Genomic DNA, 72089 nt, shown 5'->3' with positions numbered 1-72089 from the left:
TCTCCATCATCCGCCGTAAGGTCGAACCGAACATAGTTCGGTGGTGAGCCGTCTGCTAGGGATAGGTTTTTTAGTGAGTTTAGTAGGTCGCCCATGGGCGAGTATTGGAAGATGTCCGCGGCGCTGAACTTGAAGATCGATAACCGATCGAGTTCGGTATCCACGGGCTCGCAGGGTTCGGAACTCGATATCGGAGACGAGTCCGGGGTTCCGTTGGTGCAGGTATCGTATGAAGAGGGATCTGCGCGTGGCCCCAATGCCACGGACTCGGTGGCCCTCATGATGGGGTTGAGTCTCCCACCTTCGGACGTCTTGATCTGCTCCGGATCTAAGGCCAGAGTTGTTATAGGAGCTATCTCCTGGATGCGGCCCAAGGACAGGTTTAAGCCATGTTCAACGGGGCGAAGGGGAGCGGTTGCCGCGGTCTCAAATCCGTCGAAGATCAAGTCCCCACGGATGTCCGCGACGTAGTTCAAACTTCCGAATCTGACCTGATGGCCAGGGGCGTAGCTGTCGATCTGCTCCAGATGGTCGAGCGAGTTGGCCCGTAGTACGAAGCCGAATACGAAGATCTGTCCAGGGAGGAAGGTTTCTCCCTGGACCACGTCATGACTGACGATTAAAGGAGCCATCGAACCTCTCGTCGACGACATAGTGGAACTCTCAATGAAAGCACCAATGTCGGTGTCAAAACCGGCGGATCTCGGGTAGGGGGTCCCGAACTGTGCGTCTAGGATCGATGGTAACAGGACACAGGGGACACAATGTTTACCCAGGTTCGGGCCCTCTCTATGGAGGTAACACCCTACTTCCTGCTTGATTGATCTTGATGAATATGAGTGTTACAAGAGTTGATCTACCACGAGATCGTAATGGTTAAACCCTAGAAGTCTAGCCTATGAGTATATGGTAATGAATCTGACCTATCCGGACTATGCCCTCCGGTTTATATAGACACTGGAGAGATCTAGGGTTACATGGAGTCGGTTACATAGGAGGAAATCTTCATAATCGGTCGCCTAGCTTGCCTTCCACGCCAAGTAGAGTCCAATCCAGACACGGGTATAGTCTTCGGCCTTCATGTCTTCATAGCCCATCAGTCCGGCCCAACAGATAACTGGCCGGACGCCCGAGGACCCCTTAGTCCAGGACTCCCTCAACAGGCTTCACCACAAGTCTATATAAAACTATATGCTTTGACCAACTTATCAAAGCGTATGTTCCAACTCCGAGATGCTTGCACCAGTCCTTAGATGGATCGCTGGAGCTTGCACATTTTGTTAGCACCTTTAGGATTGACAAAGCCTTTCTAGTTGCATCATATACAACTCTTCTTTAATAAATCCATTAAGGAATGCAGTTTTGTTATCCATTTGCCAGATTTCATAAAATGTGTCAATTGCTAACATGATTCGGACAGACTTAAGCATTGCTACGAGTGAGAAATCTCATCGTAGTCAACACCTTGAACTTGTCAAAAACCTTTTTCGACAAGTCGATCTTTGTAGATAGTAACACTACCATCGGTGTCTGTCTTCCTCTTGAAGATCCATTTATTCTCAATGGCTTGCCGATCATCGGGCAAGTCCACCAAAGTCCATACTTTGTTCTCATACATGGATCCTATCTCAGATTTCATGGCCTTAAACCATTTTGCGGAATCTGGGCTCATCATCGCTTCCTCATAGTTCGTAGGTTCATCATGGTCAAGTAACATGACCTCCAGAATAGGATTACCGTACCACTCTGGTGCGGATCTTACTCTGGTTGACCTACAAGGTTCGGTAACTGTGACACCCAAAAATTTTATTTGGCTTTTTTTTAACTTTTATTTGATTTGAGGGAGGTTACTTAAAATTTTCTTCTAAAGAACTCTCCCTCTCAAAAAAATTCTTTTATGTCAAGTATTTTGTTTGGATTTACCCAAGACTTGATCTTTGGCCTTGGAGGTTTTTCCATCTTATGTTGACTCATCACAAATGTTTTTCATTTGGGAAAATTTTTGAAAATCCTTTTAAATAGCCCTATGGCATTTGGAGTGATCTTTTCCCCTTTCAAAATCTCCTCTTGCCATGACCTAAGTGGAAATCCCCTCCCAAAAGCCATTCCCCATCTTTGTGTCAAAATAACTTCAAATCCAGCAAGTTGAACTCCCCCATGATTTTTCTTCCATTTATTTCTTATCAAAAATATTTTCTACCTTCTACTTTGGCTCTTGAAGATTTACAAAGGAACTACCTTTTCTCCTTTGAGTTTTGCCTCCAAACCAATTTCCCTGGCTAGTCCTTAGAGCCCTCAACCAAGATCCATGAAGATCCACTGGTCTCCAGTTCAAATATTTCAAATTTTGCTTGCTGCAAGTTTGGACCATATTTGTCAAATTTGATGAAATTCATTTGTTTTCTCCTCCTAAAAATCTGAGAAAATTCAGGCAGCCTCTGGATGCATTGAGAGGTCACCTCACCAAGCCCCAGCTCCAGAAAAAAAATTCTTCATGCCAAATCATTTCGTCGAACACCTGAAGGACACTGTTACTGTCAAATTCAGAAAGTTCAGTAAACAGTTTCAGAAGCTGCTGTCGTTTTCTTCAGAACCTTTCCTCGATCTCGCCAGTAGCCTCGGTGGCGCCTTGCTCCCTGTCCCCTCCTTCTTATCCCTGCGCCGCACGATCGCCTGGAAGCTTGCGGGCTTCAGCGACGAGCTGGTGGAGGTGCGCCACCCCGTGAGCGACGGCAGCAGCGCCCTTTGCGGCTGCCAGAGAGGCGCAGCGTTGGACGGCGCCGTCCAGCGCCGCCCAAGCCACCAGGGGCCACCGCGTGGCCATCCACTCACCCGTGCACGCTGCAGTCCGTCGTCGTGAACTGGTAGGCGCGGAGCACGCTCCCTGCCACCGCCGTGCCCGTACGGCCATTCCGTCGAGGACCGACGTATTACACCAAGCCCGGCCGAGGTTTAGCAGAGGAATGGCACCAGTGATCCTCCACGGTGATGCCTAGCCACCTAAAACCCCTGCCCAACCTCTGCCTCGCCGTAATTTCTCACCGGCGTTATCCCGTTCACGGCCACCCCCTCGGATCGCCTATAAAAGGAGGCCCCGAGCCCGAACTCGAACCCGCACCACCTCTACACACCACCAGTACCACGCCAAGCCACTGGAAGAGCCCCGAGGGAGTCTTCTTCCCCAACTCCGGCCGCCTCGACCCGCTTCGGGACCCAGCTCGATTCACCCCCGTGCGTGCACCCCTACCCCTCAACTCTTGCAAGTAGTCTCCTAGTGCATCCACCCTTCTGACCCGCGCATCAATTTGAAGCTTGCAGCACCCACTGGAGAGCTCCACCATCGCCCGAACCACCGTCCGCCGGAGATAGTGTCGCCGTCGACGTGGTGCTCACCGACGGTCAAGTCCACCACCCACCGACGCGGAAGAACACCCTGAACCCGTAGGTACCCTCCGATCACTCTGCCTCGCCGTGGTTCAACGCCGGCGACCACCGCAGCCTTCGGGCGCCGGCGAGCTCCGTTAGAAGATTTGAACCTGACGGGTGGGACCCCCCCGTCAGCCTCTCTTCTTTTCCCCTTCGAACCGTTTTCTGAAAGCGCCTTCGGGCAAAACGTGTTTTCTCTCTGGGCTGGCGTATTTCATACCGAACCGTTTTCTGTTTTCTCAAACAAGCCCCTGGATCTTTTCTGTTTCATCACAGATCAGTCCTTGGACTAAAACCCTTATATATTTTAAACAGAAGATGCTTTTTGATTGATTCTTTTTCTGTCAGTCTTATATTTTTGTCTAGTTTTTTATAGTATTTATTTGGAAAAAATTTGGAACAATTTTTATACACGCAACGGTTTTCACGTTAGTATACGGTTTCGTTATACCGTAGGTTCCGGAGGAGGTGACGGAGCCGCGAACTTCGCCGAGCTAGACTCCGACTTCTCCGAACCAGGCAAGCATGTTTGAACCTTTGATATGATGAGTGTTTTGCATGTTTGCTTGATTGGTTTGAGCATGGCATATGAGCATCGGTGAGTATTAAGTTGCATGCAAGGCAACTAACCGTGTGCTTCGAAGTTACTGTGATCTTCGATGAGAGATGACCTGATCATGTGGTGACATGAAAGGTAGTAAGATGGTATTGTTGTAGCATGCCAGTCTTACGTCATCCGATAAATTCCGACGTTAACGTGGACTGAGCCACGTTACCATTCTTCCCCTTTCGTGCTGCCACATGGTTTCTGCAAAGAATACGGTTTAGTAAGTTGCTAACCTCTTTCCTTGTACACACCAAATAGAGGGGTCGGGATGAGGGTTCCATGGCCCTGGATTAAAGCCAGTCATCCGGTCAGGGGGCATGGGTGTTTTCGGTTGGGACCGAGAGGGGGGCACCCCTTAGAGCGCGCGGTATAAATTTGATCCCATGCTACGCGAGGTTGTAGCCTCCCCGTCTCAAGGTTTTTCTTGAACGTTGCCGAGGGTGATTCCTGGCATCGGAATGTTGAATGGGTGTGTACTAGTTAGATGTGTTTCTCCTAAAACACCGTAAACGGAACTAGTCCCTTGTGACTACTGAAATCCGTTGGCTGTGGTTAAATAGTACAAACTCTGCAGAGTCAAATCCTTCCGAGTCATCGTGTCCATGGTCAAGGACCGTGGCCAACACATCCACATTCATGTCAGTCCCCGTGTCAGTTTCCGTGGAAATCCCCGGTAAACAAGCTTGAGTGGTAAACTCTGTTGAATGTTATTCCTGTGGATGGACTAACCGGTTTATTATTTCGTACCTGAGTATTTCCTTGAAATGATTTAAATTCATGAGCTACTGAAATATCAAGTCATGAAATATAAGCCCTTTATGTGATGTCGCTCAGACGTCCGACTGTGGCACTCTTGTCATTTACTTTTGATATAAGCCCTTTATGTGATGTCGCTCAGACGTCCGACTGTGGCACTCTTGTCATTTACTTTTGATATAAGCCCTTTATGTGATGTCGCTCAGACGTCCGACTGTGGCACTCTTGTCATTTACTTTTGATATAAGCCCTTTATGTGATGTCGCTCAGACGTCCGACTGTGGCACGCTCGTTATTTACTTTTGATATAAGCCCTTTACGTGATGTCGCTCAGATGTCCGACTGTGGCACGCACTATCATTTATATTCCATTATAAGCCCTTTATGTGGTGTCGCCTTGACGCCCGACTGCGGCATTGTTATTTTATTTGTATCCTTTCGAGGAGTCTTTCAGACACTCGATTGGCCTTCAGCATTACGTTGGGATTTCGGGAGGACTACCGCCCGACTTCCTTTTATTTCCCATGCATTGCTATCTCATTGTCTGAGTGCGCGTTATTAATCTGTTCATATGCATCATGTTTGCATTTGTTATATCTTATGTCCAAACTGTCTTGCGAGTACTTTCATAGTACTCACCTGGCTTGTTGATTTGGCCAGATGTTGACGAAGGCGATCTCATGGATGAAGAGTTTGATAGTGAGTCCGACGCCTAGAGGAGTCCCAGTCAGTCCCGTGCGATCCTGGATATTGGTCACTTGTGTTATATGCGCTTCCGCCACCCGCAATAAGAATCCTCGAGCCTCACTCCGACGCTCGATGAGCTGTAAGATTTAGGAGTCATGTCACCCACTTCACTGTGACATATCCACCATCGCGTTTATTTGTGTGTCAGTAGTTATGCCACCATATCCGCTGTTATGTGTAATATCGGCGTGCATGTAATAAAATTGTTGAGCAGTCTCCGCTCAACCTTGTATTATATTTAGTACCCCTGGTTTCTCTTCTGTGATCAAGAAATTGTCTACCAGTGAGAAGGATTCTTCTCTACTGGTCCGTAAAAGGGATCGGTTTCTCAATAAATATTTTTATTGGAAAACCGGTCGTGATAGTAACTTGATCTGAAGTTACATGATCATCATCATTAGCTTCCTCACTAATTGGTGTAGGAATCACAGGAACTGATTTCTGTGATGAACTACTTTCCAAGAAGGGAGCAGGTACAGTTACCTCATCAAGTTCTACTTTCCTCCCACTCACTTCTTTCGAGAGAAACTCCTTCTCTAAAAAGGATCCATTCTTAGCAACAAATATCTTGCGTTCGGATCTGTGATAGAAGGTGTACCCAACAATCTCTTTTGGGTCTCCTATGAAGACACATTTCTCCGATTTGGGTTCGAGCTTATCAGGTTGAAGCTTTTTCACATAAGCATCGCAGCCCCAAACTTTAAGAAACGACAACTTGGGTTTCTTGCCAAACCACAGTTCATAAGGTGTCGTCTCAACGGATTTAGATGGTGCCCTATTTAACGTGAATGCAGCCGTCTCTAAAGCATAAGCCCAAAACGATAGCAGTAAATCAGTAAGAGACATCATGGTTCGCACCATATCTAATAAAGTGCGGTTATGACGTTCGGACACACCATTACGTTGTGGTGTTCCAGGTGGCGTGAGTTGCGAAACTATTCTGCATTGTTTCAAATGAAGACCAAACTCCTAACTCAAATATTCTCCTCCACGATCAGATGGCAGAAACTTTATTTTCTTGTTACGATGATTTTCCACTTCACTCTGAAATTCTTTGAACTTTTCAAATGTTTCAGACTTATGTTTCATCAAGTAGATATACCCATATCTACTAAAATCATCTGTGAAGGTCAGGAAATAACGATACCCGCCGCGAGCCTCAATATTCATCGGACCGCATACATCAGTATGTATTATTTCCAATAAATCTGTTGCTCGCTCCATTGTTCCGGAGAACGGAGTTTTAGTCATCTTGCCCATGAGGCATGGTTCGCAAGTACCAAGTGATTCATAATCAAGTGATTCCAAAAGTCCATCAATATGGAGTTTCTTCATGCGCTTTACACCGATATGACCCAAACGGCAGTGCCACAAATAAGTTGCATTATCATTACCAATTCTGCATCTTTTGGCTTCAATATTATGAATATGTGTATCACTACTATCGAGATTCAACAAAAATAGACCACTCTTCAAGGGTGCATGACCATAAAAGATATTACTCATATAAATAGAACAACCATTATTCTCAGATTTAAATGAATAACCGTCTCGCATCAAACAAGATCCAGGTACAATGTTCATGCTTAACGTTGGCACCAGATAAAAATTATTCAGGTCTAAAACTAATCCCGAAGGTAGATGTAGAGGTAGCGTGCCGACGGCGATCACATCGACTTTGGAACCATTTCCCACGCGCATCGTCACCTCGTCCTTAGCCAATCTTCGCTTAATCCATAGTCCCTGTTTCGAGTTGCAAATATTAGCAACAGAACCAGTATCAAATACCCAGGTACTACTACGAGCATTAGTAAGGTACACATCAATAACATGTATATCACATATACCTTTGTTCACTTTGCCATCCTTCTTATCCGCCAAATGCTTGGGGCAGTTCCGCTTCCAGTGACCAGTCCCTTTGCAGTAGAAGCACTCAGTCTCAGGCTTAGGTCCAGACTTGGGCTTCTTCACTAGAATAGCAACTTGCTTGCCGTTCTTCTTGAAGTTCCCCTTCTTCCCTTTACCCTTTTTCTTGAAACTGGTGGTCTTATTGACCATCAACACTTGATGCTCCTTTTTTGATTTCTACCTCCGCAACCTTTAGCATTGCGAAGAGCTCAGGAATTGTCTTATCCATCCCTTACATATTATAGTTCATCATGAAGCTTTTGTAGCTTGGTGGCACTGATTGAAGAACTCTGTCAATGACACTATCAACTGGAAGATTAACTCCCAATTGAGTCAAGTGATTATGATACCCAGACATTTTGAGTATATGTTCACTGACAGAACTATTCTCCTCCATTTAACAGCTATAGAACTTATTGGAGACTTCATATCTCTCAATCTGAGCATTTGCTTGAAATATTAACTTCAACTCCTGGAACATCTCATATGCTCCATGACGTTCAAAACGTCGTTGAAGTCCCGGTTCTAAGCCGTAAAGCATGGCACACTAAACTATCGAGTAGTCATCAGCTTTGCTCTGCCAGGCGTTCATAACGTCCGGCGTTGCTCCTGCAGCGGGTCTTGCACCTAGCGGTGCTTCCAGGACGTAATTCTTCTGTGCAGCAATGAGGATAATCCTCCAGTTACGGACCCAGTCCGTGTAGTTGCTACCATCATCTTTAAACTTAGCTTTCTCTAGGAACGCATTAAAATTCAAAGGAACAGTAGCACAGGCCATTGATCTACAACAACATAGACATGCAAAATACTATCAGGTACTAAGTTCACGATAAATTAAAGTTCAATTAATCATATTACTTAAGAACTCCCACTTAGATAGACATCCCTCTAATCATCTAAGTGATCACGTGATCCAAATCAACTAAACCATGTCCGATCATCACGTGAGATGGAGTAGTTTTCAATGGTGAACATCACTATGTTGATCATATCTACTATATGATTCACGCTCGACCTTTCGCTCTCGGTGTTCCGAGGCCATATCTGCATATGCTAGGCTTGTCAAGTTTAACCCGAGTATTCTGCGTGTGCAAAACTGGCTTGCACCCGTTGTATGTGAACGTAGAGCTTATCACACCCGATCATCACGTGGTATCTCGGCACGACGAACTGTCGCAACGGTGCATACTCAGGGAGAACATTTATACCTTGAAATTTAGTGAGAGATCATCTTATAATGCTACCGCCGAACTAAGCAAAATAAGATGCATAAAGGATAAACATCACATGCAATCAATATAAGTGATATGATATGGTCATCATCATCTTGTGCCTTTGATCTCCATCTCCAAAGCACCATCATGATCACCATCGTCACCGGCTTGACACCTTGATCTCCATCGAAGCATCGTTGTCATCTCGCCAACTAGTGCTATCACGACTATCGCTACCACTTAGTGATAAAGTAAAGCAATTACATGGCGATTGCATTGCATACAATAAAGCGACAACCATATGGCTCCTGCCAGTTGCCGATAACTCTATTACAAAACATGATCATCTCATACAACAATTTATATCATCACGTCTTGACCATTTCACATCACAACATGCCCTGCAAAAACAAGTTAGACGTCCTCTACTTTGTTGTTGCAAGTTTTACGTGGCTGCTACGGGCTTAGCAAGAACCGATCTTACCTACGCATCAAAACCACAACGATTTTTCGTCAAGTGTGATGTTTTAACCTTCAACAAGGACCGGGCGTAGTCACACTTGATTCAACTAAATTTGCAGAAACAGATACCCACTATCCACCTATGTGCTAAGCACGGCGGTAGAACCAGTCTCATGAACGCGGTCATGTAATGTCGGTCTGGGCCGCTTCATCCAACAATACCGCCGAATCAAAGTATGACATGCTGGTAAGCAGTATGACTATTATCGCCCAGAACTCTTTGTGTTCTACTCGTGCATATAACATCTACACATAGACCTAGCTCTGATACCACTTTTGGGGAACGTAGTATTTCAAAAAAATTCCTACGATCACGCAAGATCTATATAGGAGAAGCATAGCAACGAGCGGGGAGAATGTGTCCACGTACCCTCGTAGACCGAAAGCGGAAGCGTTTAGTAACGCGGTTGATGTAGTCGAACGTCTTCGCGATCCAACCGATCCAAGTATCGAACACACAGCACCTCCGCGATCTGCACACGTTCAGCTCGATGACGTCCCTTGAACTCTTGATCCAGTTGAGGCCGAGGGAGAGTTCCATCAGCACGACGGCGTGGTGACGGTGATGATGAAGTTACCGGTGCAGGGTTTTGCCTAAGCACTACGACGATATGACCGAGGTGTGTAACTGTGGAGGGGGGCACCGCACACGGCTAAGACAAATCTTAGAGTGCTTTTGGGGTGCCCCCTGCCCACGTATATAAAGGAGGGAGGAAGAGGAGGCTGGCCCTAGAGGGGGCGCACCAAGGGGGGAGTCCTACTTGGACTCCCGGTCCATGTAGGATTCAGCCCCCCCTTTCCTATTCCAACTTGGAGAACGAAGGGAAGGAGAAAGAGGGGAGAAGGAAGGAGAGGGGGCACCGCCCCCTCCTAGTCCAATTCGGACCAGCCCATGGGGGGCACGCGGCCACCCCTTGAGGCCCTTCTCTCCTTTCCCGTATGGCCCATTAAGGCCCAATACTTCCCCCGGCGAATTCCCGTAACTCTCCGGTACTCCGAAAAATACCCGAACCACTCAGAACCTTTCCGATGTCCGAATATAGCCTTCCAATATATCGATCTTTACGTCTCAACCATTGAGACTCCTCGTCATATCCGTTATCTCATCCGGGACTCCGAACAAACTTCGGTCATCAAATCACATAACTCATAATACAAATCGTCATCAAACATTAAGCGTGCCGACCCTACGGGTTCGAGAACTATGTAGACATGACCAAGACACATCTCCGGTCAATAACCAATAGCGGAACCTGGATACTCATATTGGCTCCTACATATTCTATGAAGATCTTTATCGGTCAAACCGCATAACAACATACGTTGTTCCCTTTGTCATCGGTATGTTACTTGCCCGAGATTCGATCGTCGGTATCCTCATACCTAGTTCAATCTCGTTGCCGGCAAGTCTCTTTACTCGTCCCGTAATGCATCATCCCGTAACTAACTCATTAGTCACATTGCTTGCAAGGCTTATAGAGATGTGCATTACCGAGAGGGCCCAGAGATACCTCTCCGATACACGGAGTGACAAATCCTAATCTTGATCTATTCCAACCCAACAAACACCTTCGGAGACACCTATAGAGCATCTTTGTAATCACCCAGTTTCGTTGTGACGTTTGATAGCACACAAGGTGTTCCTCCGGTATCCGGGAGTTGCATAATCTCATAGTCAGAGGAACATGTATAAGTCATGAAGAAAGCAATAGCAATAAAACTGAACGATCAACATGCTAACACTACAAAAAAAGACACATCTGTGACATTTTGGGCCAAACAAATTTTTTCTGTCATACTTATGACACTCCTATGACGATAATTGTGACAAAACCCGGTATCATCATAGATGTGGTGGGGTCCTACTTCTATGACAAAAAATCATGACAGAAAATGGGCTTTTCATCCTGGGCGGGCCGGAGACGCAGCCGCATGACATTCTTTGGGCCATCCATGACGGAAAAACCGTGGTAGAAGCGAGGGCGCGGAAAATATCGGGGAGTTCCCGGTTACGGTGGGTGGTCGGGGGCCGAGCGATGCGCGTTTCTCTCGTACGTACGCGCGTGTGTGCGAGGCATTGGGCTCTAACTGAACCCAAGCGACGCGTTGAGCTCTAACTGAACCCGAGCGATTGCACTGCAGGCTACGCGTTACTGAACCCGAGCGATCGATCGATCCCTTGCTGTTAACTGAACCCGAGTGATTCCTTCGCTACTGCTGCTAACTAAAGCCGATCGAACATTGTTGCCTCCTTCCCTTGATGAACAGTGTGCGTTGTTGAGGGGGTTTGGATGAATAGTTCCCGGTGGGGGTTGGATGAACAGGACCCCGTGGTAGTAGAGGTCGTTGCCGCTGGATGAACAGGACCCCGATCGATCGAGCTGATGGATGAACAGGACCCCATGGAGGGCTGGATGAACAGGACCCCGTGGAGGGCTGGTTGAACAGTGGCCGGTGGAGGGCTGGATGAATAGTAGCCCGTGGAGGGGTGGTTGAACAGGACCCCGTGGAGAGGGTTGGTTGAACAGTAGCCGATGGAGGAGCACGCGGTGGAAACTGGATGAACAGGAGCCTGTGGATGAACAGTTGCAGGTGGATGCTGGAGGAGGTCGACGGTGGATGAACAGTAGCCCGCGGAGGCTGGAGGAGGTCGACGGTGGAGATGACTAGTATCCCGTGGAGTCCCGTTTTGCGGTACGCCACACCCCTCCCGATGAACAGGACCCCCGTTTCGACCGTAGCACTCCAACACAAGTCTGTTTTCTCCGTTTTGCGGTATGCCACACCCCTCCCGATCAACAGGACCTCGTTTCGACCGTAGGAGGTCCATTTCCTCCGTTTTGCGGTACGCTAGACCCCTCCCGATGAACAGGATCCCGTTTCGACCATGGCCGGTCGAACCAAGGCCGTTTCCTCTGTTCTGTGGTATGCCACGCCTCGTTTCCATCGGTTGTTCCGTCCAAGCCGGTTGGCTTCCGATGAACACGACGACGCATTCCGTTCCGACCCAGCCGGTTGCCTCCCCATGATCACTACGACGGTGCAGCTTCTCCATTCCGACCCAGCCATGTACACGAGCCCTGGTCGTACGTATGCGTGAGTAGGCATTCGAGACCCCGCCCGTATGTACGTACGTGGCCGTATTTACTTTATTGCACCCTGGCCGCTGTACGTATGTGTACATGCTACGTGCGCACCTATACTATGACACGTGCCCTTCCTTACACAGCCACGGTTCATCGCTGCAGCCTGCAGACAGACCGATCGACCAGTGTGTACGTACACGTTCGCCACTAGAATGACAACGATACGTACGCTTCGACCAGGTGGGTCCCGACTGTCAGGCACTTCCTTGCGTGCGAACATGTAGCTGGTGGGTCCCAGCAGTCAGGGGGGCAAATCATTTTTTGCCCGTAATATGGACGCACTTCCTTGCGTGCGAAGATGTAGCTGGTGGGTCCCAGCAGTCAGGGGGAAACGTTTTTTTCGCGAAATACGGTGACCCGTCCGGTGGGTCCCTGCTGTCAGGTGGAGGAATCATTATTTTGCGCGTAATAAGGAGGCATACATAACACAAGACCGTGTTCACTTCCCGGACTCCGCCGAGAAGAGACCATCACGGCTACACATGCGGTTGGTGTATTTTAATTAAGTCAAGTGTCAAGTTCTCTACAACCGGACATTAACAAATTCCCATCTGCCACATAACCGCGGGCACGGCTCTCGAAAGTTCAAACCCTGCAGGGGTGTCCCAACTTAGCCCATGATAAGCTCTCGCGATCAACGAAGGATATTCCTTCTCCCGGAACGACCCGATCAGTCTCGGAATCCCGGTTACAAGACATTTCGACAATGGTAAAACAAGACCAGCAAGACCTCCCGGCGTGCCGACACCCTGATAGTAGTCGCGCGTATCTCGTCTCAGGCCACGACCGGATGAGCACTACGTACAACTAAAACCAGCCCTCAAGTTTCCCCGAGGTGGCGCTGCAAGTGGCTCTAGTTCGGACCAACACTTGGAGAAGCATTGGCCCGGGGGGCTAAAATAAAGATGACCCTCGGGTTAATTACTCCCAAGGGAAAGGTATAGGTGGTAGGTAGGCAAATGGTAAAACCAATGTTGGGCCTTGCTGGAGGAGTTTTATTCAAGGCGAACTGTCAAGGGGTTCCCATAACACCCAACCGCGTTAGGGACGCAAAATCCGGGAACATAATACCGATATGACGGAAACTAGGGCAGCTAGAGTGGAACAAAACACCAGGCATAAGGCCGAGCCTTCCACCCTTTACCAAGTATATAGATGCATTAATAAAATAAGAGATATTGTGATATCCCAACATAAACATAATCCAACATGGAGCAATCTTCATCTTCACCTGCAACTAGCAACGCTATAAGAGGGGCTGAGCAAAAGCGGTAACTTAGCCAAGCAACGGTTTGCTAGGAAAGGATGGTTAGAGGCTTGACATGGCAATATGGGAGGCATGATATAGCAAGTGGTAGGTAGCGCGGCATAGAAATAGAGCGAACAACTAGCAAGCAAAGATAGAAGTGATTTCGAGGGTATGGTCATCTTGCCTGAGATCCCGCAAGGAAGAAGAACGAGTCCATGAAGAAGACAAGCGGACGTAGTCGAACGAATCCTCACAAACACGACGTTATCGGAACTAACCCGAAGAAGCAACACCGGAAAGAAGCAAACAACATGGTAAACAACCATCACATAAACATGGCATGATGCACAACCAAGTATGATGCATGTCCGGTTTAATGAGGCATGGCATGGCAAAGTGCAACAAACAACACTACAAATTAAGTGTAGCTCAATATGCAACGAGTTGCATATTGACGAAACACCACATGACTTATTTAGTTCTCTCTCGTTTAGGTACCATCAATATTAAATGTTGTTAAACATGGCAAGAGGTGAAGCATAATAAAACTACCTATCTAGGCAAGTTTAAATGAGGTCGGAACAACAAGCAACAAGTCCGGAAAAATCCTCATATGCAATTTATGGATTTGGTACTGTTCTGCCCTAAACCATATTTTAGAGTTGTTAAACATGCAAGAAGAGTGCACCATGTTAAACTAGGCATTTTTCGACCCCATTTACATATAAAGATTATTTAAAACCGAGCTACGGTTATTTAGTTATGAATTAAACCATTTTAACATGTCATTAGAGCAAATTAATTGCAAACAACAATTTAAACATTTTAAACATGGTGGAAAGTTGCATACTGTTTAAAGAACATGAAAATCTGAGCAAGATGCATATATGGCATGTTTCTTTTGGATGCATGGATATTTAGCTATAAACAATTTAAGACAATGGCAATTCTGTAAATATGCAATGCAGTAGACAAATAGCAAAACGCAAGACTGATAAAAAACACAATCGGGCCGAATTGCAGGATCCTGCAGCGGCCCACGAGGATTTGGCCCGAGTGACAGTGTGTGTGCAGAACGAAAAACTATGCAAAAATTGGGACGCCTGGGACTCAAACCCAGGACCTCCTGCTAATGGCACGATGGGTTAACCAGTCGAGCTGGTTGTGTGTTTGTGAAAGTGAAGAGCATGGCACATCTTAAATAGGTTGAAGCCCCGATCCTGGACCTCCATGGATGAACAGAGGACGCAAAACTCCAGCGGTTGCTCGCGGCTAGAAGCAGCGGCGGCTACGGCTAAAAACCAGCGGCGGGCATGCGGGTCTGGATGTGTGAGCAGCTGCAGGATGGTCGCGTGCAGGCGGAGCAGCTGCAGGAGATTGGCTCGAGCACGAGCTTGAGCTCGTCCCGGGCATGGCGGCGAGGCAAGACGCAGCAGGCCACGGGCTTGCAGTCGAGCGCGGCCATGCGCATGTGTAGAAGCATGTGCATGGAGGTGTGCCCACGAAGGTGCAGCAAATGGGCGGTGTGTGTGCAGAGGACGCGCGGCGAGGAGAAGCAGGGCAAGCAGCAGCAGGACCTGCTCGAGCACGAGCATGGCTCGGCTTGGGCGACGACGACGCGAGGCAATCGGCGAAGCTGCCGGGAGCGGTGGCGAGCAGGGAGTGGCACGACAAGGCGGCGTGTGATAGAGAGGATTCAGAGCGGGGGCGAAGCGCGAGGAACCACGACGACTACTGCAACTACACAACAAAATTCAGAACTCGTCGGAGCACCGAGAACACGAAGATGGCATGGTTCTAGCGATGACTCCGGCGATCAAATCGCGATGGAAAAGAGCAGGATTGGATTTGGGTATACCTAGTATACATGTGACATGAGGATGCGGCCGGGGACGCAGAATATCGACGGATAGGAGGCGAGAAACTCCGGTGGACTTGCTGTCCGTGAAGAAGACGAAGTAGAGGATGAAGAGGACGTCGGGGAAGGCGTCCTAGGGCTCGGATAGGCGTCAGAACAGACTCTGGGAGGCGCTGAGGTGCTCTGGGTCGACGGTGGGGAGGCCGGCGATGCTCCTACTCCGGTGATGAGCTCTTTCTTGGACCGGCCATGGTGGCTGCAGGGGGGAGATGGAGCGGGGAGGAGCTGCCCTCCTGGCTGGCGGCGGCGGAGGAAACGAGAGGGAGAAGGGGAAACCCTAGGGCGTGGCTGCTGGCTTAAAAAGGAGGGGAGAAGACGGCGCGACCTCGGCGTCCGTGAAACTCACGGCGCGAGCGCGAGCGCTCTGTCTCTGGAACAGAGACGGTGACGCAACGGGGCAGGTGGCCGTGAACAAAGTCGGGCCAGGCGGGCTGCGGTGGCTTGGCTGGGCTGTAGGTGAGGGAAAAAGGCCCAAGGTGCGCTGCTGGGAGGCCCCTTCCATTTTCTTCTTTTCTAAAACTTTGAATCTCCAGGTTTAGAAAAAGAAAAGTCCAGGGAGTTTTGAGAAGAAATAGGCTAAGAACAAAATATCCCTGGACACCAGGAATTATGCAGCATTTGAATAAAATGCTCTGGTAATTTTAAGAGACTGCAAATTCAAACAAGTTTGAAAATAATTCAAGCTTGAATAAATCCTTAGCCCAACCAAAACACTTCCAAAGGACTTGAAAACTGGAGGAGGTGGTCTTGGCATGGTGTAGAGAATATAAAAAATATAGTGAACATTAATCTGGAGCAGAAAATGCCACTAGAGAAATAATTGAAAGAAAGGGAAAAGGAGAAGTTTGGATGGGATAGAAACTTGGGTGAACTTGATGAATTGTTGCTGGTATGCGCATGGAACAAAAATGAGGTGGAGATAAGAATAAGAGGGGTTCACACAAGAACACACAACAAAACTTAAATATGCAAAACAAGGCATGATGATCATGATGCAATGCAATAGAATGACAAGAGGCACATCGCATCATGAAGCATAGAACAAAGCAAGGATGGTGCAATGCAATGTAATATAAGATGAACGTGATGCAAGAAGCAGAATATGGCAATGGCACTCATCAAGATCATGGCAACAAACATATGAAACACACGATGACAATGAAACTAAATGGAAGGCATCTAGAGCGTCGGTCTTGGGGCGTCACAAGTTCGTCGTGCCCAGACACCACGTGATGATCGGGTGTGATAAGCTCTACGTCCATCTACAATGGGTGCAAGCCAGTTTTGCGCACGCAGAATACTCAGGTTAAACTTGACGAGCCTAGCATATGCAGATATGGCCTCGGAACACTGAGACTGAAAGGTCGAGCGTGAATCATATAGTAGATATGATCAACATAATGATGTTCACCATTGAAAGCTACTCCATTTCACGTGATGATCGGTTATGGTTTAGTTGATTTGGATCACGTGATCACTTAGAGGATTAGAGGGATGTCTATCTAAGTGGGAGTTCTTAAGTAATATGATTAATTGAACTTAAATTTATCATGAACTTAGTACCTGATAGTATCTTGCTTGTCTATGTTGATTGTAGATAGATGGCCCGTGCTGTTGTTCCGTTGAATTTTAATGCGTTCCTTGAGAAAGCAAAGTTGAAAGATGATGGTAGCAATTACACGGACTGGGTCCGTAACTTGAGGATTATCCTCATTGCTGCACGGAAGAATTACGTCCTGGAAGCACCGCTAGGTGCCAAACCTGCTGCAGGAGCAACACCAGATGTTATGAACGTCTGGCAGAGCAAAGCTGATGACTACTCGATAGTTCGGTGTGTCATGCTTTACGGCTTAGAACCGGGACTTCAACGACGTTTTGAACGTCATGGAGAATATGAGATGTTCCAGGAGTTGAAGTTAATATTTCAAGCAAATGCCCGGATTGAGAGATATGAAGTCTCCAATAAGTTCTACAGCTGCAAGATGGAGGAGAATAGTTCTGTCAGTGAGCATATACTCAAAATGTCTGGGTATAATAATCACTTGATTCAACTAGGAGTTAATCTTCCGGATGATAGCGTCATTGACAGAATTCTTCAATCACTGCCACCAAGCTACAAGAGCTTCGTGATGAACTATAACATGCAAGGGATGGATAAGACGATTCCCGAGCTCTTCGCAATGCTAAAGGCTGCGGAGGTAGAAGTCAAGAAGGAGCATCAAGTGTTGATGGTTAATAAGACCACTAGTTTCAAGAAAAAGGGCAAAGGAAAGAAGAAGGGGAACTTCAAGAAGAACAGCAAGCAAGTTGTTGCTCAAGAGAAGAAACCCAAGTCTGGACCTAAGCCTGAGACTGAGTGCTTCTACTGCAAGCAGACTGGTCACTGGAAGCGGAACTGCCCCAAGTATTTGGCAGATAAGAAGGATGGCAAGGTGAACAAAGGTATATGTGATATACATGTTATTGATGTGTACCTTACCAGAGCTCGTAGTAGCACCTGGGTATTTGATACTGGTTCTGTTGCTAATATTTGCAACTCAAAACAGGGACTACGGATTAAGCGAACACTGGCCAAGGACGAGGTGACGATGCGCGTGGGAAACGGTTCCAATGTCGATGTGATCGCCGTCGGCACACTACCTCTACATCTACCTTCGGGATTAGTATTAGACCTAAATAATTGTTATTTCGTGCCAGCGTTGAGCATGAACATTATATCTGGATCTTGTTTGATGCGAGACGGTTATTTATTTAAATCAGAGAATAATGGTTGTTCTATTTATATGAGTAATAACTTTTATGGTCATGCACCCTTGAAGAGTGGTCTATTTTTGATGAATCTCGATAGTAGTGATACACATATTCATAATGTTGAAACCAAAAGATGCAGAGTTGACAATGATAGTGCAACTTATTTGTGGCACTGCCGTTTAGGTCATATCGGTGTAAAGCGCATGAAGAAACTCCATACTGATGGACTTTTGGAACCACTTGATTATGAATCACTTGGTACTTGCGAACCGTGCCTCATGGGCAAGATGACTAAAATGTCGTTCTCCGGTACTATGGAGAGAGCAACAGATTTGTTGGAAATCATACATACAGATGTATGTGGTCCGATGAATGTTGAGGCTCGCGGCGGGTATCGTTATTTTCTCACCTTCACAGATGATTTAAGCAGATATGGGTATATCTACTTAATGAAACATAAGTCTAAAACATTTGAAAAGTTCAAAGAATTTCAGAGTGAAGTTGAAAATCATCGTAACAAGAAAATAAAGTTTCTACGATCTGATCGTGGAGGATAATATTTGAGTTACGAGTTTGGTCTACATTTGAAACAATGCGGAATAGTTTCGCAACTCACGCCACCCGGAACACCACAGCGTAATGGTGTGTCCGAACGTCGTAATCGTACTTTACTAGATATGGTACGATCTATGATGTCTCTTACTGATTTACCGCTATCATTTTGGGGTTATGCTTTAGAGACGGCTGCATTCACGTTAAATAGGGCGCCATCGAAATTCGTTGAGACGACACCTTATTAACTGTGGTTTGGCAAGAAACCAAAGTTGTCGTTTCTTAAAGTTTGGGGCTGAGATGCATATGTGAAAAAGCTTCAACCTGATAAGCTCGAACCCAAATCGGAGAAATGTGTCTTCATAGGATACCCAAAGGAGACTATTGGGTACACCTTCTATCACAGATCCGAAGGCAAGACATTCGTTGCTAAGAATGGATCCTTTCTAGAGAAGGAGTTTCTCTCGAAAGAAGTGAGTGGGAGGAAAGTAGAACTTGATGAGGTAATTGTACCTGCTCCCTTATTGGAAAGTAGTTCATCACAGAAACCGGTTCCTGTGACGCCTACACCAATTAGTGAGGAAGTTAATGATGATGATCATGGAACTTCAGGTCAAGTTGTTACTGAACCTCGTAGGTCAACCAGAGTAAGATCCGCACCAGAGTGGTACGGTAATCCTGTTCTGGAGGTTATGTTACTAGACCATGACGAACCTACGAACTATGAAGAAGCGATGGTGAGCCCAGATTCCGCAAAATGGCTTGAAGCCATGAAATCTGAGATGGGATCCATGTATGAGAACAAAGTGTGGACTTTGGTTGACTTGCCCGATGATCGGCAAGCCATTGAGAATAAATGGATCTTCAAGAAGAAGACTGACGCTGACGGTAATGTTACTGTCTATAAAGCTCGACTTGTTGCAAAAGGTTTTCGACAAGTTCAAGGGATTGACTACGATGAGACTTTCTCACCCGTAGCGATGCTTAAGTCTGTCCAAATCATGTTAGCAATTGCCGCATTTTATGATTATGAAATTTGGCAAATGGATGTCAAAACTGCATTCCTGAATGGATTTCTGGAAGAAGAGTTGTATATGATGCAACCAGAAGGTTTTGTCGATCCAAAGGGAGCTAACAAAGTGTGCAAGCTCCAGCGATCCATTTATGGACTGGTGCAAGCCTCTTGGAGTTGGAATAAACGCTTTGATAGTGTGATCAAAGCATTTGGTTTTGTACAGACTTTTGGAGAAGCCTGTATTTACAAGGAAGTGAGTGGGAGCTCTGTAGCATTTCTTATATTATATGTGGATGACATATTGTTGATTGGAAATGATATAGAATTTCTGGATAGCATAAAGGGATACTTGAATAAGAGTTTTTCAATGAAAGACCTCGGTGAAGCTGCTTATATATTGGGCATCAAGATCTATAGAGATAGATCAAGACGCTTAATTGGACTTTCACAAAGCACATACCTTGACAAAGTTTTGAAGAAGTTCAAAATGGATCAAGCAAAGAAAGGGTTCTTGCGTGTGTTACAAGGTGTGAAGTTGAGTAAGACTCAATGCCCGACCACTGCAGAAGATAGAGAGAAGATGAAAGATGTTCCCTATGCTTCAGCCATAGGCTCTATCATGTATGCAATGTTGTGTACTAGACCTGATGTGTGCCTTGCTATAAGTCTAGCAGGGAGGTACCAAAGTAATCCAGGAGTAGGTCACTGGACAGCGGTCAAGAACATCCTGAAATACCTAAAAAGGACTAAGGATATGTTTCTCGTTTATGGAGGTGACAAAGAGCTAGTCGTAAATGGTTACGTCGATGCAAGCTTTGACACTGATCCGGATGATTCTAAATCGCAAACCGGATACGTGTTTACATTGAACAGTGGAGCTGTCAGTTGGTGCAGTTCTAAACAAAGCGTCGTGGCGGGATCTATGTGTGAAGCGGAGTACATAGCTGCTTCGGAAGCAGCAAATGAAGGAGTCTGGATGAAGGAGTTCATATCCGATCTAGGTGTCATACCAAGTGCATCGGGTCCAATGAAAATCTTTTGTGACAATACTGGTGCAATTGCCTTGGCAAAGGAATCCAGATTTCACAAGAGAACCAAGCACATCAAGAGACGCTTCAATTCCATCCGGGATCTAGTCCAGGTGGGAGACATAGAAATTTGCAAGATACATACGGATCTGAATGTTGCAGACCCGTTGACTAAGCCTCTTCCACGAGCAAAACATGATCAGCACCAAGGCTCCATGGGTGTTAGAATCATTACTGTGTAAATCTAGATTATTGACTCTAGTGCAAGTGGGAGACTGAAGGAAATATGCCCTAGAGGCAATAATAAAGTTATTATTTATTTCCTTATATCATGATAAATGTTTATTATTCATGCTAGAATTGTATTAACCGGAAACGTAATACTTGTGTGAATACATAGACAAACAGAGTGTCACTAGCATGCCTCTACTTGACTAGCTCGTTAATCAAAGATGGTTATGTTTCCTAGCCATAGACATGAGTTGTCATTTGATTAACGGGATCACATCATTAGGAGAATGATGTGATTGACTTGACCCATTCCGTTAGCTTAGCACTCGATCGTTTAGTATGTTGATATTGCTTTCTTCATGACTTATACATGTTCCTATGACTATGAGATTATGCAACTCCCGTTTATCGGAGGAACACTTTGTGTGCTACCAAACGTCACAACGTAACTGGGTGATTATAAAGGTGCTCTACAGGTGTCTCCGAAGGTACTTGTTGGGTTGGCGTATTTCGAGATTAGGATTTGTCACTCCGATTATCGGAGAGGTATCTCTGGGCCCTCTCGGTAATGCACATCACTATAAGCCTTGCAAGCAATGTGACTAATGAGTTAGTTGCGGAATGATGCATTACGGAACGAGTAAAGAGACTTGTCGGTAACGAGATTGAACTAGGTATTGAGATACCGACGATCGAATCTCGGGCAAGTAACAAACCGATGACAAAGGGAACAACGTATGTTGTTATGCGGTCTGACCGATAAAGATCTTCGTAGAATATGTGGGAGCCAATATGAGCATCTAGGTTCCGCTATTGGCTATTGACCGGAGACGTGTCTCGGTCATGTCTACATAGTTCTCGAACCCGTAGGGTCCGCACGCTTAAAGTTTTGATGACAGTTATATTATGAGTTTATGAGTTTTGATGTACCGAAGGTTGTTCGGAGTCCCGGAAGTGATCACGGACATAACGAGGAGTCTCGAAATGGTCGAGACATGAAGATTGATATATTGGATGACTATATTCGGACACCGGAATGATTCCGGGGGTTATCGGATATATACCGGAGTACCGGGGGGTTACCGGACCCCCCCCCCCCCCCCGGAGGCTATTGGGCCTCATGGGGCCAAATTGGTGGAAGAGGAGAGGCGGCCAAGGGGCAGCCGCGCGCCCCTCCCCCCCCCCCCCCAAGTCCGAATTGGACAAGGAGGGGGGCGGCGCCCCCCCCCCCTTTCCTTCCCCCCTCTCTCCTTCCCTCTCCTCTCCTACTCCAACAAGGAAAAGGGAGGGAGTCCTACTCCCGGTGGGAGTAGGACTCCTCCTGGCGCGCTTCCTCCTGGCCGGCCGCACCTTCCCCCTTGCTCCTTTATATACGGGGGCAGGGGGGCACCCTAGAGACACAACAATTGATTTGATCTTTTAGCCGTGTGCGGTGCCCCCCTCCACGATAGTCCACCTCGATAATACTATAGCGGTGCTTAGGCAAAGCCCTGCGTCGGTAGAACATCATCATCGTCACCACGCCGTCGTGCTGACGAAACTCTCCCTCAACACTCGGCTGGATCGAAGTTCGAGGGACGTCATCGAGCTGAACGTGTGCTGAACTCGGAGGTGCCGTGCGTTCGGTACTTGATCGGTCGGATCGTGAAGACATACGACTACATCAACCGCGTTGTGCTAACGCTTCCGCTTTCGGTCTACGAGGGTACGTGGACAACACTCTCCCCTCTCGTTGCTATGCATCACCATGATCTTGCGTGTGCGTAGGAAATTTTTTGAAATTACTACGTTCCCCAACAAAATGAACATTGGGCATGAAACAGAAACAGAAACGAAATACTTGGAATTATCATAAGGAAGATTCTCATGTTCATATGTCAGTAAATATCACATGCAAGGAATATGCAGTTTAAACAAATTCGCGGCACCTATTGCTATGTTTCATGTAACATTTACTATAGCTTTCCAAGAGGAAAATGCTTAGTAGGTGATACCATGTATGTGGGTAATGCATTGTATTGATTTGTTTACTTTTCCGATTTGCATTCTATTTTTTCCTTTTGTCAGACTTAATAGTAGGGAAGTAGTTCATTTCTTTGTTCAGCCACAAGGCAAGTATGGCTGCCAATGTCTGCTTTGGTGAAATGATTCTCCTGGCTCCAAGATATGTGAGTATGTGGAACTGATGATTCAATTGGCTCCAACCAGCTGAAATAGGCATGTACTAGGGTGGGTCGATGACTCGGTGTTCTAGAACAATCCAGTCATCGAGATAGCATTGACCCTGTATTCATTCATGGATGTTTCAAGGAAAAATAGATCCCCATCTTCCGTTGCCAACCCTAGCCACAACCCCCAAGGGTCTCCTCCATGCCGCCACCTTGGTCCCCCTTCTCTCCTCTGTCTGACAACCTTGTCGGCGTTAAGAGGGGTGGGGACCCATCTATTTCGCTTGTCTTTTTCTTAGGTTTGTTTTCTCTGGTGGCATTGATGAAGTGATGGCGACAATAATGTGTTTGAATAAGGCCTCTCCAACCTCTCCCTACCTCAACGACGATTGGTCCGACATCGATGAAGAGTTTGTGTCACCAGATATGTTGGGTTTGTTTGGATCTTGGTAGTTAGTCTGTCAATCAAGGAGAGCCATGGTTAGCTATTGATGCAACGAATTCAACATCTTCTTCAGTGTTGTTCTACAGCATGGTCCGGTTTCTCCAACTCTCATGGCAGGTAGGATGGACTGCAAACATGTCCTACGTGGCATGATGCTCCAACTAATGTTTATTCACCGACTTCTAGATCTCGTTTCAAGCGGCAAGTGGTTACGCGGTCTTTAAATGCCTAGTGTGGTGAGGGCATTTGCAGGTGCCTCTTCTCTTATTATTGGTTCGGTATGATTTTCAATCTCTGGTGAGTGGCAATCAATCGGAGGAAGAAGTCTAGTGTGATTTCCATTGTAATTTCATTTTTAACTGCTCGTTCTGCTACCAGGTGTCTTATCATTGTACTAGTTGTTTTTCTTGATAATTTCATATGTAAGATGTCTTTGTCTTTCTAATAAAAAACATGAATGTTTTGGAACAACCATATAACACAGAACCCTAGTATGGCCGTGAATCCCAACGTTCTAGGTTATCAGATGTAGCCCAATTAATGGTTGGATACACTATTCAATGCCTAAATTCAAACTTTCAAGACCAATAGACTGTTTAGTTGTGTAAATATAGACTTTTATTTTTGGCATGGGCTCAGCCCAACACAAAAAGGCCCGAATACTAGTTTGGGTTGGCTAGTCTCTTCCCTAGCACGACCAAATGAGAGCGCCTATACCACGCATATGTTATACCTCGTTTATAGTGAGATTACCTTAGGCCTCGCTAAAGGTTTTACGCCCGCGGTATAGCTACTGGGCTGACCCATTTTCCTTATTTTTCCTTCGCTGAGTTTGTTTTGTTTTTCGCCGAGCTCGCTGGTTCTCGCTCGGGATAATACGGGTTCTTTTCTTTTATGTTCTATTTTTAGTCTTCCTTTCTTTTTCCTTTGTTTCTTCGCGATTTCTTATTGCTTTTCTATTTTCTTTGCTTTTTCATCAGTTTTCTTTCAGCGGTTGTCATCGGTTTTTCATTTTTTTCCTCTATTTTTATTTGTTTATTTCTCGGTTTTCTTTGTTTCCATTCTTTTAAATTAGTTTCTTCGGGTTTTTCATTTTTTTTTCTTTTCGGTTTTTATTGGGACTTCTTCATTTTACTTGTTTTCTATCATTCATATGATTCTTTTTGGTTCAACACGTGTTAATTTTTTTTCACTACACATTCAAGATTTTTCATATACATTTGAAACTTCTTTTAATATACATGGTTATCATTTTCAAATAAATGATTAAAAAAATTCGAAATTTTGTTTTTTTATGTCTAATTTTTCCCGTACACATTGTACATTTTTGGTATATATATCTAATACATTTTCCTAATGCAAGTTTAGCATTATTAAAATACAAGTTTAACATTTTTAAATACACGGTCAAGTTTTTCTATACAAAATTTTAATATTTTTAAATGCTCAATTAACATTTTTAAATACAATATTAAATATTTTAATACATGGTCCATATTTTTTTATACTTATTAAAATTTTCCAAATGCTTGATTAACATTTTTTAAATGAAAGATTAGCATTTTTTAATAAATGTTCAACATTTTTTCTATAGACATCTAACATTTTTAAAATGTTTTATTAAAAAATTTGAAATAATTGTTTAACTTTTTAAAATGCTTGATTAAATTATTTTAAGTACATGATAAACTTTTCACACACATTATGTATTTTCGTATATAACAAAAACATTTTTTATACACATTTAACATTTTTAAAATGTTTGATTAACTTTTTTTAAAAAATGTTTCATCCAATTGTTTTTGTAATATATTTTACTAATAATATTTGGAAGTATAAACAAAAGTAAAAAACCAAAAAGCAAAATAAACACAATGTGGTGGTCTACAGCGCACCTGGGCAGGCCCATCTCACGCTGCCCTTGACGCGAGGGTTCTCTTCGTCTCGCCCTAAGCGAAACATAGGGGCGCCTCCGCTCTAGTGCTGGCCCATCTACTATGTCCTCGCCTGGGTATTTCTTCTGGGTTTTTGTTTCATTTGACCTGATGACTGACGACGAGTACACGTTGAATATGAAAAATAAATAATTCATAAATTTGAACAAAGTTCGAAATCTTGAAAAAATTATTTTGTTTTTCAAATTAGAAATAAGTTCACCAAATTTGAAAGAAGAAATTAAAAATTGGGAAAAAGTTTGCAGAAATTGAAAATAATTCACAAAATTTGAAGAAAAAGGTCATAAATTAAAAAATGCTCAGAATTGCTTTTACAAAATTCACAATTTCTTTAAAAACTTACGGAATTGAAAACGTTCACAAAAAAAATTGAAAAAGTTCACGAATTTGGAGAAGGGTTTTTTAATTTTTTAAAAGTTCAAAGATTTGTGAAAATTTAAATTTAAAATAAGTTCACGTGGTTAAGGAAACAAATGCGAAAAAGAATAATATAACTAAAACCGTAGTGAATAACAAAAAGGAAAAAAGACAACAAGTAGTGATGACCCGGTCCAGAAAAATCAAAGTGAAAAAGAAAAATCGGGTTGGTAAGGTCCGGAAATCGATTGAGCTTCGAAAAAACGAGACGAAGTGCCGCTCGGTGGCTAATATGGGCCAGCCCGTTCTGCGAGCGACCGATTGCGGTGGGCGTCAGTTTACAGAAAAACATGTTGTAATTGGCGCCATAAGCGCCGAATAGGGAATGGCCGACCTAACCCAAGCACGTAAACACGCATACATCCCCTTACCCAGACGCGACCACGGTCTAAATGCATGTACACTGGTTCATATGACCGTCTTTATCTTAAGTCTTTCATGTAATTTAGATATGGCACTAAAAACATGTGTACAATGTGTTATCCCTTAGCCATATCTTCGATAATTAGCTATTTCTAAAAATGTGATGAGACATATTATGCTAAGATATCATCTCTTGATTAAAAAAAATTAACCTTTTTTTTTCCTAACTTCTCTTTCTACCATCTCAGCACTTATTCTACGTGGCACACCTAAGATAACAACATTGTACAGGGCCTAACCTGGCGAGCTCTTGCAGTTCATCCTCCTTGTCCCCGACCTTCCCCTGCCCCCAAAGCGTGCCTCGACTATCGTGTTGCTGCTTCCTGTCTGACTACTGGCTGCCCGCGGCGCCGTCTTAGTTATCCCGAGTCCCGACGAGCAGGACTGTCGATGAAACAACAAACCCAGCCTCCGCTGGTGCGGCTGCGCCTGACAGTCGAGATGCTGCTTTCTGCTATCTGTTGTCGCCACCATCATGTCCTCCCCGGGCCGAGGTTGTCGTGCTTCTGCCTCCGAGCATCTTCCCCGTCTCCTCTGCCCTTACTTTGCGTCGCCGCACCTACTTCCCGCTTCAGCCTTCCTGCTACTTTGGGTAATTTAATTGCCTTTTTGATGTATGTGTTGTGGGAGTGTAACTTGCTACGTGTTTGATGATTTGAAGTGTTGAAAAATTGATTTTTAATAGATTTTCCCCATCCTTTTTCATATTGCCAAAAGAAAATTACTCGAAAAAAATTCCTCCCACCATAGCTTTACTCAAGTGGAAATCCTTTGAATCGAACAAAAAGTTCGTAACCGCTAGGCTGCATCGTCCCCTTCAACCAGAATCATCTAGATTACAGATTTCATAACTGCATTTTGCAAGAAGAGAGTGCCTCCCATTCTCTGGAGTAACGATAATAATAACACTCCACGTCGCCTTCAGGCTTGGATCCATGCCTTGCATCTTCTTCTTTCTCAAAAAAGAACTCAGATCGTTCAGATTCTTTGCCAGGAGAGTCCCCGGCTTTCGAGCCCTACTCGTGGGAGTTGCTTTATCCATCATTGCTATTGGCATCTTGGCGTTAAACAATTCGATTATATAAACACTTTTGACATAGCAGAATCCTTCTAGGGTTGATTTGTGTGCACTCGTCATCAGACAGTGAAACGTCCGGTCTAGCCCTTAGCTGAGGGATCTTCACTCATGTCCTGCCATCCATATCCGTGCCCACCCGAACCATGGGAAAGAAAGTTTGTCAGAAATTACTTGTACTTGAGGGCAATGATAAAGTGAAGAAAATTATAGAAACAATGAAATGAAGCTATGGCTCGAACTATTGGAGAAGCCACCATAGAATATATATCCATTAGCTTCTCAAGCACTTCTTCTTCCAATTACTTTGTGATGATTTCAAGGAAAAGTGAATGATTTCAATCAAGAAAAGAATCATATGCTCGATCCGTCGTAACAAGAGGGATAAGAAAGTCTCAACTCCAAATGTTGCCAAAAAAATTGACCTGTGGTTTGCTTCAACCGTGACTCCTCCACGGCTGGGCCAGACAAACATACGAATGGCAATGAGGCAGGACATAGAGCCCAAGGTCGCGCCTCAATCGATGCCAAACACCTCGAACACGCGACCAAAACTATAGACTAGACTCGCTGGCCCTCCACCGTTGCGCCTAGGAGATTGGCAGGTGGACAACCAGACTTGAGGATGATGTCGGCCAAGAGGTATCGGCCAACAGACAATTTCCACCGCTATAGACCGCACGGGCACCGGCGGGTCCGACGAACCGGAGCTAGTGATTCCTTTGGTGCCCAAGGGGGCGGTCAAGCCAAAACAATGCCTCCAGAGCGGGTTTGATAAACGTGGCGGAGATAGCCGGTAAGAGTGAGAAAGAACATGTATATGAACCCCACTTAAATTTCCAAATTACAAACAAGTTTGTATATAAATTTTACGCAAAATATACTACCACTACTTTAATTATTCGTGCTTACAATAGGCGTTCCCTGACTGGATTTTATTTCTATCACCGCCTTCGGCCTTAGTATACGCCTGGTGTACTCCCTGGCCCCATCCTTGTCCACGACCATGATCACGAAGCTAGCCAGCCCGAGCCGCCGGACCTCCTTGATGCACCTGTCTACGAGCGCCACAGCCTCCTTCACCGTCATGCCGGGGCGGTAGTGGTTCTCCATCACCGCCGTGCAGAGGCCCGCCCCGCACCCAGCGGTGCGGTACTGCTCCACCCGCTCCGGCGGCGCAGTGCCGCCTACGGCGTACATCGTCGGGCCCTCGGCCTTGTCGTAGCCGGCGATCACCGCGTTCGCGGACTGAGCGCAGCCGATCACCGCCCCCCGGGCGACGTCAGCAGCCGCGGCGGCGCTGTGGATCTTGCTCGTGCTGGCCCTCACCTCATCCCTTAACCGCAGGCTACGAAACACAAAAGCATGGAGGACTCAGGCGAGGATCACAAAGACTGATCGAAGACTCAGGCGAAGGAGCGTGAGAATTGATTAATCTCGATCGTGGTGGATTACGTACCAGTCTCCGGGGACGCCGGACACGCCGAGAAGCAGTTTGGAGCCGAGGCTCGTGACCCTGTCGTTGTCGGGGTTGATGAACACGACGCTTCTTCCCGCGGCGGAGGTGCCGGCGGCCACCACCGCGAAGCCGCCGCCCACCACGCCGAACACGCTGTCCATGATCGTCTCCCTCGTGTTGCTGTTGTGCAGCACGTTCGGTCGGTACTTCTCCGTGCGTATCACGTAGCTACAGCTGTGCTCGCACGGTGTTCCTAGGTTACGAGAGAGGACTAGGGGGATCTACTATAAGTAGATCGGATCGAGGCCGACGACGAGTTGGGGTCGGAGCCGCAAACTAGACCGGAATTCGGAAAGGAAAAGGTTTTTTAAAAACCGGATGATAACACGCACCGATAAGTGGTTAGCTCGGCCATGTCCATATTTGGTTAGCAAAATGTTTTTCTCCTATGATATAAGTGGTTGGCTCGTCATGTTAATGACAATTGTGATACATTGTCAAAAGCAAGAGTGGCAAAAGTGAAATATCAAATTTTAGTGTGACATAAGCAAAATTGGCAAAATTTATAGTGGCAAAAACAAAATTTTCCCAAAAAACATGTTCAAAGAGGATATGGAAAAGGGAGCAATTACTTAAAATTGTTCTGCCACCTACATAATGTCTTATCTTGCAAAAGAACCTACTCCTAATATATTGTCCACCCTTTCCTATGCAACTCTCAAAAAAAATTAAGTCTAAGCCATAGGAAGTTTGCCCACTTTACTTGTGAAAATAGGGCTGGCGTATAGGCCGGGTAAAAGGGCGACAGCCTACTATACATTATACTACTCCCTCCGTTTCTATACACAATTATGTTAGCAATTTCAATACGAACTACATAAGGATATATATAGACATATTTTAGAGTGTAGATTCACTCATTTTGCTCCGTATATAATCCATGTTGGAATCTCTAAACAAACTTATATTTAGGAACAGAGGAAGTAGTATATAAACACTAAAAAATTACTCAAATGATAAGTGTCACACGTGTGGTGTGAAGCACTCGGGCTCTGGCTTTTTTACAATTAAAGCTACCATTCAAAAAATTACAAACCCGAAAAATAAAGTTGCCATCCTTTGAAGTATGAAAGTTGTCATACTTTGACAACTAAAATTGTCATCCTCACGTCACTAAGCTTGCGATTAAAAAAACGTTCAGAATTGCCATGCATTCGTGCCACACATGTGACATTTACCAGGATTCAAAAATTATACATTACATCTAAAACATTAAATATAGAAATAAGCCTCAATTTGCAGGAGCGCAAGTTCACACCATATAATAACAATTTATACCATGTGAAGGCAAACCAATCTGACTAACCTTGAGTTTAGATACGCTAGTCTCTCTTTATGGTGGATGTCTTAGTTTCATAGTGAAATTTTTTGATAACTAGATTTCAATGTTTAAACCAATGCATAATTTTTTTCATTTGAGAAATGGATAAGCACCAAATCAAACCAAGTAAATCAAGACGATCATGTCAGATAATCAAATCATACACAAAAGTACAATCAACAACATTTTTTATTCTTTGATGACTCTATTACTGAACCCAACTTTCAAATCACATTTGTAAGCGCTAGAAATTTCCACGAACATGGTGCCTAATATATATTAGAAACCACTATTGAAATTTTGTCAGTGTGTATATGATTTAGAAATCTCTACCATGTCATTCAATAATATTAAACGATATGGAAACAAACGCATAGATATGCAAATATATGTATATACACTATATAATCTATGCAATAGTAAAAAATAAATTTCAATACCTTTTTAAACAAGAAACGGAATTTTTGGTACCTCATACAATTTAAATTTTGCAGAAAAAAATTCAATGATATACATTACAACTGTATAACAATGAATAATATAACTAATGTTTGGAAACATTGTTATGTGGCTAAGCAATAGAACACTATATTAATTAATATTTTAATATGGTTCATTTAGTTCAAAATAAGTATAAAAGTTCAATATAAAAAAATTGGTTTGCATCACCTTGTGCGCCTTGTCCCATTAAGCCACCACACGCGCACACCCTACGGTACACTAAGTCTAGTAACGGGCAGGCCCATTGTCATTTCTGTTTAGTTTTTTTCTGTGTTTTCACTTGGATTCTCTACATTTCCTTTTTTTTTCATTTTCCTATTTTTTTCGTTTCTTAACTGCATGAACTTTTTCAAATCGATGAATTCTTTCAAAATTGATGATTTCCCTTTTCAAACTTGATCTACCTTTCTTTAAAATTGGTGGAACTTTCTAAATTCGATGAACATTTTTCAAATTCAATGAAATTTTTTCAAAACTGATATTAAAAATTTCAACTTTTGTGAAAAAAAATCAATGAATTTTTTTCCAATCCGTGAACTATTTTTTAAAGTTTGTGAACTTCTTTTCAAAATCCATGAACATTTTTAAGTCATGAAATTATTCTTTTTTGCGAAAAATTTCATACTTTTTTCAAAGTCAAAGGTTGACCGGTCAACTGGTCAACCACAATCGAGCGACTGCGTGGAAACTGGTCACGTAATCGAGCGCTGACCTTCTAATGGGCCGGCCCATGAATACAAGTGCGTTAGCACCTGTTCCTCCAAGTGGCGCTTGGCGCCACTTAGGAGCTCCCAAGTAGAGTCACATGAGAGGCCGGACCACTGACAAACACATGAAAAGCCAATGGTGACCCAACCCGAGAATGGTTTATAAACTGCACCATGACCGAACTGAACCCGCACGAATATTTGTATCAGCCAACCGAAACTAAACCATACTATATTTTCATCGGCCCAACCAAAACCAAACCACTCAATCTTTACACCCAAGCCGAACTAAACCTAGTGCATCGTTGGGGCTGGCGCTCAGCGAGAGGCGAGTCGCCCGGATCCAACCGAGGTAGTGGTTGTAGAAGTCGGGGAAGGGAGGGCCGGCCGGCGGTAGCATGGGCCCATCCGTCGCGGGGGACGATGCAAGAGGGCCATCCAAGAGCAGCAGGCCTGGGGAGAGGATAGAGAAATCGACGCGGGAGCCAGGTCCGGGCTCGTCGGCCGCTGAGGTAGCCGAAGCACGGAGACCAGGGCGTCAGCCGCCGCCTACACAACGACTAGCACGGTTGTGAGAGCTGGCTTCCCCATGCGCTTACCACAGGGAAGAGTCAGAGGAGACCGGATCCAGGCGCGGCGGTCGCATGGGATGCCGGATTTGGGTGCGGAGGTCGCGGACGTTGCTGGAGCAGGCTGATCCTTGCAGCAGCCACCGCGTGCTCACACGCCGTTGGCCGCGGTCGTGAGAGCCATGGCCTATCATCTTGTGGTTGCTTTAAGGGCTATCTAGGGAGAGATACCTACAAATCAGTTTCCCAACCGGGTGAGAAAGTAGGCTTAACTAAGGTGGAATCAGACCGGTTCGTGCCCGTAACTGACCATATCCAACTGTTTTGTACAAGAAACCAACTTAAACCAACCTGTTGTCGAACGGGCCCATTACACCCGAACCAAACAAAACTATGAGGCAAAACTGACCCAACACACCCGGTTTAGATAAAACCATTCTCAGTTTTATCGGTGACCCATGAACCTACACCACCTAGCTGTCACCATCGGACTTTTACAACAACTCCACCATAACGTCACACGAGAGCACCCTTTGCCCTCTCGCTCTGGACTGAGGAGCGCCGACCCTGTTCCATTCTCTTTCTCCAACTTTATAATGATGTGCTTATTATTTCTCCTCCATCCTAATATTGTCAATGCTCCACCACCACCATCGGCCGTCACTCCTCTTATAGGAAACAATGGCCCTTTTGCTATGATGACGACCACACCACCCATAAATCTTAACCCCAAGATTTTCACCCATAATCCCAATCACTCTAGCCATATCTCCTCAATATTTACCCCTCTGTCAGCATTGCGTATAGACATGGACAACATTGTGTTAGCCTCTACTACGTCCATGATGGCTCTCGACCTCGCTTCCCATCATCAGGTCCACCAAGTGTAAGATTGTACATAAATTATGATGACACCAAAACAATCGCCACATGAGAAATAGCAACAAGTGAATAACTAAAATACAGATACATTTTCTATTATTCGACTTGTTATTTGCAATCAGGGTTGAATTTTAAGAGAACCAAACAAGATAAGTGGTTTACTAACATAAGTTTTACTTTAGATAAAAGTTGTTCGCCAGTTACCATCAATGGAAACCTGAATGTTCTACAGGTTTTTCATCACGACACAACAGAACAACACTCAAGGTTTCAACCATGAACCAAATACACGACGAAGGTGCGGATTAAAATATAACAACGACTAAATAAGCACTGCCAATAACACCATCACCTCCATTGTTGCTCAAGGAAATTACATGACCATACTTGGGATCCATGATGCCCAGCTCCCCCCCCCCCCAGTTTTGAAGATGCCAACTGCGATGCGTTCAATTAGCTTTACACAATAGCTAAGCTGATCCACTAGATCCTCCTTCACTGCAGAGAGATCCACCAATCAATCCAAAAGAAAATATTCAACAAAACATTAATTCATTGGCTTGATTAGACATTTTTTGTATTACATGTAATATACTTAACCTTCTGAGTAATCCAAAACATAATTGCTATTCTAACCACTAGCATGTCTATTAATGCATTCATCATTGCATGCGAACCTCTGTTGATGATATCCCATACATATATGTTCGGTAGATAGGAACACAATATGTGGTTTATTGGTTTACTGCTCCAACATATATGGCATATTATCTAAGATTTAGTACCATCGTGTAAAAAACATCTCTACTCAATATGATCTTTTAAGCATCAGCCATGGGAAAGTTTGATACACAGAGGATTTTTTTACTCTCCACAAAAAATTGTAAGGCATCACCCAATGTTTTCCCATGCCATAATAGAAATATGTCACACTAAAGTTTCCTGAACCTGACAACATCGAAGAGCATCCAAACTAATATTCCAGACTCTCCATCTAGAGAAACATTTTCATACACAGTCATTGAGCCTAACCATTGTACTCTTTTAATACCTACCAGCACATTGAAATCTATAGAAGTTAGAACCATAAGATATTTTTTTTCAATAGTGATATGAAGTCAAGGGAGATTATATGTAGTCTAGGAAATATAGTGGAAAAACTATGACCAAAGAATCATTAACTATTGATCTTCCCAGAATCTAGTCTTGCCACAATCCCAACTTTGACCATCCAACAACCCTAATCCAGGATTTAGCCTCCATACACTTGTGCCAAAAGTGTGAATTTTCCATTTTGACTTTCACTTGTCCCAGGGTATGATGTGTGAGGTATTTCTTAGTATGGAAATGTTGGCACATGCCATCTAAATTAGAAAGTTTCTACAGCTACTTAGAAAGTAAAGGAATGTCCAGATGTAAAATGCCCAACCCTCCTTGGTCCTCGGGCAGACAAAACATAGGCTAATTAACCAAGTGATATTTCCTTTTCAACTTGTCACGATTCCATAGAAATCTAGCGTTGTATATATCAGTCTTTCGTCTTGAGACCCTTAGATATCTTGTAAACAGATATCACATTCAAAGTGACACTAGGAAGGGAGGAATTAATTGAAGATTTTGTACCACCAATGGACATTTTCTTTCCTTGCCAAGAACCTAATCTACTTACCACATTTTCCTCACAGCTCTACAATAGTTAAGTATAACCATTTTCTCATAGGAAGTTTGCCCATTCTGAATATTCTCAAATTCAATAAATCTAAAGTTGGTCACATGACACAGTAAATTCCCCTTAATGTACATTATGTTCAATGTTGAGATTATTAAAATAGGCACAATAGGAAGTTGAGAGTTTTGTCTTTCCCAATATCACGTCAATCAATGGAAGAATTAGCCTAGTTAGCAATCCTTGCCTAAGTGCTCTTCCAATCGAGATTCAAAGAGCAGCTAATGATATCCATATGTGTGTTGTGTATTGGTGGGGGGAGGAAAATGGCAGGTGGTTATTGGTTCATTACAAGATGCATTTCCTCTCAGATTTACCACCTCCTACAACAAAACACTAAAGTTTCCTGAACTTAGCAATCAGACAAATTTGTGTGGATGTCAATTTGGAGAAGCATTTTTTTACAGACGGTCCATAAGTATAACCATTATTCTATTTTAACTTCTACTACTGCTCTCCAAAAATTGAGAGATTTAAAATCACATGTAATAACTTTTAAAACATTAATAGAATGGAAGCTAGTGTAAAAGTTATCCTTAGAGAACCATTGATCTTCCTAGAATCAAGTTTGACAGTATTCCCAACTCTGGCCCAACACCATAGCTCCTAACAAAATTGTGTGTTTCCCACTCCCATTTTCACTATCCTAGAGTCTAATGTGTGAGGTATTTTGTAGTAAGGAATTGTTGTCACATACCACCTCTGTTGAACCATTTCTAAAGCTACTTAGAAAATAAAGCCATATTCATTATGTCCAAATCTAAAATGCCAACCCTCCTTAGTCCTTGGGCAGATAGACCATGGGCCGATTTAATATTTCATTTTCAACATGTCAGCTCTCCACATAAATGCAACCTTGTACGTAATGATTTTTTTCCTGGCACCATGAGGTATCTTGTAAAAAGGGAGCACCTTCAAAGGGACATTATAAAGGGAGGAATTAATTCAACTGTTCCGCCACCAATGGATAGTGTCTTCCCTTTCCTAACACCTAATATTTTTTGCATGGGGGGCTAATACCTAATCTACTTTCTACCTTTTCCTTGCAGCCATCCATTACATAAGTATAATAACTTTCTCATCTTAAGGTATACATAAGTATTTTGTAGGAAGTCTGTGACTTTTGAAACCCTCAAATTCAACAAATCTATAGTTAGGTTGCTCACACAACAATCCCACTTTATCAAAATTTAATTTCAATGTTGACATTCACAAAAATAGGATAATATGAAGCTATGCTTTGCTTTTGCACAATATCACTTCAATAAGTTGAAGAGTTATCCTAGTTAAAATACTTGCCTTAGTGCTCCTCCAATCAAGATTGAAAGATCGGCTAATGTTATTGGTTCATTACTCCCATAGAAGAGACACTCTCTCTCAGATTTAGCACCTTTGTGCAACAAAACACAAAAGTTTCACGAATCTGACAATAGCCAAACTAATCGTGGGGATTTTTATTTAGAGACATTTTTTCCATGATCCTTAAGCCAAACCATTACTCTCTTTAAATTCTTACTTCCACCCTCTAAAACCTAAGGGATAAAGAATAACATGCAAAAACTTTTTTAACAGTAATATAGGGATCTAAGAAGATTGTGTACAGTATGGGAAGATAGTGTAAAAATGGTCATCAAAGAACCATCGATCTTTCCAAAATTTAGTTTGCCACTATTCCCAACTTTGACCCTACAAACAAAACCAAATGAAGACTACCTGCATCAACCTTTATAAAAAGTGTGGGTTGCCCACTCCAGTTTTCAGCTATTCTAGAGTATGATGTGTTGGGTTATCATCTAAGGAATGTTGCTACATACCATCTACATGGAACATTTTCTACCAACACTTAGAAAGTAAGATGGTTTTCATGATGTCTAGATCTCTAATGCCCAACCCTCCTAGGTTGTTGGGCAAACACACCATGGATTGATTAACCAAGTGATAATCTATATTCAACTTGCAAAAATCGAGTCATGTACATATGAATCTATTTAGAGAGAGAACATACCAATTTTTTCTGACGCCCTAAGGTATCATGCAAAAAAATGTTCAAAGAGGACATGGAAAAGGTAGCAGTTACTTAAAATTGTTCCACCACCTACATAATGTTTTCTCTTACAAACGAATCTAATATATTGTCCACCCTTTCCTATGCAACTCTCAAAAAAATTAAGTCTAATCCAATCTTCTATAGGAAGTTCGCGCCCACTTTACTTGTGAAAATACAAAGTAAATTCCACTTTTCTGAAAATTTATTTTAAGTGGGACTGACAAAAAAATAACTAATTCTCAATCCATTTACAAATTTGCTCGTACACATAAACAAATGTTCAGTGTGTTATTAAAAAAATGTTCATCTAGTCTCCACTACTATTAAACAAGCTAGTTGTGGTAGAAACATTGAATATCAGCCCTTCATTATCTTAGATCTGATGGCCTATATTTGCTTGAAAATGATGTGATTAGCAAATAAAGCATCGTAATTAGCATTCCATAAAATGAACATTGTATCAATCAATCAAATCATCATAATTAGCATTCCAAAAACAAACGTTGTATCAATTTAGTAAAGAACTATAAATACCAATCCAAAAAACAAACATCGTAATTTTGAAGGTTCCAAACAGTTGACTTAATCCCTAGATCTCCGCCCATGTCTCCGCCAACACCTCCTCCAATCCCATGGGGCCCACACAAATCACCCTCCCACCTGATGATGCCCATGCCATTGACGACCACCACACCTATCGTCAACCATCGCTGACCACAGTGCCACCCCCACCCTCACTGCCGCCACCAACTGATGTTGGCCACGCACCGCCGCGCCCACCCGCAAAGCACCATTGTCGTTGACTGCATTGCAACTGTTGCCATTGCCTCATCTGTCGAGCCACTTCCAGAGAGAGGAACAGTGGCGACAGGCGCACGCGGGGGGGGGGGGGGGGGGGGGGGGAGGGGGGAGATCCCATGACAAGTGAGGCACATATGTCAAGTTGGGTATTGGGATGCGGGATGGGGTTATTGGGGTCTGCGAAAACAACCATCTCCAAATAACCTGAAAGCAGGTATTTGGGTAGCCCCTGTAACCATTACAAAAAAACAGCGCTTCAGCAGATGCTGTAAAATAGAGCATGCACAAAAAACTTTAATGCACGTGCTAAAAGCAGTATCCCGGGCTGCAAATTTTGGGCTGCGAGCACGCACAAAAACTTTAGCGCACATGCTAAAAGCGGTATCCCTGGCTGTAAATTTTGGGCCATGGATTGTGCGCACTGCAAAATCTGGGCTGCTGTAGGTGGGGCCGCCGGACTGGGCGCCGTGTTTTTGTGTTTTTGTGCATATGGAAAACCTTTTCGTCGCTCCCGCGCGTAAAAAGACTATTTTGGCGCTGTAAAAGAATTATACCTCGCCAAAGCGAAGCGCGTCTGCTAGAGATGCTCTTAGTGGGGAAGATTTTCGGATCCATTGGAGATGCTCTTAGCCGAGTCAGTCATCCTTTGCCTATAAGTACTCTAGTACCGATCAGGATTTAGAGGGCGTCAATTGCCCTGAATCAAAAGGGGGCGGGACGTCAATCTCGATCAAACACACAAGCGATGTGATCTTCACGGAGAATGGGGTTGAGGGCTAACCCATGTGATTTTAACACTTCGAGTGCCATCTGTCGATAGATAGCCATTGTCTCCCTGACCTCCCTTCCCACGGGCGCCGCTCCCCATCTGTCGACATACTGGACCGCAAACTCGCCGGCAGCCCCGGGAACCCCGAGCCGGCGGATCTCCGCGATGCAGCTCTCCACGAGCTCGATCACGTCGCTGGACGACATGGTGTCGCGGTAGCCCCGGCGCAGCACCGCCCTGCAGGCCTCCGCTCCCCGGCCCGCGGCCCCGAACAGGAACTGGCCGCGCGGGAGCGCGGGGCCGACGCAGCTCACCGCCGCGTGGGGCTGGGCCTGGTTGTAGCCCACGACCAGGGCCTCGACGGAGTGGCCGCGGTCGAGCAGCTCGCGCGCGAGGTCGGCGACCGTGGCGGTGTCGGGGTACGGCACCCCGGTCAGCCCCTTCCACCTGCGGCACATCGTCCTCGCGAACCTTGCGCTGCATGCCAAAGCAAAACACGGGCGGGAAGCTGAGGTCAGAAGCCATGGAAGGTGGCCGGGATCGAGCGAGGCGGGTGGAGGTGGATTGGATCTAGCTCGGTGGTTACCGGTTCTGCTGGTTGCCGGAGATGGCGAGAAGCCTGTGGGAGTCGAGGTGCACGATGGGGGTTCCCGACGCCACCACCGCGAATTCCCCCCTCCCCGCGACGCCGATCACGCAGCCGAAGTCGTCGTCCATCGCCGCCGCTCCGATCGATCGATCCCCGCGCTTGCTTGCTGTCTGTGAACTGCTCTGCTGGTGGTCACTCCCCGTGCTTCGCTCGTCCTACTAGTAACTGTCCTGACTCCGGCAGGAAAGTGGCTGGCGAGAGGAGCGTGACTCAGGTCGATCGCTTGGCCTGTGCTCCGGTTCTTCCGTTCCGGTACATGACAAGTCTTGTTTTTGTCTGTTACTCGATCGATCGGTCTATGTGACACTGACACGTCACTGTAGGAGTAAAAGTGCAATTTTCACCGACATGTTCCAACGAGCCGACGGGCAAGGTCACGTCTTTTATTACCGGAAAACTCACGTACTACTACATGCATAGAAAACTCACGTGCATGCATGCATTCATGCATAACCGCGCACGAACACAAGCATCGTCTCTCCTCTCCTCTCCTCTGCTACACGCACGTACTGTAGTACGCAGTACCGTGCTAGCTATTTATTCCCGTCACACTCACATGTACACTCATGCATGCATGCAGCTCCAGGGACCGCATGCGCGCGCTGGAGATCGTCGCTCACATGTCGGCGACGCGGCGCTGCTGCTGCGGGCCGGGGACGAACACGGACTCCGGCTGCGCGCGGATGACCCTGTCCGCCAGCTCCCTCGCCTGCTGGGGGAACGCCAGCGCCTTGGCTGCCTCGTCCAGCTGCTTCAGCACGCTGTTCCCGCCGGTCACGAACACCTCCTCGTCGTTGTTGGCGCCCACGCCGAAGGACAGCAGGGCGAGGTTCCCCTCGTTCCCGGCCACGAACGTCGCCGGGTGGCCCGCGGGGAGCACGATCACCGACCCCACCTTGATCTGGGCCCTCACCTGCCTGTAGCCCCTCGATTTCTCCTGCTCGCCGCCGTGGCCGTGCTCCTCCTCCTCGCTCCTCCTGCCGTGCTCCTGCCCGCGCTCCTCGCTTCTCCTGCCGTGTCCGTGTTCGCGCTCGCGCTCCTGCTCGTGCTCCCGGCGTTCAGAACGGCCGGAGCTGGAGACGTGCGGGCACGCCATCTCGAAGTAGCCGTCGCGCCCCTCCACGACGATGTAGATCCTGGTCGACCGGGTGGTGTACCTCAGCGCCGTCATCGAGCCCTGCATGCATGCACGCACGACGAAACACACACATTGGCTTAGGCGCTTAGGTCCAGCACCAATCCGTCCCGTTGCATGATGCTACAAAACTATCTGTATGCGCGGCGCGGATGCTTTACCCGGGTAATGTTGACGAGGGTGACATCCATGTCGAGCTTGCGGAGGTGGTGGCACTGGTCGCCGGTGATCTGGTGGAACCTGCCGTGCTTGTTCGAGTAGCGGGGCTTCTCGCCGGTGAGGCTGCGCGGCTGGATGTCCTCCTTCTCGGAACCCGACCCGCCGCCACCGCCGCGTCCTCCCCTGGAGCACGACCTGCTCAGCTCCCGTATCTGCTCCTCCGACCCCTCAGATATCTGACCCTCACCTCTGCTCTTCGTCTCGAACACTCTGTCCACATCCTCCCGCTGCCGAGTCTATTGAAACACATGCATGCAGACGGTCAGCGCGTACAAGCATAAGATCGAGCTGAATCAAGCGATGAACAAACAAACAAACAAAAATCAGTGCCGATGGTCAGCGCGTACGTACGTTAAATGCCGCCCGGATAACCTCGTCGCTGAATACGCTGAAGAACGACTGCGGCTGCTCGCCTCCAAACCCAATAGGGGAGAACTCCTACAAACGTATCAAGAACAGATACCAAAAGTAAGTCGTTGCATGCAACGCAGATGGCGGAGGAGCTTGCATGCTGCGGCCATGCATGGCTCACCTGGAAGCTGCCCGGCGTGGAGACGGGGTTGAGGAGCATGACGACCCGGAACCACTTGGAGCGGTGCGTGTTGGCGGAGTACACGATGGACCCGGCCGGGATCACGAACACGTCGCCCTCCCTGACGCAGAACGACTCCCGCTTCCCGTTCCTCAGCAGCACCAGCACGCCCTCGCCTTCCCTCACGAAGGCGATCTCGTCGGCGTCGTAGTGGCTGGGCTGCAGGAACGCGCGCGGCGCCGCGTCGAGGCACGCCACGCGGTAGTCGCCGATGGAGCCCCGGAGCAGCTCGTGGTCGAACCGCTCCAGCACCTTGAAGTGGCCGTGCCGCGACTTGGCCCACTCCCGGAAGCTCTCCTCGCCGAAGTGGTACGGCCGGCCACTTTCGCCGGACCGCCTTTCGTCGCCCCCTTCTTGCCACCTCCTACTACCCCTACCTTCGTCCTCGGCATCCCACGACGCGAACGAGAGGGAGAGGCACAGGGAGAGGACGAGGGCTAGCGCTAGCCATGGCGATCTTACTACCGTGGACTTCATGGTGATCGATGTTGGTGATCAGTGACGAGTTGGCTTATTGGATGAGTTGGTGATCTAGCTCCGGGCAAGTGATGGTATATATAGCGGGTGGCGATGCGGCGAGGAGGCCAGGTGTAGGTCGGGGTGTGTACGTGGTGAAGAAGCGCCGCATGCACGGCGCCATGGTGGCATGCGCCATGCATGCGATGCGAGATAGCTGGCCTCCATCTGCAGAGAACGGACAACGTTGATTGAGATAGGAACAAGCCGAGCAGGGATGGGATAGCTCGGCGACGATCTTTTGCATCGGCGGAATGAAATTTTCTTTTGCTGGGAGCTATGCTCCAAGTTGAAGCTACTACACACCTGCAAGAGCCTTATCGATGCATTTATGTATCTTGTCACTACATGCATGCGTGCATGCTTGGGGTTTAATCCACGATCAACCCGCATGCATGGTTTTCTTTATGTAACTATATATCAGGTGCCTGAAAAATTTATAGTTTGTCTAATTCATATCTAGATGTTTTTAAGGATGTCACGTCTAAACTCCCACAAATAACGCAGCAACAAGGAAAAAAATTGGGACAAAAAAATAGACCACAAACATAGTGAACATCAGGTTAGATGTGACATACAGACCCAAAATAATTTATTCACGGCAGTCATCTATTCTAGTTCATCCGAGCTCGCCAGAGAAGATGGACCTCGCTGGAAAAAGTCATACCCCCACCATCTATCTTAGGGGGAAGTCATGGCCTCACTAGGGGGAGTCATGACCCCATTATCTATCACTAGTAGGAAAAGGGGCTTTTACCCCGGTTTGTAAGGGCCTTTTGTCCCGGTTTTTGAACCGGGACTAAAGGGTCGTTACTAAAGCCCTAACCCTTTAGTCCCGGTTCTTACACGAATCGGGACAGAAGGTCCTCCACGTGGCCGCTGCTGCCAGCCCAGGCAGGGGGGCCTTTGGTCCCGGTTGGTGCCACCAACCGGGACCAATAGGCAGGACCTTTTGTCCCGGTTGGTGTCACCAACCGGGACCAATAGGCATCCACGCGTCAGCAGCTGGCAGGAGCTGAGGTTTTTTTTTTTTTTTTGAAAGGGGGTGGTTTAGGGGTTTTGGGGGGTTAATTTAGGTGTTTCATCTATTGTGTTAGCTAGCTAATTAATAGAGAGAAGTGTCCTCTCTTATCTCCGTGCTTGGTCGACGCTACGTACTATATACATATGGAGAGGACTAGACACGCTAGCTAGTAATCAAATGAAGGAAACAGAAGATCGTCATGAACATACGCATACAGAGAGAAGTGATATCGACCACCTCTCCTTCTCCGAGAGATTGGTCGAACAACAAGTTCTCGTATATCTATCCGACACTACCGGCTACATATATACAATAATTATCTCTTACAATATAATCTCCTAATTAAATTGTAGGAACACAGGGTCCACATAGTATTCTCCGTTTTCAGCGATCACGTGGTCAAGGAAGAATACCGCCAATTCCTCTTGAATTCCTCGCATACGATCTGGTGCTAGGAGTTCATCCCGCTTTCAAAACATCTAATTTGAAGAAGGGGGTCAATACATATATATATGAATAAACGAAACTCAACACAAATGATGCTAATAAAATAAAATTGTGAATATTATTGCTTACGCACTTCATATTGTACTTCAGTGTAGCCCCGCTCACAGGTCGTGTAGCGGATGGACTCGCAAACATAGTATCCACAGTAATTATTCCCGGATTCCTGCCACAACCACTTTACAAGAAATAGAGGTCAATCAAACTGATAAGCAAGCATGCTAAATGGTATTGATGAAACTAGCGCTTGAATCACTAGGAGATGCGCGGAACATGCTACTATAGTACTTACTTTCGGGTGTTTAAATTGCAGCTTCTTCGGCAGTCCCGGAGCTTTTGTGGTGAATTTTCTCCAAACCCTGTCAGACAAAGAAAACAATTACTTGATATCAGGAAATGAACAAAGTTGCTGATATAGTGGATAATGATCGATTTAACTTACTTCTCGAGCATTTGAGTCATGTTCGCATAGTCCTGGAGATCTTTTCGTCTCGAGTCTAAGACGGTTACTACTCCCTGCTCAAGCTTAATCTCTAGGAGAATATAGTGGAAGCTGCGCATGCATGCATAAGTCATCAATTACATTACCATAACCTGGACTAATAAGGGAAACCGAATATGCACAAGACAGTAACACTCACTTGAAGTTGTAAGGAAAGTGTATTATATCTTTGTTTTGATTTAATACCAACGATTGTAGCAAGTTGGCCTCGGCTTCTTTGGGATGCTTTTCAACCGTATATGCATCTATGAGATTTGTGTTAATGAACCCAATATCACCGATTTGTCTTTTCTTCAATTCGGCGATCTTCAATCTGCATAATATAGTGAGGATAATTATAAATACATGCAATGAAAGAGTTGACCTATATAGAGAGACTTAATGACAGAAGTAGTACTACTTACAGACAGTAGCAAGTGATCGTTGTTTTATCGAGGGCCTTTTGATTGTAATTCAGCGTCAAAGTATTCCTCCCCCCAGACTCTCTGCAGGTTTTCATGTACCAATCATGTAATCTTCGCATCATCGTTGTTAGAGATCTTTCATCTTTGACGAGAGACTTCCCGTAATGGTATTTGTGTTCGTCCACCTCCATGATTTCATAATGTACATCGTCGGGCAGGTAATCTCCAAGATTGCTATAACCGGGCACCATCCTCGGATCATTAGCGACGATGTCTTTTGACACCTTGAGCGGGGGGCACGATTGGCTCGCTTGTTCGCCGAGCTGGGCAATTTTTTCCCAGCTCGTCGTTCTTTTAACCTTTGATCACTGACAGTACTTCCCGACCGCTCCGCTTCGGCATATGTCTTTGCAAGAATGCGCTCATAGTTGCCTCTCGGCGGAGACTTTGGTGGTTTTGTCAGGGCAGCCAGAGTGCGCTTTGCTTTCACCGGATCTACCTTCTCCTCCGGAGGTGGATGTTTCTTTGCTTTCACCCCTTCAAAGAAGTTTTTCACTTCGGCTCGCACGATCTTCCTGGTTTCCTCCTCGGTCCTCTCGTATGGTAACTTCTCTGGAGTCTTCAGAGAAGGACCGAATCTGTATTGCCTCCCGCCTCTGGCAGCTGTACTGCTAGACGCCGGCAGAGCAGACGGAGCGGCTGCGGCTGTCTTCTTTCCTTGCTTACGAGGTAGAGGAGAAGGACTACGATGCGCCGGAGCAGCCGCAGCGGCAGCGGGTCTCTTCCGCCCTTGCTGACGAGGCGGAGAAGGAGGAGGCTGGCTGCTCTGGCGCGCCGGCGCAGGCGGAGAAGGAGGCGGAGTGCCGCCACGCGCCGGAGAAGGAGGCTGAGTGCCCTGATCACTCGTCGGAGGAGGAGGCGGAGGAGGAGGCGGAGTGCCCTTACTCGTCGGAGCCATCCAGTTCGGAAGCTTGATGAGCTCCTTCCGCCATAGGCATGGAGTCTTCAGAGCAGAACCCAGCCGAGTCTCCCCTTCACCGGTAGGGTGGTCAAGCTGGAGCTCCTCAAATCCCTCCGTTATTTCATCCACCATCACCCTAGCATATCCTTCTGGAATCGGCCGGCAGTGGTAGGTTGCGCCGGGTTCAGGAGATAAAATAGAGCCAACAACCGCCTTGACTTTGAAGTTCTGCCATTCCGCCATAAGGTGGCAATGTTGAGACTCCGTGATAGCATCCACGGGGTAGCTAGCAGGAGCCGCATGCTCCAGCTGAAGCAGCTCGGTGGAAGCCACGCTGCTTCTCCGATGAGATGGCGGTGTAGCTTCGGGGGCAGTTTCGGCATGTCGATTGCCGTCTCATTCCTCTAGCGCTTGAACCCTTTCGTGCAGCTTCTGAATTTGGATCTGCTCCACTTTTTTCCTCCTCTCCTGGCTTTTGTAACCGCCCGCGTCCGGGAAACCAGCCTTCCACGGAACGGAGCCTGGCGTGCCTCGTGTCCGTCCAGGGTGCTCAGGATTCCCGAGGGCCATTGTGAGCTCGTCGTTCTCTCTGTCTGGAACGAACGTCCCTTCCTGCGCTGCATCGATATATTGCTGAATCTTCTTGACTGGTATTCTCAAAAGCTCGTTCGTCCAAACGCACCTCCCTGATACAGGGTCCAAGGTTCTGCCAGCCCCGAAGAACCAAGTCCGGCAACGGTCTGTCCAGGTCATTGTCTGTGGTTCGATCCCTTTTTCAAGCAGATCATTCTCAGCCCTGGCCCACTTAGGTCGGGCTTTGAGGTAGCCACCTGACCCCGTGCGATGGTGAAGCTTCTTCTTCGCAGCATTCTTCTTGTTTGTCGCTGACATCTTCTTATTCTTTTCCGATTTCTTGTGGGCCACAAATGCGGGCCAGTGATCTCTGATCTTCTCATACTGGCCGATGAATTCTGGTGTCTCTTCTTTGTCGACAAACGTTTTCAGCTCATTCTTCCACCTCCTGAATAGGTCTACCATCTTCTTAAGAGCATGAGACTTGATTAATTGCTCTTTAACTGGCTTCTCCGGATCCTCCTCTGGCGATAGGGTGAAATTTGCCTTCAGCTCAGTCCAAAGATCATCTTTCTGCATATCATTGACATAAGACACCTCAGGGTCTTCCTTCTTAGGCTTATACCATTGGTGGATGCTGATCGGGATCTTGTCCCTAACTAGAACCCCGCACTGAGCAGCAAATGCATCCTTTGTCCGGATGGGTTCAATCGGTTGGCCGTCGCGCGCGATTGCTGTGATCTCAAACCTTTCATCCGAGCGCAACTTTCTCTTCGGGCCTCGTCTCTTTACCGCAGTTGTGCTCGATCCGGAGGGCTAGAAAAAAAAAGAAAGACGAGTGTTAATTAATATATGTACATACCAAAACAATGAATGCATCAATTAGCTAGTCAGCACAGGCTTAACTAATATATTTACCTGGCCGGACTCTGTTCGGTCACCGGAGCCGTCACCACGGGCTCCTTCTTGCACCAGCATTGGGTCACCGGAGCCATCATAATCATGTCTTTCCTCCTCCACTCTTCGATCACCGTAGCCTGCTTCTTCACCCTGTTCTTCCAGACCATCATTGTCGTTAAGATACGACAAGATATCACCTCCGGCTAAGATTATGTCCCCTAACACCTCTTCTGCTTGCTCGTCTCGTCCGTGCTCCATTGTTTCTGCAAATATTACAACATGGCAATTATTACACAAACATGACAGCAGGTGGATATATTAGTGCAAACGTAGGCCTAGCTTATTCCGGGTTTGGGGTGGCCTCGGCAACGCTTCAAGGGTAGGGGCGCGGCGGGAGGGGGTAGGAGACCGACATCGTTTTTTTCTAGGGTTTGGGTGTCCTTGAGAGTTTTGGTCGAGCGAGAGGGCCGGGGGTGCTCCCGTGGTATAAGTTATCACCGTCGAGAGGGGGTATAAATATCGACCGTCCATCATGTCGATATCTGGGAGGGAGTTATATATATCGACAACGACGACATACATACATGGGAAAATAATGTTATCGGGGAGGGGGTATATCGACCCCCCCCCCCACGTGTTGAAGTTATCGGGAGGGGGTTATATCGACAACGACGACATACGTCCATGGGAAAATAATATTATCGGGGAGGGGGTATATCAACCCCCCATCGTGTTGAAGTTAACGGGAGAGGGGTATATCGACGACGACAGACCCGATAAAACATAAGAAAACGAAGAAGAAATAAAAAGAGGAGAAGAAGAAAAGGAATAGAGGAGAAGATCGAAGAAAAAAAAGAAGAAAAAAAGAGGAGAAGAAGAAAGGAATAGAGGAGAGAAGAAGAAAAAATAGAATTTTTTCTATTTTTTCTTCTTCTCTCCTCTATTCCTTTCTTCTTCTCCTCTTCTTTTTCTTCTTTTTTCCTCTTCTTATTTATTTCTCCTCTTCTTCCTCTCCTCTTCTTCTCCTTTCTTCCTCTTCTTATTTTCCTTTTACCTCTCATTCATAAAAAAATGTTCAAATAGAAAATTTCGAAAAATAGTAAAGGTTTTGCCTAATGCATTGTTCATATGAATATACAAACATTTGCATATTCTACAATAATTAATATCACCAAAAAAATCTATGAACAGAAAAAAATCCTAACTTTTCTAAAAATCTATCTTTTGCATATATACATGAACATATATATATATACACAGAGAACATATATACATACATATACTCATACATGAACATATCATCATATATATGAACATACATTTTCTTTGCATATGCATATGAACATACATTTTCTTTGCATATGCATATGAACATACATACATACATTTTTCTTTCATATGAACATACATACATACATTTTCTTTGCATATGACCATACATACATTTTTCTTTGCATATGACCATTCATACATTTTCTTTGCATATGCTTTGCATATAAACATACATACATATGAACATACATACATACATACATATAAACATAACATACATACACAAAAAATTCTAAAAATCTGCCTAAAAAAATTATATGAAAAAAAAGCATACATCATCCATCCATCCATCCATATAATGAACATATACATCATCCATCCATCCATATAATCAACATATGCGTATGAAAAAAATTATATGAAAAAATTATATGAAGAGGATCGAGGGGACAGGGAGGAAAGGGGGTCGCCGGAGCCGGACCGAAAGGGGAGGAGGGGCGGCGTCGAGGCAGGGGCGGCAGTGGGGGCGGGCGCCGGCGACGACGACAATGGTGGGGGCGGGCCGGGGCGCAGGGGCGCGGCCGTGCATGCTCGGGGACGGGGCAGGGGCACGGGGAGACGGGGATGGCGGCCGGCGGCGGCGACGGCGACGAGGAGCGCACGAGCGATTTGGGCAGCCTGGCGGCGGGGGCAACTGGCGAGGGAGGCGAGGGATATGTGAAATTTTCACAAGTCCTGGTTATATAGCAAGGGCATTGGTCCCGGTTCGTGGCACCAACCGGGGCCAATGCCCCCCTTTAGTCCCGGTTGGTGCCACCAACCGGGACCAAAGGTCCCTTTTCAGCAGCCCAAAGGGCGGGAACCGGCGGCCTTTGGTCCCGGTTGGTGGCACCAACCGGGACTAAAGGGGGGGCATGGGTCCCGGTTGGTGCCACGAACCGGGACCAAAGGGCCTTGCACAGCGGCGTGGTGGTGGGAGTTTAGTCCCACCTCGCTAGCTGAGAGAGAGCCGCACCTGTTTATAAGGTGCGGTGCGCCTGAGCTATCGAGCTCCTCTCTAAAGTAGGCTTACGGGCCTAACCTCTCTGTACATGCCTGTGGGCCTACTGGGCCTTCTGCGGACCTGAATCCTGGCCCATGGATGGGTTTCTAGTCGTATGCAGGCCGTGGTGGCCCAGTAGGTGGCATAATTTTTATTGTGTGCCTGTTTTTTTGTTTTCTTTTTTGCTTTATTTATTTTGTTTTGTTTCTACTTACAACAAAAAACTTATTTATTTTATTTTATTTTGTTTCTAATTACTTATTTATTTTACTTTATGATAATTCTTTTTGCTATTAAAGTTTCTATCAAAAAAAGTTCTTTATGAAAATTCTTTTTGCTGTATTTAGTTTTTTTGTTTTCTTTTTTGCTTTATTTATTTTGTTTTGTTGCTACTTACAACAAAAAACTTATTTATTTTATTTTATTTTGTTTCTAATTACTTATTTATTTTACTTTATGATAATTCTTTTTGCTATTAAAGTTTCTATCAAAAAAAGTTCTTTATGAAAATTCTTTTTGCTTTTAATGATTTTGAACAGAAAATACTTCGATAATTTTAGTTGCATCAATTTTATATGATTTTAGTTTCAATAATAATAGAGGTTTCTTATAATGTTTTGAACAGAAAATACTTTGTTAATTTTAGTTTCATAAATTTTATTAAAGTTTATTTTATTTTGTCGGAACACAAGAAGTCCAGAGTTGTAATAAGTTATTAAAAATAAAAAAGAGGCGCAATGCTCGTTGATTTGCTTCAAGCCTTTCGGAATAGTGTAGACTGCACTGCACATAGCTCCATGCAGTCTACCTTATTCCTCAAGGCTTGAAGCTAAGCAACGTTAGCATTGCGCCTCTTCTTCATCGTCTCTGCACTCAGGGCTTATAAACCGCTCCTAGTGCCTCTCAGCTAGCGAGGTGGGACTAAAAAACTGCTTAGTAAGAAACTCTAGTACCGGTTCGTGCCACGAACAGGTACTAAAGGTGCTCGTGGGGCCACAGCCTCATTAGTACCGGTTCGTGGCACCAACAGGGACCAAAGGGTGGAATTGGTCCCGGTTCGTGCCACCAACCGGGACCAATGGCCTTGCACAGCGGCGTGGTGGTGAGTTTAGTCCCACCTCGCTAGCTAAGAGAGAGCCGCACCTGTTTATAAGGTGCGGTGCGCCTGAGCTGTCGAGCTCCTCTCTAAAGCAGGCTTACGGGCCTAACCTCTCTGTACATGCCTGTGGGCCTACTGGGCCTTCTGCGGGCCTGAATCCTGGCCCATGGATGGGTTTCTAATCGTATTCAGGCCGTGGTGGCCCAGTAGGTGGCATAATTTTTAATTTTTGGCCTGTTATTTTTCATGCATTTACTAATTATTTTGAGCTATAAGACCCTAAAATTGAAAAGCATTTCAAATGAACTCTAAAAAGGTTGAAAGTTGGCATGGTATCATTATTTCATCCGCATAGCATGTGCAAGAAAGTTGAGAGGGTTACGGCAAAAACTAGATGCACTTCTTGTACAAAACAGACAATGGTATCATACTCGTCTATTACAAAGTTGGCATGGTATCATCATAATAGTTGCGGGAGAAAGTCCTCACTTTTTCTTCGCTTGTGTCATTTGCTTATTGCGCCGTAACCATGGATAATCTTCATCGTTTATCAGGATGCTTGGGTCAGCCTTGACTTTGAAGGGAGGAATTTCATGAAACTTTTCATAATCTTCAGACATGTCTGTCTTGCCCTCCACTCCCACAATGTCCCTTTTTCCTGAAAGAACTATGTGGCGCTTTGGCTCATCGTATGATGTATTCGCTTCCTTATCTTTTCTTTTCCTCGGTCTGGTAGACATGTCCTTCACATAGATAACCTGTGCCACATCATTGGCTAGGACGAACGGTTCGTCAGTGTACCCAAGATTGTTCAGATCCACTGTTGTCATTCCGTACTGTGGGTCTACCTGTACCCCGCCTCCTGACAGATTGACCCATTTGCACTTAAACAAAGGGACCTTAAAATCATGTCCGTAGTCAAGTTCCCATATGTCCATTATGTAACCATAATATGTGTCCTTTCCCCTCTCGGTTGCTGCATCAAAGCGGACACCGCTGTTTTGGTTGGTGCTCTTTTGATCTTGGGCGATCGTGTAAAATGTATTCCCATTTATCTCGTATCCTTTGTAAGTCAATACAGTCAAAGATGGTCCCCTGGACAACGAGTACAACTCATCACAAACAGTGGTGTCACCTCTGAGACGTGTTTCCAACCAACTGCTGAAAGTCCTGATGTGTTCACATGTAATCCAGTCGTCACACTGCTCCGGGTGTTTGGAGCGCAGACTGTTCTTGTGTTCATCGACATACGGGGTCACCAAGGTAGAGTTCTGTAGAACTGTGTAGTGTGCTTGAGACCAAGAATATCCGTCCTTGCATATTATTGAGTCCCCTCCAAGCGTGCCTTTTCCAGTCAGTCTTCCCTCATACCGCGATTTAGGGAGACCTATCTTCTTAAGGCCAGGAATGAAGTCAACACAAAACCCAATGACATCCTCTGTTTGATGGCCCATGGAGATGCTTCCTTCTGGCCTAGCGCGGTTACGGACATATTTCTTTAGGACTCCCATGAACCTCTCAAAGGGGAACATATTATGTAGAAATACGGGCCCCAGAATGACAATCTCGTCGACTAGATGAACTAGGACGTGCGTCATGATATTGAAGAACGATGGTGGGAACACCAGCTCGAAACTGACAAGACATTGCGCCACATCACTCCTTAGCCTTGGTATGATTTCTGGATCGATCACCTTCTGAGAGATTGCATTGAGGAATGCACATAGCTTCACAATGGCTAATCGGACGTTTTCTGGTAGAAGCCCCCTCAATGCAACCGGAAGCAGTTGCGTCATAATCACGTGGCAGTCATGAGACTTTAGGTTCTGGAACTTTTTCTCTGGCATATTTATTATTCCCTTTATATTCGACGAGAAGCCAGTCGGGACCTTCATACTGAGCAGGCATTCAAAGAAGATTTCTTTCTCTTCTTTCGTAAGAGCGTAGCTGGCAGGACCTTCATACTGCTTCGGAGGCATGCCATATTTTTCGTGCAAACGTTGCAGGTCCTCCCATGCCTTAGGTGTATCTTTTGTCTTCCCATACACGCCCAAGAAGCCTAGCAGGTTCACGCAAAGGTTCTTCGTCACGTGCATCACGTCGATTGAAGAGCGGACCTCTAGCTCTTTCCAGTAGGGTAGGTCCCAAAATATAGATTTCTTCTTCCACATGGGTGCGTGTCCCTCAGCGTCATTCGGAACAGCTAGTCCGCCGGGACCCTTTCCAAAGATTACGTGTAAATCATTGACCATAGCAAGTACGTGATCACCTGTACGCATGGCGGGCTTCTTCTGGTGATCTGCCTCGCCTTTGAAATGCTTGCCTTTCTTTCGACATTGATGGTTGGTCGGAAGAAATCGACGATGGCCCAGGTACACATTCTTCCTGCTTTTGTCCAGGTATATACTTTCAGTGTCATCTAAATAGTGCGTGCATGCGTGGTATCCCTTGTTTGTCTGTCTTGAAAGGTTACTGAAAGCGGGCCAATCGTTGATGGTTACAAACAGCAACGCGTGCAGGTTAAATTCCTCCTGTTTGTGCTCATCCCACGTACGTACACCGTTTCCATTCCACAGCTGTAAAAGTTCTTCAACTAATGGCCTTAGGTACACATCAATGTAGTTGCCGGGTTGCTTAGGGCCTTGGATGAGAACTGGTATCATAATGAACTTCCGCTTCATGCACATCCAAGGAGGAAGGTTATACATACATAGAGTCACGGGCCAGGTGCTGTGATTGCTGCTCTGCTCCCCGAAAGGATTAATGCCATCCGCGCTTAAACCAAACCATACGTTCCTTGGGTCAGCTGCAAACTCAGCCCAGTACTTGTTGGGGAACGTAGTAATTTCAAAAAAATTCTACGCACACGAATATCATGGTGATGCATAGCAACGAGAGGGGAGAGTGTTGTCCATGTACCCTCGTAGACCGAAAGCGGAAGCGTTAACACAACGCGGTTGATGTAGTCGTACGTCTTCACGATCCGACCGATCAAGTACCGAACGCACGGCACCTCCGAGTTCAGCACACGTTCAGCTCGATGACATCCCTCGAACTCCGATCCAGCCGAGTGTTGAGGGAGAGTTTCGTCAGCACGACGGCGTGGTGACAATGTTGATGTTCTACCGACGCAGGGCTTCGCCTAAGCACCGCTACGATATTATCGAGATGTAATATGATGGAAGGGGGCACCGCACATGGCTAAGAGATCAATGATCAATTGTTGTGTCTATGGGGTGTCCCCCTGCCCCCGTATATAAAGGAGCAAGGGGAGGCAGCCGGCCAAGGAGGAGGGCGCGCCAAGGGGGGAGTCCTACTCCCACCGGGAGTAGGACTCCTCCTTTCCTTGTTGGAGTAGGAAAAGGGAAGGGAGAAGGAGAAAGAAGGAAGGGGGCGCCCCCCTCCCTAGTCCAATTCGGACTAGTCCATGGGGAGGGGTGCGGCCACCCTTTGGGGCCTTTCTCTCCTTTCCCGTATGGCCCATTAAGGCCCAATACGAATTCCCGTAACTCTCCGGTACTCCGAAAAATACCCGAATCACTCGGAACCTTTCCGATGTCCGAATATAGTCGTCCAATATATCGATTTTTACGTCTCGACCATTTCGAGACTCCTCGTCAAGTCCCTGATCTCATCCGGGACTCTGAACTCCTTCGGTACATCAAAACACATAAACTCATAATATAACCGTCATCTAACTTTAAGCGTGCGGACCCTACGGGTTCGAGAACTATGTAGACATGACCGAGACACGTCTCCGGTCAATAACCAATAGCGGAACCTAGATGCTCATATTGGCTCCCACATATTCTACGAAGATCTTTATCGGTCAGACCGCATAACAACATACGTTGTTCCCTTTGTCATCGGTATGTTACTTGCCCGAGATTCGATCGTCGGTATCTCAATACCTAGTTCAATCTCGTTTCCGGCAAGTCTCTTTACTCGTTCCGTAATACATCATCTCGTAACAAACTCATTTCTTGCAATGCTTGCAAGGCTTAAGTGATGTGCATTACCGAGAGGGCCCAGACATACCTCTCCGACAATCGGAGTGACAAATCCTAATCTCGAAATACGCCAACCCAACAAGTACCTTCGGAGACACCTGTAGAGCACCTTTATAATCACCCAGTTATGATGTGACGTTTGGTAGCACACAAAGTGCTCCTCCGGTAAACGGGAGTTGCATAATCTCATAGTCATAGGAACATGTATAAGTCATGAAGAAAGCAATAGCAACATACTAAAACGATCGAGTGTTAAGCTAACGGAATGGGTCAAGTCAATCACATCATTCTCCTAATGATGTGATCCCGTTAATCAAATGACAACTCATGTCTATGGCTAGGAAACATAACCATCTTTGATCAACGAGCTAGTCAAGTAGAGGCATACTAGTGACACTCTGTTTGTCGATGTATTCACACATGTATCATGTTTCCGGTTAATACAATTCTAGCATGAATAATAAACATTTATCATGATATAAGGAAATAAATAATAACTTTATTATTGCCTCTAGGGCATATTTCCTTCAGTCTCCCACTTGCACTAGAGTCAATAATCTAGTTCACATCGCCATGTGATTTAACATCAATAGTTCACATCACCATGTGATTAACACCCATAGTTCACATCGTCATGTGACCAACACCCAAAGGGTTTACTAGAGTCAGTAATCTAGTTCACATCGCTATGTGATTAACACCCAAAGAGTACTAAGGTGTGATCATGTTTTGCTTGTGAGGTAATTTTAGTCAACGGGTCTGTCACATTCAGATTCGTAAGTATTTTGCAAATTTCTATGTCTACAATGCTCTGCACGGAGCTACTCTAGCTAATCGCTCCCACTTTCAATATGTATCTAGACCAGGACTTAGAGTCATCTAGATTAGTGTCAAAACTTGCATCGACGTAACCCTTTATGACGAACCTTTTGTCACTTCCATAATCGAGAAACATATCCTTATTCCAGTAAGGATAATTTTGACCGTTGTCCAGTGATCTACTCCTAGATCACTATTGTACTCCCTTGCCAAAATCAGTGTAGGGTATACAATAGATCTGGTACACAGCATGGCATACTTTATAGAACCTATGGCCGAGGCATAGGGAATGACTTTCATTCTCTTTCTATCTTCTACCGTGGTCAGGCTTTGAGTCTTACTCAATTTCACACCTTGTAACATAGGTAAGAACTCTTTCTTTGACTGTTCCATTTTGAACTACTTCAAAATCTTGTCAAGGTATGTACTCATTGAAAAAACTTATCAAGCGTTTTGATCTATCTCTATGATCTTGATGCTCAATATGTAAGCAGCTTCACTGAGGTCTTTCTTTGAAAAACTCCTTTCAAACACTCCTTTATGCTTTGCAGAATAATTCTACATTATTTTCGATCAACAATATGTCATTCACATATACTTATCAGAAATGTTGTAGTGCTCCCACTCACTTTCTTGTAAATACAGGCTTCACCGCAAGTCTGTATAAAACTATATCCTTTGATCAACTTATCAAAGCGTATATTCCAACTCCGAGATGCTTGCACCAGTCCATAGATGGATCGCTGGATTTTGCATATTTTGTTAGCACCTTTAGGATTGACAAAACCTTCTGGTTGCATCATATACAACTCTTCTTTAATGAATCCATCAAGGAATGCAGTTTTGTTTATCCATTTGCCAGATTTCATAAAATACGGCAATTGCTAACATGATTCGGACGGACTTAAGCATCGCTGCGAGTGAGAAAATCTCATCGTATTCAACACTTTGAACTTTGTCAAAAACCTTTTTTCCGACAAGTCTAGCTTTGTAGATAGTAACACTACTATCAGCGTCCGTCTTCCTCTTGAAGATCCATTTAATCTCAATGGCTCGCCGATCATTGGGCAAGTCAATCAAAGTCCATACTTTGTTCTCATACATGGATCTCATCTCAGATTTCATGGCCTCAAGCCATTTTGAGGAATCTGGGCTCACCATCGCTTCTTCATAGTTCGTAGGTTCATCATGGTCTAGTAACATAACCTCCAGAACAGGATTACCGTACCACTCTGGTGCGGATCTTACTCTGGTTGACCTACAAGGTTCAGTAATAACTTGATCTGAAGTTCCATGATCATCATCATTAACTTCCTCACTAATTGTTATAGGCGTCACAGAAACTGGTTTCTGTGATGAACTACTTTCCAATAAGGGAGCAGGTACAATTACCTCATCAAGTTCTCCTTTCCTCCCACTCACTTCTTTCGAGAGAAACTCCTTCTCTAGAAAGGATCCATACTTAGCAACGAATGCCTTGCCTTCGGATCTGTGATAGAAGGTGTACCCAACTGTCTCCTTTGGGTATCCTATGAAGACACATTTCTCCGATTTGGGTTTGAGCTTATCAGGATGAAACTTTTTCACATAAGCATCGCAACCTCAAACTTTAAGAAACGAGAACTTTGGTTTCTTGCCAAACCACAGTTCATAAGATGTCGTCTCAACGGATTTAGATGGTACCCTATTTAACATGAATGTAGCTGTCTCTAATGCATAACCCCAAAACGATAGTGGTAGATCGGTAAGAGACATCATATATCGCACCATATCTAATAAAGTACGGTTACGATGTTCGGACACACCATTACACTATGGTGTTCCAGGTGGCGTGAGTAGTGAAAACTATTTCACATTGTTTTAACTGAAGGCCAAACTCGTAACTCAAATATTTGTCTCCGCGATCAGATCGTAGAAACCTTATTTTCTTGTCACGATGATTTTCCACTTCACTTTGAAATTTTTTGAACTTTTCAAATGCTTCAGACTTATGTTTCATCAAGTAGATATACCCATATCTGCTCAAATCATCTGTGAAGGTCAGAAAATAACGATACCCGCCGCGAGCCTCAACACTCATTGGATCGCATACATCAGTATGTATTATTTCCAATAAGTCAGTTGCTCGCTCCATTGTTCCGGAGAACGGAGTCTTAGTCATCTTGCCCATAAGGCATGGTTCGCAAGCATCAAGTGATTCATAATCAAGTGATTCCAAAATCCCATCAGCATGGAGTTTCTTCATGCGCTTTACACCAATATGACCTAAACGGCAGTGCCACAAATAAGTTGCACTATCATTATTAACTTTGCATCTTTTGGCTTCAATATTATGAATATGTGTATCACTACGATCGAGATCCAACAAACCATTTTCATTGGGTGTATGACCATATAAGGTTTTATTCATGTAAACAGAACAACAATTATTCTCTAACTTAAATGAATAAACGTATTGCAACAAACATGATCAAATCATATTCATGCTCAACGCAAACACCAAATAACACTTATTTAGGTTCAACACTAATCCCGAAAGTGTAGGGAGCGTGCGATGATGATCATATCAATCTTGGAACCACTTCCAACACACATCGTCACTTCACCCTTAACTAGTCTCTGTTCATTCCGCAACTCCTGTTTCGAATTAATACTCTTAGTAACTGAACCAGTATCAAATACCGAGGGGTTTCTATGAACACTAGTAAAATACACATCAATAATATGTATATCAAATATACCTTTGTTCACTTTGCCATCCTTCTTATCCACCAAATAGTTGGGGTAGTTCCGCTTCCAGTGAGTAGAAGCACTTAGTCTCAGGCTTAGGACCAGACTTAGGCTTCTTCACTTGAGCAGCAACTTGCTTGCCGTTCTTCTTGAAGTTCCCCTTCTTCCCCCCTTTTCTTGAAACTAGTGGTCTCGTCAACCATCAACACTTGATGTTTTTCTTGATTTCTACCTTCGTCGATTTCAGCATCACGAAGAGCTCGGGAATTACTTTCGTCATCCCTTGCATACTATAGTTCATCACGAAGTTCTACTAACTTGGTGATGGTGACTAGAGAATTCTGTCAATCACTATTTTATCTGGAAGATTAACTCCCACTTGATTCAAGCGATTGTAGTACCCAGACAATCTGAGCACATGCTCACTGCTTGAGTTATTCTCCTCCATCTTTTAGCTATAGAACTTGTTGGAGACTTCATATCTCTCAACTCGGGTATTTGCTTGAAATATTAACTTCAACTCCTGGAGCATCTCATATGGTCCATGACGTTCAAAACGACTTTGAAGTCCCGATTCTAAGCCGTTAATCATGGTGCACTAAACTATCAAGTAGTCATCATATTGAGCTAGCCAAACGTTCATAACGTCTGCATCTGCTCCTGCAATAGGTTTGTCACCTAGCGGTGCATCAATTACATAATGTTTCTGTGCAGCAATGAGGATAATCCTCAGATCATGGATCCAATCCGCATCTTTGCTACTAACATAATTTTTCTCTAGGAACATATCAAAAATAAACACAGGGAAGCAACAACGCGAGCTATTGATCTACAAAATAATTTGCAAAATACTATCAGGACTAAGTTCATGATAAATTTAAGTTCAATTAATCATATTACTTAAGAACTCCCACTTAGATAGACATCCCTCTAATCATCTAAGTTATTACGTGATCCAAATCAACTAAACCATAACCGATCATCACGTGAAATGGAGTAGTTTTCAATGGTGAACATCACTATGTTGATCATATCTACTATATGATTCACGCTTGACCTTTCGGTCTCAGTGTTCCGAGGCCATATCTGCATATGCTAGGCTCGTCAAGTTTAACCTGAGTATTCTGCGTGTGCAAAAACTGGCTTGCACCCGTTGTAGATGGACGTAGAGCTTATCACACCCGATCATCACGTGGTGTCTGGGCACGACGAACTTTGGCAACGGTGCATACTCAGGGAGAACACTTTTATCTTGAAATTTAGTGACAGATCATCTTATAATGCTACCGTCAATCAAAGCAAGATAAGATGCATAAAAGATAAACATCACATGCAATCAAATATAAGTGATATGATATGGCCATCATCATCTTGTGCTTGTGATCTCCATCTCCGAAGCACCGTCATGATCACCATCGTCACCGGCGCGACACCTTGATCTTCATCGTAGCATCGTTGTCGTCTCGCCAACTATTGCTTCTACGACTATCGCTACCGCTTAGTGATAAAGTAAAACAATTACATGGTGATTGCATTGCATACAATAAAGCGACAACCATATGGCTCCTGCCAGTTGCCGATAACTCGGTTACAAAACATGATCATCTCATACAATAAAATTCAGCATCATGTCTTGACCATATCACATCACAACATGCCCTGCAAAAACAAGTTAGACGTCCTCTACTTTGTTGTTGCAAGTTTTACGTGGCTGCTACGGGCTTAGCAAGAACCGTTCTTACCTACGCATCAAAACCACAACGATAGTTTGTCAAGTTGGTGTTGTTTTAACCTTCACAAGGACCGGGCGTAGCCACACTCGGTTCAACTAAAGTGAGAGAGACAGACACCCGCCAGTCACCTTTAAGCAACGAGTGCTCGCAACGGTGAAACCAGTCTCGCGTAAGCGTACACGTAATGTCGGTCCGGGCCGCTTCATCTCACAATACCGTCGAACCAAAATATGACATGCTGGTAAGCAGTATGACTTATATCGCCCACAACTCACTTGTGTTCTACTCGTGCATATAACATCAACGCATAAAACCAGGCTCTGATGCCACTCTTGGGGAACGTAGTAATTTCAAAAAAATTCTACGCACACGCAAGATCATGGTGATGCATAGCAACGAGAGGGGAGAGTGTTGTCCACGTACCCTCGTAGACCGAAAGAGGAAGCGTTAACACAACGCGGTTGATGTAGTCGTACGTCTTCACGATCCGACCGATCAAGTACCGAACGCACGGCACCTTCGAGTTCAGCACACGTTCAGCTCGATGACGTCCCTCGAACTCCGATCCAGCCGAGTGTTGAGGGAGAGTTTCGTCAGCACGACGGCGTGGTGACAATGTTGATGTTCTACCGACGCAGGGCTTCGCCTAAGCACCGCTACGATATTATCGAGGTGTAATATGGTGGAGGGGGGCACCGCACACGGCTAAGAGATCAATGATCAATTGTTGTGTCTATGGGGTGCCCCCTGCCCCCGTATATAAAGGAGCAAGGGGGAGGTGGCCGGCCAAGGAGGAGGGCGCACCAAGGGGGGAGTCCTACTCCCACCGGGAGTAGGACTCCTCCTTTCCTTGTTGGAGTAGGAAAAGGGAAGGGAGAAGGAGAAAGAAGGAAGGGGGCGCCCCCCTCCCTAGTCCAATTCGGACTAGTCCATGGGAAGGGGTGCGGCCACCCTTTGGGGCCTTTCTCTCCTTTCCCGTATGGCCCATTAAGGCCCAATACGAATTCCCGTAACTCTCCGGTACTCTGAAAAATACCCGAATCACTCGGAACCTTTCCGATGTCCGAATATAGTCGTCCAATATATCGATTTTTACGTCTCGACCATTTGAGACTCCTCGTCAAGTCCCTGATCTCATCCGAGACTCCGAACTCCTTCGGTACATCAAAACACATAAACTCATAATATAACCGTCATCTAACTTTAAGCGTGCGGACCCTACGGGTTCGAGAACTATGTAGACATGACCGAGACACGTCTCCGGTCAATAACCAATAGCGGAACCTGGATGCTCATATTGGCTCCCACATATTCTACGAAGAGCTTTATCGGTCAGACTGCATAACAACATACGTTGTTCCCTTTGTCATCGGTATGTTACTTGCCCGAGATTCGATCGTCGGTATCTCAATACCTAGTTCAATCTCGTTTCTGGCAAGTCTCTTTACTCGTTCCGTAATACATCATCTCGTAACAAACTCATTTGTTGCAATGCTTGCAAGGCTTAAGTGATGTGCATTACCGAGAGGGCCCAGAGATACCTCTCCGACAATCGGAGTGACAAATCCTAATCGCGAAATACGCCAACCCAACAAGTACCTTCGGAGACACCTGTAGAGCACCTTTATAATCACCCAGTTACGTTGTGACGTTTGGTAGCACACAAAGTGCTCCTCCGGTAAACGGGAGTTGCATAATCTCATAGTCATAGGAACATGTATAAGTCATGAAGAAAGCAATAGCAACATACTAAAACGATCGAGTGCTAAGCTAACAGAATGGGTCAGGTCAATCACATCATTCTCCTAATGATGTGATCCCGTTAATCAAATGACAACTCATGTCTATGGCTAGGAAACATAACCATGTTTGATCAACGAGCTAGTCAAGTAGAGGCATACTAGTGACACTCTGTTTGTCTATGTATTCACACATGTATCATGTTTCCGGTTCATACAATTCTAGCATGAATAATAAATATTTATCATGATACAAGGAAATAAATAATAACTTTATTATTGCCTCTAGGGCATATTTCCTTCAGTGCTTTCTCTCGATTTTTCTCCACTGCGACCCGTCAGCGGGTGCTCTCAACTTCCCGTCTTTCTTACGGTCCTCACTGTGCCATCGCATCAACTTGGCATGCTCTTCGTTTCTGAACAGACGTTTCAACCGTGGTATTATAGGAGCATACCACATCACCTTCGCAGGAACCCTCTTCCTGGGGGGCTCGCCGTCAACATCACCAGGGTCATCTCGTCTGATCTTATACCGCAATGCACCGCAGGCATGCGTTCAGATCCTTGTACGCACCGCGGTAGAGGATGCAGTCATTAGGGCATGCATGTATCTTCTACACCTCCAATCCTAGAGGGCATACGACCTTCTTTGCTGCGTATGTACTGTCGGGCAATTCGTTATCCTTTGGAAGCTTCTTCTTCAATATTTTCTATAGCTTCTCAAATCCTTTGTCAGGCACAGCATTCTCTGCCTTCCACTGCAGCAATTCCAGTACGGTACCGAGCTTTGTGTTGCCATCTTCGCAATTGGGGTACAACCCTTTTTTGTGATCCTCTAACATGCGATCGAACTTCAGCTTCTCCTTTTGACTTTCGCATTGCGTCCTTGCATCGACTATGACCCGGCGGAGATCATCATCATCGGGCACTGATTCCTCTTGATCTTCAGCAGCTTCCCCCCTTGCAGCATCATTGGGCACATCGTCTGGTTCCTCTTGATCTTCAGCAGCTTCCCCCGTTGCAGCATCACCGTATTCAGGGGGCACATAGTTGTCATCGTCCTCTTCTTCTTCGCCGTCTTCCATCATAACCCCTATTTCTCCGTGCCTCGTCCAAACATTATAGTGTGGCATGAAACCCTTGTAAAGCAGGTGGGTGTGAAGGATTTTCCGGTCAGAGTAAGACTTCGTATTCCCACATATAGGGCATGGACAACACATAAAACCATTCTGCTTGTTTGCCTCAGCCACTTCGAGAAAATCATGCACGCCCTTAATGTACTCGGAGGTGTGTCTGTCACCGTACATCCATTGCCGGTTCATCTGCGTGCATTATATATAATTAAGTGTGTCAAAAACCATTACAGAACATCATGAATAGATAATTAAGTGGCCAAATTAATAGAAGTTCATCATCACATTAAAACCAAAGTACATACATAGTTCTCATCTAACAACATATATATAGCTCTCCAGAGCATCTAATTAATTAAACCATACATTGAAACTATGTAAAACATTTCAATGCGAAAACAAATGCGATCATAATCGCAACCAAGGTAACAATTGATCCACGGCATAATGATACCAAGCCTCGGTATGAATGGCATATTTTCTAATCTTTCTAATCTTCAAGCGCATTGCATCCATCTTGATCTTGTGATCATCGACGACATCCGCAACATGCAACTCCAATATCATCTTCTCCTCCTCAATTTTTTTATTTTTTCCTTCAAGTAATTGTTTTCTTCTTCAACTAAATTTAACCTCTCGACAATAGGGTCGGTTAGAATATCCGGTTCAACCACCTCCTAGATAAATAAAATCTATGTCACGTTGGTCGGTATATTTGTCATAAACAATAAATGAACCAAATAGTTATAAAAAGATAATATATACCACATCCGAATCATAGGCAGGACGAGGGCCGACGGGGGCGGATACCAAAACCATCGCACTATGTAATAAGAAGGAATAATAAAAGTAACAAAATTAGACAAGTAACTATCTAAAGTAAGAATTTTTTCCTTTCAGAAAGAAGATAAGAACAAGAGGCTCACCACGGTGGTGCTGGCGACGAGATCGGCGCGGGCGATTGACGGCGGTGAAGATGGGGACGGGACGTGACGGACCGGTAAACCTAGACAAATCTCGGGGAAAATGGAGCTCGGAGGTCGAGTTTCGAGAGGAGAAAGATTAACTAGTGTGGCTCAGACATTTCATCGAACACCTCATGTGCATAGGAGGTGAGCTAGAGCACCCAAATGCCCTCCCCTCGCCGGCCACAAAAAACAGAGCACTCTGGAGTGCTCTGCTGTGGCGATGGGGTATATATAGGGAACTCATTGGTCCCGGTTCGTGGCACCAACCGGGACTAAAGGCCTTTGGTCCCGGTTGGTGCCACGAACCGGGACCAATGCCCCCTTTAGTCCCGGTTGGTGGCACCAACCGGGACCAAAGGCCTTGTGCTGCCCCGCGTCAAAAGTTTAGTCCCACCTCGCTAGTTGAGAGAGCTCGAGAGTGGTTTATAAGCGCTGCTGCGCCCACCCTCTCGAACTCCTCTCAACTGCAGGCTTTCGGGCCTAACCGTTCTCTTTGCCTGTGGGGCCTACTGGGCCTTCTGTGGGCCTGAATCCTGGCCCATGGATGGGTTTCTAGTCGTATTCAGGCCGTGGTGGCCCAGTAGGTGGCATAATTTTTTCCTCTGTTTTTTTTCTCTTTTGCTTTATTTGTTTTGTTTTGTTTCTACTTACAACAAAAAACTTATTTATTTTATTTCTAATTACTTATGTATTTTATTTTTATTTATTTTACTGCTGCTATTTTTATTTATTTTACTGCTGCTATTTTTACTTAATTTATTAAGGTTTATTTATTTTAGTTACTATAGTTTATTTTATTTTATTTTATTAAGGTTTATTTAGTTTTATTTATTTTATTAAGGTTTATTTATTTTATAAATATAAAAAAATGAACATAGATGCGCTTATAGAGGAAATTCAACCTAAATTCATAATAAATTTCTATGAAATTTACTGTGAATTTAGGTCAAATTCCCTGTATAAGGGCATCTATTTTCACTTTAAGAGGAGCTCAACAAGGCAGAGAGGGACGGGCTTATAAACTGGTGTGAGCGCCCTTCGGTTGGCGAGGTGGGACTAAACACTGGCCGCAACTAGGACCAGCCCTTTAGTCCCGGTTTGTGGTAGGAACCGGGACTAAAGGGTGGTGGGCCAGGAGCGTGGCCCATTGGTCCCGGTTTGTCCCACCAATCGGGACCAAAGGGTCCGGACGAACCGGGACCAATGCCCCCACGAGGCCCGGCAGGCCCCTGGCCGCACGAACCGGGACCAATGCTCACATTAGTCCCGGTTCATGACTGAACCGGGACTAATGTGAATATTGCCCTGTGACCAAAGCCCAGTTTTCTACTAGTGTATGTTAGGGGTGGGCGGGTGCAGGGGATCATCGGAGGTTTTCTCCGGTGGAGCGGGGCCTAGAGGGATGCCAGGGCGGTGGCCAGCAACGGCGGTGGGGGAGGTTGAGGGGAGGGCGAGGCGGCGAGGCAGTGCGCGGTAGCGCCCACCGGCCGCGGGGGGCGAAGGCAGGCGGATGGGGCGGGGTAGGCTGCGGGGATCTTCCATCAGGAGGAAGAAGATGAATAGTCCGCGGCATGATGGAGGCCGTTAGATCTGGATCCGATGGTTGGGAAATAAAGTAATTGATGGAAAGGGTTTTTTCAGGCACCTGTTAAATAGACGGTCCCTTTATTTAAGTGTTTATTTGAGGGGGATCTGACAAGGGGACCCCTTATCACCTTATTTATTTCTTATGTGTGCAGGTGGTTTATCTAGTGCTTTGGCTCATAAAGATTCGTGGCATTGAAGGTGTTCGGGTGTGCATAAATGCACCATCAGTCTCTCATTTACTATTTGCTGATGATTCCTTAATCCTTATGAAAGCAGATATGAATAATGCAACCTCATTGAGACAAGTATTGGATGAATATTGTGTAAGTTCTAGACAATTGATGAGTGAAGGGAAGCGTGGTATCTTCTTTAGCCCAAATGTGAATGTGGATATCAAAGCTCAGGTCTGTGCAGAACTGATATAATGACGGAAGCTATCTCTCACACATATCTTGGTCTTCCATCTATGGTGGGTTTGGACCGGAGTGATAGTTTCTCTTATCTCGTTGAAAGAGTTGTGAATCGACTTAAAGGTTGGAAGGAAAAGTTGTTGTCCTTAAGAGGAAAGGACATTCTTTTGAAAGCAATTATCCAATCTATCCCAGTTTATGTCATGGCTGTTTTTAAAATTCCAAAGAAAATATGTAAAGAAATCACAGATGCAATGGTGGCTTTTTGGTGGGGGATACAGAGCAAGAGAAGAAAATGCACTGGCTAGCTTGGTGGAGGATGTGCCTTCCAAAAGATAAAGGAGGTATGGGGTTTCGGGACCTCCATGCTTTTAATTTAGACATGCTAGCGAAACAAAGTTGGCGAATGATAAAGCATCCGGACGCTCTTTGTGCTACTGTCTTAAGAGCAAAATACTTTCCTGATGGGAATATTTTAAAGGCAGGACCAAAAAAGGGATCATCTTTTACGTGGCAGAGTATCGTCGCTGGTCTGCAAACATTCAGGAGAGGCCACATTTGGAGAGTTGGTTCCGGTGAGAAAATAAATATCTAGGAGGACCATTGGGTACCTTCGAGTCCAACAAGGATGATCCAGACAAGGAAAGGGAACATATTACTAAGAACGGTGAATGATGAGTTGATTGATCCCAATACAGGAGCCTGGGATGTGGAAATTATCAGGATTATTTTTCTTCCAATTGATGCAGAAAGAATTTTGAGAATTCCTCTATCAGTGCATCTAATGAGGATTTTGTAGCATGGCATAAGACCAAATCGCACTCATTTTCTGTTCAGTCAGCCTACTACTTAGAATGAGAACACCAGTTTGGTTCAAAAATTAGTAGTAGTGAAGGGACCTCAAATGTTAATCGGTTAATCCCGTTTGGTCGGCTGTGTGGAAGTTGGAAGTCCCTAGTAAGATAAAAATCTTCATCTAGCGAGCTCTTAAAGGTGTTGTTCCTGGTATGGCAGTTCTCACTTCTAGGCATATTAAAGTCTCAGCAGAATGTACTATTTGTCATTCTCGGCCTGAAGATATTCGCCATTTGCTGTTTACTTGTACACGCGCTCGGCAAGTTTGGAAGGCACTTGGCCTTAATACAGTTATTGATCAAGCTTTGGCAGTGGATCTTTCAGGCTCTGTAGTTTTGGAAGAAATCCTACGATGGGCACACAGGAAGTCGTCGGTGTTAGGGCAGCTAGGCTTGCAAGAAACAGTGGTTGTGGCCTCATGGTACATATGGTGGGAAAGGAGAGAAGCAAGGAAAGGTGAGAACGTCAAACGACCTCTTAGCTCAGCTTTCGCTATCCAATCACTAACGACAGACTATGCAGAGAAGTCTCCTTAGGAGCAGGCGAGAAGAGTAGGCTGGGAGAAACCACGTATTGGTACTTACAAGTTAAACACTGATGCATTTTTCTTTGAAGATGGTACAGGATCAATGGTTGCTGTTGTGCGTAACAGTTGTGGGCAAGCAGTTGCCGGTGCTGCAGATTTTCAGTTATGCCTCAGGTGTTGCGTCTGCAAAAGCAATGGCACTTTACCTTGGTCTTCGACTAGTACGTGATATTGGATGCTCAAAAATCACCATGGAGTTAGACTGTTTAGAGCTCGTTACCGCTTGCAATGGAGGTTCAGAGATACTGGCATCATATACTGCTATTTTATATGATGCTTTCTAACTTGCACATGAGATATCGTCGATTCAGTTCCGTCATTGCCGCAGGGAAGCAAATAAGTTGGCACATGTTTTAGCGAGACATGCTTATGACTCAAAAGAAATGATATGGTGGGATGATGTTCCGCCTAATTTTCTATTACCTCATGTACTGAATGATGTAACTCTCAAGTTTGCAATAAAGTGCCAAGAGGCTTTCTTTCAAAAAAAAGGTGTCTGTTCATAGTTATTGCACACTCAGTCAAATATAAAAAAGAAAAAGCACATAAATCTTCATATAAAATCAATGAGAGAGAACTTAGGTATACGTATAGCACAACCAGATGTGCTTCACCAAAAGCATTTATTTAATGAGAAAATTGTAACGATTGTTCGACTGTCAGTGCTTCAAAAAGATATGCATGAATGGTTTTCCTTTCTATATGAAGAGAGATTAGAAAAGTTTGAAACCCGAGTGGGTAAGTTAGAGGATGTACCCAAATGGAACTCCGAATGTTTGTTTCAACTTTTAATATATTGTGGAAGTTGGATGAATCTAACGTGCCAAGTTCACAGTGAAAACTATTATATCTACAATATAATATATACAATATACTTATATGTTTTATGTGTTATCTAATGGTACGGTCGCTACAGAAAAGTAAGGGGGAGACGAAAACACCCTCATGCATCGCCCTCCTCTCGACACAGGGGTGACTCATTGTGCCACCATTGCTCTCACCCCCTCATCCTTTTGATCATGTCGCCGCCTGTGATCCTGCCGGCAAAGACAAGCGGACCCAATGAAGGCGGTTGGGGTGGTCCCCTGGGTCGACCTCTCCCCCCCCCCCCCCCCCAGCCAAGCGTCTGACGGCTGTAGGGCACCTCGCCTGAGTTTACGGGTGCGCCGATGATGAGGCGACACTCCCTGACGGGTGGCTGGCGTAGATCGGTGATGTTGGGAGGCCTAGCTGTGTGGCGTGGTGGCGGCTAGATGGTGTGCGCGAGCCGTCAGCCATCTAGTGTTTCCGGTGGGCCTGCTCCTTCGGATGGCGTGAGGCGGCTTCCCCGCCGATGTAGGATGGGAGTGCACTTGGTCCAGTCCGTTCACGAGGGCGGGGGTGGTGGCATGCAGGTGACCGATGGCCGGTGGGAAAGATCTAGGGTTAGGGAGTGGCAGGCTTCGAGGGTTGGACTGGACCTGGCACGTGCAGGCATGCTGCTCCGACGGCCCGTGTATGGCTGCATCGGCGACGATGTCTGCTGACCCCAAAGATACGCGCCCTTAGACGAAGTAGGGGTTGGATCCAGCTGGGATTCGGTTCCCATGTCTGGGTCACTCACACAAGGGTTGGACTGGACCTGGCACGTGCAGGCTTCGAGGGTTGGACTGGACCTGGCACGTGCCGGTATGCTGCTCTGACAGCCCGTTCAGGGCTGCATCGGCGACGATGTCTGCTGACCCCAAAGATACGCGCCCTTAGACGAAGTAGGGGTTGGATCCAGCTGGGATTCGGTTCCCATGTCTGGGTCACTCACACGCGGATTGACACAGATGTTGGCCATTCATGGCCATTGTTGTGCTATGGCATGGCGGTTCCGCCCATGCGTTGTTCATATCAATCCATGTGGTTCATCGGCCTGTTGTCTTGGCGGTGGTTCTGGTTGAGTCTTGGAAGTGAGGGCGGTGGCCCTAGATGGTAAAGTTGCACAGATTGGCTCTCTGGCGAGCGGCATTGCAGCATGTGTTGGCAGTGCGCTTTGGTCATGTGGGTGGCGAGGTGTTCTTTGACGGGTGGTCCTGGTGAAGCTGTCGCCGATGGTGGCGGCCAAGCCTTGGTTTGGATTCGGAGTCCCTGTTCCGCTGGGATAGGGTTCGTGGCATGATCCCAAGATGTATGAGTAGGGGAAGTCGAGCAAAATCTCCGCACCTCGGCGCCGGTAGCAGCGATGCATGCGGGTACCGCTCTTCTCTCGAGGCACTGCCTTAACTCTCTCCCTAAACTACGGCACTCGGGGTGAAAACCTTTCTTCGCTTCGGCTTGCGCGTTCCACGTCTTGTCCCTCGTAGAGAGGCGTCGACGATAAGTGCCGAGGCCCCTCGGGCGTGACGGCGTAGTCTTGTGGTTCTTCTTGGTGAATCCCGTGAGTCATTTAGTGGTGCACACTCGTGCGTTTTTTAGCGATTTTGGCTAGTTTGATCACCTTATGAGGATTTCCTGTCATCTAATGTTTGGTCATGTGGCTTTATTAATAAAAAATGGGGTGAAAGCTTGTTTGAAGATTTATCTAATGATATATGTTTGGTGTTCTGTTATGACCCCAACCTGATCCTCAATCCCCGTTACCCAAGCCACCTAATCGGCTAACCCATATGCTCACCATCACTAATTACCAACCTGCCACTCTCCCTGTCCTAGCCCGACTACTCATCACCACATTTTTGCATCAAATGATTGAGGATTGTGTTGATCACTTGTGTGAAAGTGAGACAATTAAGTATTAGTATTAAGTTTTTAAAAAATAGTCTTGAGTGTCGTGGTTGCCATTTATAAATTATTGTTGGTGGTGTTTCTGTTGCTCCATGGATATCCCCATGGATAGCTGGTTATCCAACGCATGTGGGCATCAGCAAAATTTGTGACACGTGAATACCTTCGCAAGTGGACAACATACGTGTATTTGGGTATGGTCATGGATCTAGAGGGAGCTCTATCTACATCTGGCGCATGGATTAATTGGTAATTTCATGTGTGTGGGTGTTATTAATTGAACAATGGAAATTCTTCTAGACTCATAAGAGAGGCCTCGAACCGGCAGATATGCTATCAAGAACAACATAGAGAATAAATAAGGCTGGACATGTATGTGGGGTGGTCTTCTCATTCCTTACCATGTCGATGACATGATGCTCATTTTAGAATAACAATCTTGAGAGTTTCAAAATTTTAAAGATCATTGTCCATAAAATTAGGTGTTTCGACAAGGCTAAAGAATTGGAGAAACACCATGTTTAGTTGTTTAGATGTGATGTTTGCACATTTATTTCACTTGCTTTGGACTTTGAATCTATTACCAAAAGTCGTGTCGTGGTGATTGGAAAAAGTATGGAAGGGAGATACAAAGAGAAAGATAAATTTCACAATGCTACATCTTTACGGGGCGGGGGGACTGTTTCCCAAAGCCCCCCGTCCCAAGAGATCGAGAATGGGTAGTAACAACACTGCTTTGAATGCAACCAGTGGTCAAAATTCTGGCTCAAATTTGGCGGGCTCCCAGGGGAGCGCCGCCGTGACCAATGAATCTCATGGGCTGGAACAGTCGGGGAGGGGGGAATTCCTGGACAGTTAGCGACGCTTGTACAGTCGCATTCCCCCATGATGGTCTTTTTGTGTGAAACCAGACAGAAGGAAGAGAGGATGAGGAGATTGAGAGGCCGTTTGGGACTAAAAGGCTTCGAAGGTGTGGATAGTAATGGACTTAGTGGAGGTCTTGCCTTGTTTTGGCATGAGAGTTGGGTGGTTCATGTTCAGGACAAAGATGATCGATTCATAGACGCTACTGTTCATGTGCATGCAGATGCTGAACAATGGAGAGTTACTTTTGTTTATGGCGAGCCGCGGGTGGAGAATCGGCATCTCGTGTGGCAGAAGCTGCAGTCCTTATACTCATCATCGGATCTACCTTGGTTGGTGATCGGTGATTTTAATGAATGCCTCTGGGATTTCGAGCATATGTCAGCCACACCCAGACCGGTGCCTCAAATGTTTGCTTTCCGAGATACACTTGAAGTATGTCAGCTAGTGGATATTGGCTTCTCGGGGGTGCCTTTCACATATGACGACAAGAGGAGTGGTACAGCGAATGTACGAGTCCGTCTGGATCGAGCACTGGCTTCAATGCATGGCGTAATATATTTGCTTTTTCCTCACTAACTCATGTGGTGTCGGCCTGCTCCGGCCATGTAGTTCTGCTCCTGAAACGTACGCCGGACACAGGTCCGAGTGGTGGCCGCTCGCGTCAATATGAAATATTCTGGGAAAGGAGTGGCGAGCTTCCAGAATTAGTACAGAGAGCCTGGGAGTCGGCTGGTTCTGTCAACAACCTAGAACATCTACAGTCTGCGTTGAAGAAAACCATGTCTACTCTTGGATTGTGGAGCAGGAAAAAGTTTGGAAGCGTTACACGTGAGCTCGCGAAGTCCCGATCGCAGCTAGAAGAGTTAATGAACATGAACGCTGATCAACAGGATATAAGGAGAGTGACAGACAAGATGAATGAACTATTATATCAGGAAGAGATGTTATGGTTGCAAAGGTCAAGGATAACTTGGTTAAAAGAAGGCGATAGGAACACGAAATACTTCCAAAGTAAGGCGATTTGGAGGGCTCGAAAGAATAAGATCCGGGAGCTTGTCGATGACAATGGGATAGCTCATTCTGATGTGGACACAATGAAAACTATGGCAAACAAGTACTTCCAATCCATTTTTTCGGCTGATCCGTACCTTGACTACTCTCATGTACTGAATCTTTGTGATGCTATGGTCACTGATGAGGATAATGAAAAATTATGTGAACCTTTCACCAACAAGGAGATAGCGGACGCTCTTTTTCAGATCGGGCCGCTGAAGGCTCCGGGGTTGGACGGTTTTCCAGCCCGATTTTTCAGCACAATTGGAGTACGCTCCGGGACAGCATTACAAAGTCAGTCAAGGATTTGTTTACAACAAGGGTAATGCAAGAGGAGGTTAACTCAACTTCCATTGTTCTCATCCCCAAAACCCCTAATCCTACTAAGTTGACTGAGTTTAGACCTATAAACCTATGTAATGTCGTTTATAAGGTTATCTCTAAGTGTTTGGTTAACCGTTTGCGACCATAACTGGATGGCATTATATCACAGGAACAAAGCGCCTTTATCCCGGGGAGGATGATAACAGATAATGCACTTATTGCCTTTGAGTGCATCCATCATATTAAACAGGAAAAGGACCCTACCAAGAGGTTTTGTGCTTACAAATTGGACCTGTCAAAAGCATATGATCGAGTGGACTGGGCATTCTTGAAGCAAATGATGCAGAAGTTGGGTTTTTCTCATCGATGGGTGGACTGGATAATGGCATGTGTCACATCGGTGAGGTATTCAGTTAAATTAAATGGAACCCTCTTAGATTCGTTTGCACCGTCGCGTGGGCTACGACAAGGAAACCCTTTATCACCGTTTTTATTCTTATTGGTGGCTGATGGGCTATCTGCCATTTGAAGCACGAGGTTAATGTTGGTAACATCACGCCTATTAAAATCTGTAGAAGTGCACCAGGGATCTCACACCTTTTATTTGCAGATGATACTTTACTTTTCTTTGAAGCTACACAGGAGCAAGCTTTAAGAGTGAAAGCCGCCATGGACTTGTATGCAAGTGCCACAGGACAGAGCATTAACTTGAGTAAGTGCTCGATCATGTTTGGTGA

The 72089-nt window shown here is 45.4% G+C and overlaps 3 protein-coding genes across 5 annotated transcripts; all 3 read right to left on the bottom strand.

Moving 5' to 3' along the window:
* Positions 1 to 28368: 28368 nt before the first annotated feature.
* On the bottom strand, positions 28369 to 29734 carry LOC123493902 (proteasome subunit beta type-2-B-like). The gene is made up of 2 exons (XM_045228198.2): positions 29013 to 29734; positions 28369 to 28901 (listed from the first exon to the last, which is right to left on the bottom strand). The coding sequence occupies exons 1-2, from the start codon at positions 29171 to 29173 to the stop codon at positions 28448 to 28450; spliced, it is 615 nt and encodes a 204-aa protein (XP_045084133.1). The 5' UTR covers positions 29174 to 29734; the 3' UTR covers positions 28369 to 28447.
* A 3475-nt stretch (positions 29735 to 33209) lies between these two features.
* LOC120965352 (proteasome subunit beta type-2-B-like) lies at positions 33210 to 39286 on the bottom strand. 3 transcript variants are annotated; one of them, XM_045229250.2, is made up of 3 exons: positions 38982 to 39286; positions 38408 to 38872; positions 33210 to 33550 (listed from the first exon to the last, which is right to left on the bottom strand). In XM_045229250.2, the coding sequence occupies exons 1-3, from the start codon at positions 39110 to 39112 to the stop codon at positions 33523 to 33525; spliced, it is 624 nt and encodes a 207-aa protein (XP_045085185.1). In that variant the 5' UTR covers positions 39113 to 39286; the 3' UTR covers positions 33210 to 33522. The 3 variants fall into 3 exon arrangements, with proteins under 3 accessions (XP_045085185.1, XP_045085186.1, XP_045085184.1); XM_045229251.2 differs by lacking the exon at positions 33210 to 33550 and adding an exon at positions 33564 to 36168; XM_045229249.2 differs by lacking the exon at positions 33210 to 33550 and having other exon boundaries at positions 38216 to 38872.
* Positions 39287 to 39393: 107 nt separating this feature from the next.
* LOC109732836 (cupincin-like) lies at positions 39394 to 41525 on the bottom strand. The gene is made up of 4 exons (XM_020292036.4): positions 40931 to 41525; positions 40750 to 40836; positions 40341 to 40634; positions 39394 to 40221 (listed from the first exon to the last, which is right to left on the bottom strand). The coding sequence occupies exons 1-4, from the start codon at positions 41465 to 41467 to the stop codon at positions 39661 to 39663; spliced, it is 1479 nt and encodes a 492-aa protein (XP_020147625.1). The 5' UTR covers positions 41468 to 41525; the 3' UTR covers positions 39394 to 39660.
* Between the last annotated feature and the right edge of the window lie 30564 nt (positions 41526 to 72089).

The sequence above is a fragment of the Aegilops tauschii genome, chromosome 5 (assembly GCF_002575655.3).
Source record: "Aegilops tauschii subsp. strangulata cultivar AL8/78 chromosome 5, Aet v6.0, whole genome shotgun sequence".
In the NCBI taxonomy this organism is placed as follows: Eukaryota; Viridiplantae; Streptophyta; class Magnoliopsida; order Poales; family Poaceae; genus Aegilops; species Aegilops tauschii.
Note: the sequence above shows the minus strand (reverse complement) of the source record. Positions and strands in the feature narration are given on the sequence as shown.

Excerpts from the sequence above, each read along its gene's own strand:
- LOC123493902 (XM_045228198.2), bottom strand. The coding sequence starts at position 29,173 with ATGGACAGCGTGTTCGGCGTGGTGGGCGGCGGCTTCGCGGTGGTGGCC. Across the intron at positions 28,902-29,012 it reads TCCGGCGTCCCCGGAGACTG|CCTGCGGTTAAGGGATGAGG; the intron begins GTACGTAATCCA and ends TGTGTTTCGTAG.
- LOC120965352 (XM_045229249.2), bottom strand. The coding sequence starts at position 39,112 with ATGGACGACGACTTCGGCTGCGTGATCGGCGTCGCGGGGAGGGGGGAA. Across the intron at positions 38,873-38,981 it reads TCCGGCAACCAGCAGAACCG|CGCAAGGTTCGCGAGGACGA; the intron begins GTAACCACCGAG and ends TTTGGCATGCAG.
- LOC109732836 (XM_020292036.4), bottom strand. The coding sequence starts at position 41,467 with ATGAAGTCCACGGTAGTAAGATCGCCATGGCTAGCGCTAGCCCTCGTC. Across the intron at positions 40,837-40,930 it reads CCACGCCGGGCAGCTTCCAG|GAGTTCTCCCCTATTGGGTT; the intron begins GTGAGCCATGCA and ends ATACGTTTGTAG. Across the intron at positions 40,635-40,749 it reads TTATCCGGGCGGCATTTAAC|ACTCGGCAGCGGGAGGATGT; the intron begins GTACGTACGCGC and ends GTGTTTCAATAG.